This window comes from Lissotriton vulgaris, chromosome 3_1 (assembly GCF_964263255.1).
Source record: "Lissotriton vulgaris chromosome 3_1, aLisVul1.2, whole genome shotgun sequence".
In the NCBI taxonomy this organism is placed as follows: domain Eukaryota; kingdom Metazoa; phylum Chordata; class Amphibia; order Caudata; family Salamandridae; genus Lissotriton; species Lissotriton vulgaris.
Genome location: NC_141689.1, coordinates 384702238 through 384774326, shown reverse-complemented (window position 1 = coordinate 384774326; position 72089 = coordinate 384702238).

Below are 72089 nucleotides of genomic sequence, written 5' to 3'. Positions count from 1 at the left end.
TGTAAAGTAATTATGCCATACCAAAACAGTAATAAAGTGTAAACATCCAGTAATACAAATTTCCCACTGAATTAGAAGAATATAGAAACAATTTATGACCAGAATGACACCAAAATAATAAAAATCAAATAAGAGGAACTAGAGATAGGTGTAAATATCCTCAACAAACACAAAGCACCAATGATATTCTATGTAAGCTGTAGACCAGGACCTCAGTGTGATTTCAGACCAAAATCAATGGAGCCCTGGCCGGATACAACAAGTACATTGGCCTGGTGAAAGGCTTGAAGGTAAAAAGTTCGAAAACGCAGAAAGGACTTCACAACTTTTTTGAAAGGAGTACACTTCAAAAGCCACTGGGACTTTAGAGACGTGCACATAGACACTTGCAGTTTATTTGGCAGAGGACAACAGCAAAGTCCACTCCAAGTCAAGTTGCCACTAGTCAACAAGGCATTTTTGGAAAACACTCTCTTGAAGCTTGTTGTGTCCTTGTAACCACACACAAGGCCAGCCAACTGACCTCTGGTGTCCACTTCTTTGTCCTGGGTAAACGGGGAACAAGCCCAATCCTCCCAGGCCACAGACAGAAGGTCTCTTTGTCTTCTGTTCTTCTGCAGGTATAGAAAGCTGGGTTTGCCTTACTTTTTAATGCAACCTGATCGTTTTTGTGCAGGAAGTGGTCTCTTCCTGCAAAAAAACAACCATCCTCAGAGACGGAGGCCCCCTTCCAAAATGACACAAGGATGCCTGCACTGACACATGGCAGCCAATTGGGTGCCAGTGCAGGGGCAAACACAGGTATGTGTCATATTGTTGTTAATACTACACATCTCTGTGCTTTGAAAATGACACAGCACTGCACAGCTAAATGGCTTGCAGCACAACGTTTCAGCACCGAATTGCATCAATTTCTTGAAGATGAGGCCCACTTAGTTTTACTGGGATAATAAAAATGGCACAACTCAGGACACATAAGAGTATTTACTAGGCCTGCTGAGTGACCAGGTTACTGTACAAAAAAAACAGAGTTGAACCAAGGGTGCAGTACTTTCCTGGATACATACATTCACAGTATTTATCTTTGTTTTGTTAAAGACTGTGCCCTAAGGACATAATGCAAAGATGAACTTTCTCAGCGATATTTCGCTTCATGTGGAACTAGTTTTTCCTTAATACACATACCTGCCTGTAAGAGCTTTTCCATTTCTATTACTTGAAAACTCACTCTGACACATTCAATGAGGTTGTGACCTGGTTTCAAGTGTTTCTGTATTTCTGTGTAACTATGCCAATTCTGACTGCCTCGCCATGCATGCAAATGTTATGTCTCCCGAAGTCTCGTCTTCTCCGAAAATAGATGGTATTTGAAATACCTCTAAAGATGAGGAAATCCAAATATCGCCAAATATCTTTCATATTTCTTGGGTATCATTCATTTTAAAATTGGCTGACCTTGGGCTGGATTGAGTTGAGTCAGAAATCTAAGAGCAATAACATGATTCCATAAGAACAACTGATAAAAACCAGCCTCTAATACCTTCTGCATAGTGGGATGGAGGATGAACAAAATGTCAGCAACTTTTTGTAATACTTTCACACCTTAACATGCAAAAAAACGTTCTCATCTAAGAAAAGCGTGCTGTCCTCATGAGATGCCATACCTGACAACATTTTGTAATTCCAACAATTTCTCATTTTAGTATGGAAGCAAAAAACGTTTGTGTTGACATTAGCAGTCATATAAAATGTTGTCAATTCTGTAGGGGTAGTAACAAGTAATTAAACAGTTTGACTAGTATCCTGAGGCCCGATTATCAATCAATGTACAATATCTGCACCTAGGGGACTAGGACCTCGCATGGCAAAAGTATTATGCTTTTCCTACATTCATATGTTTTCAAAAATGTTAAAGTTTATGAAATCCATTACACGTGTGACAATCTAATTTTCCTGTTTGATCCTGTTTTGTCCATGGGGAAATGCTGGGTGTTCCATCCCAGTCTGGAATGGCATTTACTTCTTCCCTTGTCAGAAATATATTTTTGACCTTCTCCAGAGGCGTTTGTGAATATCCACAAACATGAGGATGTGTGGGTGCGCCCAAACTGACAGTGAGTGTATTTGAGTCCACTCCTGCTCCCGAGTAAAACCATTAGTGAGTGCAAAACCAACTTTTAAGGATTCCAAAATTAATTTTTAACTTGTGGAAGAGACTGTGCATGCATCTAAGGCTGTCAGATACTTTTTAGGTCTTGCCTATGGACATCTTTCGCTTCCCTTATTAGCTACAACACAAAAAGATGATGGATGGAATGTTGAACATTGTCAAATATTCATCCCCAGTCACAGAGCTGGGTTTAATCACTTTCTATTTTGCTCGCCACGCATTCCAGTTTGGACCCAGCCAAATGCCAATCCGCCTTGACCCTTTTTCCCGTGGGAACAGTCCAGCCTGAACTGCCAGGCCAGGTCCTCCCTAGACCGGAAACCAAGCATCCTGGGCAGTTCGGGCTGGACTGTTTCCATGAGGAAGAGGGTCAAGACTGATTTGCGCATGACTGGGTCCAAACTGGGGCGGCATAGTGAGCAAAAGAACGATGGATTAAACCCAGATATGTGACTGGGGGTGAGTGGTTGAAAAGTTTCAGCACTCTGTCCATCATCTTGTTGTGTTTGCTATGTTTCCCTATTAGCTGGAAAGGCTGTCCAGAAGTCTTGGTATCAGACCACAAATAATCACAATACTTTAAATAGTTCACATCCATGATGTGCTGTATTCACACCCACAATAGGCCCTCCTTTCCGAACCACCCCACTCCACTTGCTCCAGTGCTTCCCCGCCCTTCCAGATTCCACAGTATTTTAGATTTGTTTTAAATGTTTTTTTAAATACATGGCGCCGTGGCTGTGAAATGCTACTGGGCTGCTGATTATATATTTACAATCTCCAGTATATTTAAGAAAACAAAAATAAAGTACTGTCTTGCTCCTACCTATGTGCCAGATTAAAGGCTTAAGCTGTATGTAAAAGGAAAGACGGGGTTGGGGCATGGAACAGCTTTTGTGCCATTCCATAGAGAAGCAACACCACTGATGAATACATTAGCTACACCATCCTGTTAAGGAAGAGCCCTATGGGATGACAGATTCTTGTAATCACAACTACTGGAAGCAATCACATTATAGGGTGCCCGGAGATGATGTTGTTGTATTTTATTTATTTTTATTTTATTTTGAAAGTTTTATAGAGCGCGAACAAGATCCTTGTGGATATCAGAGCGCTTTACACACATAGAGGTTATTCATATAACAAAGATCATGTAACATAACATTTTGTGCAACGTTGAGCAAAACGGTGTAGGGACAATTAGGTCCCATAAAGTCAAGGCAAAGGCAACAAAAGTGCTTAGGTGGTCTAGCTGACCCTTGTCATAAAAAGAATACTGGTGAAGGTGTGAGTGTTCTCGGGATTTCCTTAACCTATAATTATGTGAATTTTGCCAAGAGAATCGACTTTACTTTTTTGAAGGATGCCGTGGATGGGAGAAGGTAATGTGTTGGGATTGAGTTTATTCAGGTCTCTTTTCCATACCTTTGGTATGGTAGATTGAGCTGGATTAATTTTCACTGATTCATTGATAAAGAAGGTGATAATATGGTGGTCTGACCAATCACAGGGTTGGATCAATTCAAGTTGAATGGAGTCACCTTTGGAGATTGAACCTTTATTGTGTGTAGGGCTGTTACAGATTTGGGTGAGGTCTAGAGCACCGAGGAAGTTTTTGAGACTATTGACCACTGAGTCGTTGTGATCGTTCCAATGGAGATTGAAGTCGCCAAGGAATATTTGTGTGTTTTGTCGACTAGAGTTAGTTGTGACCATGTCCATGAGGTGTTCCGTGAAGGTGAGGTTGTCACTTGTGGATGATACATAATATGTAAAGAGCATACTGGATTGTCGTTGCTGTTAATGTTGAGGCAGATGTATTCAAAAGAGGGGAATACTGGGGATATGGCTCATGGTACTGGGCCTCCCCAAAACAACATCTGCCAAGGCGGCCCTGTCCAAACTGCACTGGCTCCCTGTTAGGGAAAGAATCACATTCAAGAGCCTTTGCTATGCCCATAAGATTGCTCATAACAAAGGGCCCTCCTATCTAAGAGAGCTTCTGACTATCCACCGCCCTACCAGAGACCTTAGGTCCTCAGGAATGTCACAATTCAAAATCCCACGTGTCCACAGAGCGAAAATAGGCGGTCGATCTTTTCGCTACCTTGGAGTAAAATACTGGAATGCTCTACCTGTGCATCTAAGAATGGAACCCTCAGAGACTCTTTTCAGAGCCAAATTAAAAACGTACCTCTTTCCTCAATAATTGTTTCTCTGACTGCCCCTATCTTCCCTCTGTGAGTTTTGTTGGCAATTAGCGCGGGGATACACAGTTGTGCAGCCATGCGCTTTACAAATCTTCTATTATTATTATTATTATTTTATTTACGGAGAGGTTGCTACGGTGTATACATGTGATTCCTCCCCCTGCCTTGCCACTCCTGTCCAGTCTGGTGATGTTGTAATTAGGGGCTACTAGAATGTCGGTGAGTGGCGAGGAGGATTCTGTTAACCAGGTTTCGGTGAGCATTCTCAGGTAAAGGTCATGCGCGATATTGAGGTCAGCTATGTCTGCAGCTAGTCTAGAGGCCGATCTACAGTTCAGGAGTGTGCATTTAAGACGGAGAGGGATGAGGGAAGAGGTTGGATCCTGAGTGAGTGTGACTTTTCTAAGATTATTGTTGAGGATACCTCTATTGTTGTGTGTGGAGGACCTGTGAGGAATGGGGATGCATAGTAGGGATGGGCAGGTGTGGGGTCTATGTGGGTTGTAAGAGTGGGTTTGTAGGAATGTAGAAGGGAGCGTATGTCGTACTCCGAAAGTGGATTGATGCTTCGAATTGGGCCTGTGGCAAAATTGCAGGGGGGATTGATTTCCAGTGGGGTAGATTATGTGTGGGGGAGTGTGGTAGGTGGGTAGGGGGCTTGCTTGGTATATATGTTCTAGAGGGTCTGGAGCACCTTCGTTGATTTGAGATCAACTCTTTAAAGGTATGGAGTTCCTCTTTGATTTGGTGAAGTGTGGACATAATCTTGTCCAATCTGGTATTTGGAACAGTTATAATTGGGGTAGGTATCTGTGGTATGGGTTGCAGTGTCTTAGCCCGGTTAGATGTGTGATCTGGGGCATGGGTGGGAAAAATATGAGGGGGTGTTGCGTATGTGGTTGGGAGAGTCGTTGGTATAGATGTCTGAGTTGTAGGAGTGGTTGGTGGGTAAGGGGGTGTGGGAGGAGTAGTTGGGGGTGGAGTATGCTCTGCGGGATGATTTGAGGGAAAAATAGGAGAGGCTGTTGCATGTGTGGTTGGGAGGATCGTTGATATAGATATCTGAGTTGTAGGTGTGGGAGGTGTAATTGGGAGTGGAATATGCAAAGGGTGGATTAGAGGGGGTGGAATGTTTCTAAATGGAAGTGGTGGGGAGTCCTTTTATGTGCCAACAGGTGATCAGAGGGGGTTGGCTGGTATGGGGGTTCAATGTTAGAGGTGGAATGGTGGAATAAGGATGATGCAGGGGGAGAGAGGGTTGAGGTGGGGGTGCTGTTAGAGAGGGAGTAAACTCTGATCGAAACCGAGGGGGGATCCGCTTCTAATGTACGTGGGTGAGTTGTTTCAGTACTGGAATGGGGGAGTAAATGTTAGGAGTGTCGTTATGAGGCAAGGTTGAAGTAGGGGAGGGATGGTGATGGGGAGAGGCTAGAGGAGGTGGAAGCTATTGTCGTTCCGGGGGGCATTCAGATTCAGTAGGAGGTGCATATGTTGTCTCAGTCGTGCAAGCTGGAGGTCTGTGAGGGTCAGGTGAAGTGAGGTAAAGTGCATTGGTGGAAGGGGTGGAAATGGTGGGGGAGGCGTAAGAATATGATACCCGCGGTGGCTGGGGAATGGGGGTAGGGCAGAGGTCTTCAAACTTTTGTGCTCTGAGCCCCCTCTAAGCAAAATATTTTAGGTCGGGCCCCCTTTCAAAACTTTATGGCAAGGTTTGGGGGAGCAGGAGGGAGATAGTTGCATACATGTGGTAGGTCTTATGAGTTGATTTCCGGAGTACTTTTTTCTATAGCTTATAAACTGAACGAAATATGAGACTTATAAAACAGCAAATGCATCAAACAAAAACATGCATTACCTCAAATATACATATGCCCATAATTGGGGTGGTGTAAGCCTCTCACACCCTTGGACCCCAAAGCAACTACACCTGCTGCACTAATGATAACTGTAGTCCTGAGTAGCAGGCTACTCCTCTGCATATTTTACCTCTTCCCCACCATGACAGACCATCACCTCAGTCCTAATGCTAGAAAGGAAAATAAGCTCTGATGCCCCTTTTTTAAAGGCAGACAGTCATAAGTGTGATACAGTGGGCCCCCAAACCCCTGGACCCCAGTCCTGCTGCATCTGCATCCTTAATGATAATCAGCAGTGGCCATTTACAATCCTGGCAGCAGCGCCAGCTTCACTAATGAATGAACCTTTTGAAAAACAATTAAAAAACACTTATATTGTCCTGTTCTTTGTGGTATCTCTCAGAAAAATCTGTATCTGGCCATTTGTAAACATAGAAATTAGTCCCCATACAGTTCTTGCTATTCTGGACCTTCTCTTTGACAATATCTATGAATCTCACTCCTTTCATCTGTCTCTTAGACCATTACTGTGAGTCCCCAGGGGTCAAGAGGATTAGGGCTCTGTATCTCAATGTAATCCTGCTGACCTTCTACCTGCCTCCTCATGAACTCAGCTTTCTCAAAAAAACTGCCCCTGAATGGTTAATGGTGACTTTGAGGTGCCTCTGCCTGAAAGCAAAGGGTGTGGAGGTAGTGCAGAAAGTTAAAAAATAAACCAGTTGTTCATTGATTGAGTTGCTTAATGCAAGGGCCACTGGAATTATTAGTTTCTGCAGCAGCAGCATTTTCCTCATAATTGAGTTTACCCCAGTTGCTACATAATCCACAATCTGCAGATTCCAACAAAAGAAACTTGATTCTAGCTCACACAGAACACAATTTACTTAGAACGTGGCAAAGTGTTCCCGAGCATTGGAAGGCCCTTGGCAAAGATTGACTGGTAATCTTGTAGTTGCTTACTGCTGTATGTAGTTGCTTACTGCTGTATTTAGGTGTTTTATGTATTTGACACATAATCCACCATCTGCCACATTATCTGCGGATATTACCAAAAACACAAAAATGGTTTGAGGTCAAACGGTTCCAAAGTTAGTAAAAATTCTAACAAATGGTGCTGGGCGGTGGAAGGCACTTTCCAAAGCTGGCCTGTTCTTCTTTCTGTTACTTATAGTTATATTTCGGTATTAAACTGGTCCTAATGAGGTGCAATCAATGCCCAGACAGTGTTACCAAGTTTTAAAATGAAAAAAGAATGAAGCAATACTATTTGAAAAAACCTGCCGCATAATTTGCCTATTTTTGCCGCATCGTTACTCAACTCTGTCTCATAATTTGTCCCTCTCCTGCCGCATAATTCCAGTGGCCTTGCTTATACCCTGGACCTCAAGCTAAGCATTCTAGGTTTGTGTGAGTTACAGGCGCTCGCCAAGTCTTGAACTAGGCCCGGTAGCTCTCAGGCACCTATGACATGCCTACCGAATGTTAGAACTACCCACTCTTTGATGTGCGCATGTTAAATGTTAATAACGTTTTTGAAACAAAAAATGATTAACTCTTAATCCCATAATATAATATGACAACCGTGAATCGAGACAAGTGAAAGCAGCAATCCCTCCTCATGCTCAAAACCAAGACACTGACCAGCAAGACTCATCCTCGCAAATTACAACCAAAAGCACCAAAAAATAAACAAGGGAAAATGCAAAGTACAAAAGTTGTAGTTATTACTGCACAGTTAAAATGCATATTCAAACAAACTCTCAAACAAATTTAGTTTTCCCTAGGACAAACACACCACAAACTGATTTCACATTAAGTATTTGTGAAGCCTTTACTTATTGAAACATAGAGAAAATACATGTTTCAGGCAAAATAAGTCTGTCCATTCATAATTACACAAATTGCAAACACCGCAAAATTGGCTCCTCTGTTTTTGTTGAGAGTCTTTCATTGACCAGAGCTATTTTGATAATATGTCTATAACTCACTTAAAATTATGCACAGGGGTCAATAAACACGCTCATGCTGTTTTAGACCTGTTTCTTCATTTCACCCTGGCGCCAAAACCTTTATGTAACATGAACTTATCAATACCTCTTCATCTATGCAGCATTAGGTGAGCAGAAACATGAGCAATGGTGAAGGTAGATTTGACGTAATTCTGCACCAGTGAAAATATTCCGTGTCCCAGCCCCTGATAAGTTTCACTTGTGTTGTGCTTAATACAATGCTATTCCAATTTGGGAAATGTATGCGCACCCGAGAGTTCTTCTACTATGTCTGTTTAATAAAACATATGCATTATTTCAAGGGAGTTTCAAAGTCTATTCATGAACGGTCTTTAAATGCTAATTGTGAACAGTAAGCACTGTAACGCCCAGGTTTCCTGGCGACACCTTCCTTTGCAGCATACATCATAGCCCCCCCGCCCAACCAAGTAACTGCATATTTAAGTAAACCTTCATTGAAATTAGTGGCGTGAATAATAGATGAAATCTAAATGTCAAGAAAGAAGTAGCATTATGCGAGTTTGAGCTATTGGCACTGTAAATGCCAGTGCCTTTTATTTATGTTTTGGTTTTCAAAACATAAATAAAAGACATTGCCATTTACAAAGCCAGTAGATAAAATTCTGGCAAATGCAAGAAAAATGCTTGTTAGTAATCTCTTTGACCCTGCCAGCCAAACTCAGTGACCCCTGCCCCCAGGGCACTCAAATCAAGGCTCGGAATAAATGAAGACAGCCTGGAAATGCAGCAAATGAACATTGCTCGCACTTCCAGGCCCTCTTCATTTACATATACTTGCAGAGGCATCTGCGCCCCCCTGGGAACCCATCCACGCCCCCCCCCCAGGGGGGCGGCTCCAAAGTTTAAATACCTCTGGGGTAGGGTTTCATATATCTTGAGTAATAGGGGTGGGGGTCAATTGGGTAGTAGTAAGAGGATTAGACACATGCTCTTTAACAATGGGGAAGATGTTATCAAGTAGATTTAAAATATGGTCCGTGGACTGAATGAGAATAGTTCTGTCGTTGTAAATGTTGATGGTTGCTATCACTTGGAAGAGTTGTGATGGTGCAATAGAAATCACTAGACCATGAGCGGATTTCCTAGTGGAAGATATTGAGAGTGAGGCTAGGAATGCTTTCCTCCATTGAGCTCTACAATTGGTGTAGAAAATTATGTCAGTGGTCGTGATCCCGTTGTGTAATGAGAAATATTGATCAGCAAAGGGAGTTTCTGGGTGAGATTTAAAAAAATGATGTTTGAAGCGTTTGGCAGATTTTTTTGAGAGTTTGGGGGGGATAAATGATATTGTACGTATGTGTGCCTGTGAGTTCCATGTTGTGCACTGAGGTGTAGGTGAGGGGAGTAGGGTGTGAGAGTGTGTGCACCTTTTTTCATCTGCAAGAAGCCCCCCTCTCATAGCTTCCTTCAAATTCCTGATATATATATATATATATATATTTTTTTATTGAGATTTTTATTTTCCATGGTACAGCATTATGTATTTGCAAGGTTAGACGTTGTGTCAGGCACCCACAGGCAGTTAGATGATATTGATACATTATGTAACATCCATCCCATTATACAGTACACATGACAAGCAAGAAACATCACATTGTACTGAGGTATTACTCTTCTAACAATCTAGTTTGGGAAGTAGTGGGCTGACCGATGCCGGGTGCCTGAATGAGTGGGTATCCGCAGGGGTGCGGGTAGATGTGTAGGCACTCCATTCTATCCTGGTCTCCCTCATTGCTTAATACCCATGTGTGTGCTCCCAATGCGTGAGCACCTACTTTCTGGTGCCAAAGGGTGAACATGAAACTGTGAACGATGGGCCTGATTCACAGAATGAACTTAAGACTCAATCCTAAATTTACTAATATTTTGGTATTCACAGAATACACTTACTACTTTTGGTATTCACAGAATGAAATTACTACTTTTAGTATTCACAGAAGTAAGGATTTTGTCTTAAGTTTGTCTTAAGACAGACTTAAGACAGACTTACAAAAAGCAGGAAAAGGCAGTAAGGAATTAAAGGTTTCACTACCCACAATATACACAGAAGTCACAGCAAAATCTTATTTTGCCAATGTTGCCCACCTCTTAGGTTCACTGCTTAAGGACCCCAATTTTTACAGAAAAAGAAAGAATAGAGAGGCAACAAAAATCAAGAACAGTACATAAAAAATATCAGATAAAATATTTGTATGCGTTCACGAATGAGTAATATTCCTTCATTGATGTTCATAAGATGATTTTATTGCAATCTTCATAAGGTATCTTGAAAGAGATGAACAATCAATACAGCCAACGCGTTTCGCCCAGATTGGGCTTCCTCAGGGCAGATATTATAAACGACGAAAGCAAAAAAGGTAAGGCACTCTTAGAATGGCGCAAAAGACTCTCTGTTTCCGAGTTTGGAACTGTCTAGAAGTTAGGGTATTCAAGAGCTTCCTATTTCCACTGAGAACAGCAGTGTACGCTGATCAGGCGTGTAAGCATATATCAGTCGGTAGGACTGTTGACATAATTGGTCTCTAGCACAGCCTCTACTACTGCTATACTGCGGCACCGGACTCTCCAGCTTGTGGTCAAATACTGAATCCTGTCCCTCAGTAGGAGGTGATATTTTCTGTCCTGACCCCTGTTGCCTGAGTCTCTTCCTTGCAGGACTCTATTCTGGTGATCACTCTTCTGGCAACTGGGCTGTGATTTAAGGGTAGATGAGGCACAGTCTTCGTTTCATATGTTGACACAAACCCGACAGGTCATCAACTGCTATTCTCAGAGGCATTTAGCCACTCCAAGTGCAATCAGACCCCTGCTGACACCATTGACACATTGACTTCAAACATAGAGGCACTCCTAAAGGAAATCACTTCAGGAGGAACAACGCTGCTTGCAATGGACTCCAAAATTTCTGATCTTACTACAACTGATGTCAATAAGGCAGGAGGTCTCCACCTTCCACACCTGATTAAATAAATTTGATCAAAGGATCAATGACATTGAGGCTCATTCGGTTGTTCTACCTGACTGGGATTCCCATATTGACTTCTTGTGCTGCAAACATACTGACATGGAGGTTAGAATACGCAAGAACAACTTTCACATCTTCGGAACCACTCAGGATGCAGAGAAGAATACATGGCATCCTTTCTTACTTTGTAAACTGTATGTCCTCTGCCTCCTAGAGGTTCTGGAGTTTAAATGGGCTCATCTCATTCGGACATGAACTGGGATGAATCAAACTTCACTGCACCCAATCCTTGCTTTTGACTAATAACATCAACAAACCTGATCCACCCACCAGCCGATCGGAACATTCCAAGGGCCCTGTAATCCTTGAAGAATGCTGCATCTCCTTTTTTGTGGATGACTTATACAAAGAGGAAGAGGTTCCTTGCAGTCCTGCTCCCTTTTCAGCAATCATATCTTAAATATGTCCTCTTGAAGCCTGCATGTTTGCTGGTGACAGCGAATTGACATACCAAAGGCTTCTCTAAACTGGACGAGCTGTAATCTTTTTGGAAAGATGGAGGAAGGGAAAATGGATACTCTTGTCTATCAGAATGCTTATGACCCTTTCCCCACAGTGGGCCCATCTGACTGTCAGGAGCCACCCCAACAGCACTCACTCCATCAGAGACTGCTGACTGGACTGTGCAAGCGTTCAGTCTGCAAAGATCTCCAGTAGGTAGTGGACTCCCTCCATTGAAAGAGACAGAGACAAATGCAGATCACCCTGCAAACATGGCCCAACAGATACTGGACCGGACACAATGGCACTGACAATTGAAAAGATTATGTTCATGAAAGGGGGTGATGGGCATGTAATGACATGGGTCTTCTGGTGATGGGGAGGAGTGCAGTTTCTTCCTTTTCTGCTAACGCATGTAGATCTTGACAATGTATGTGTTAATTATGTTTATGCTCTGGTTTTACCCAACTATTGGGCCCGTCTCCTCACCTCAGTGTAGGGCATGAAAGTGGGGATGTGGGAGCTTGGAATGTACTCTCCTGGTAATCCCAAGTTTGGTCTCCCACCCTAGCCCCTCCTCCGCCTCATACCCAACCCTGCCCATCCCCCATGCACCTGGTAAGCCTTAATGGTTTCTCCTCAATTATTATCATTTCTTAATGATGTGCCCAATTTGTGTCATAGTCGTAGTCTATCACTATAACATATATCAGATTTATTGGTGCTGTGTACACCTTATCGTAATCCAGCAAGGTTGCTGGTTGGCACTTTTTGTGGTGACACAGGAGTTAGCTCAAGACATAAAGTTTTTCTGATTTCCGACTATTCTTCCCTTCCCTTCTCTTTCCTTTTCATGATCCCTCTTCCCTAACAGTGCTCGTTATTCCTGATTGTTCTCGGGTCCTTTCTCTTTTGGGTTTTACTTGTTCTGCCCCACCTCAGCCCTTCTTTTCCCTATCACAGAGATTCATCAGTTTCTTCTACACAATACACAACATTTATCCAGGGAGGTGAAAACCCTTTCAATTGTTACTTGGAATTTCAATATCATGTTGCACTATGCAAAAGATCCTGCACTATCTCAACTTGAAACAGGAGTAAGTTCCCAGACATCTATCTTCTGCTTCAATGAGACCTTGCCTTGCCCTTCTGACTAATTTTCTTGTCTGTTTCCTGCTGTTTTTTTCTTGTTAGCTGCTCTTTCTGCTACCAGCTCAGTAACAACTCTTTTGCCGGCTGTGCTGTCCTTTTTGTGTCCTTTATTCCTCTCAACTGCCCCTTTTTTAATCTTTTGCTCCTCTAAGTACTGCATTTTGCATCTTGGTCTTTTCTGTCAGATTTTGATCCTCACTTGCTCCACGGTTCGCATTTACCCACCTTGCCATTTCCACCAGACTTACCTGCTCTTGCTGATCCTACCCACTGCCCAAGTGCTCCTCCCACTCTCCAAGGCCCTACTTTATGGAGGCCGCAGCTCGACCCAATTGAGTAGGTGAGACCTTAACCTCACTTTGCCCTTCTGTGTTTATCTCCTTCATTTTTTTCTGGTAGCTACTAGTTCTACCCCAAACTTGGCAACTACTCTTTCTTTGTTTGTGCCGTCTGCTCTACCTGCTCCCTGGCTGTGTTTAACTGTTCCTTTTTGTGTCCTTTGTTTCCCTCAACTGCACCTTTTTTGCATCTTTTGCTCCTCTGACTGCTGCATTTTGCATCATTGTCTCTTTTGTCATTCTATGCCCCCCAACTTGCTCTGTGATTGTGTTTCCCACCTTGCTGCTACTGCCAGACTTTCCCTCTCTCCCTGTGGGACTTTCCCACTCTTGCTGAGCCCACCCACCTCCTCCCATGCTCTGCACACTCTCCAAGGCCCTACTTAGTGGACGCCACAACGTGCCCCTATTGAGTAGGTGTCCAGAAATCTGTCTTGTGCTTCAGTTTAACCTTAACCTCTCCTTGCCCACTGACTTGTGTTGGTGTCTGTCTGTTGCCATTTTTCATGTTAGCTGCTTCTTCTACCCCAACTCTCTAACAACCCTTTGTGTGTTTGTGCCATTTGTTATATCTGCCCCCTGTCTCTGTTTAACTACTCTTTTTTGCATCCGTTCATCTTCTCAGCTGTCCCTTTTGGCATCATTTGCTCCTCTTACTGCTCCTTTTTGTACCTTGGTCTCTTCTATCAGTCTTTGCCCCCCAACTTGCTCCGTTAATCATGTTTTCCTGCTTTGCCTCTCCCACCAGACTTTCCTGCTCTATCTGCCAGACTTTTCTAGTCTTGCTTTCCCTACTTAATGGAGGCCACAACAGTGGCACTGCTGGTGCACAGCCGGCGCACCACTGACATGCAGTGGGTGCACCTTAGGCATGCCAACTGTTCCTGTCTGTGCCTGGACCAAACCCAGTGCAGAGATCCTGGTCCAAACACTTCCTGCAGCTATACCACTAACGAACTCTACCTTCTCAACCCTGAACACTACCACAAATGCTGCTGCTGAGCCTCACCTGAGTACACAGTGGGCTCTTTTGGCTGCTCACATTTCCAGTACACATGCCTTCACACATCTGCTCTCACTGCCCACACACACACACAGACATTGCACCCCTCACCAAGTCAGAATTCAAGACACGCACTCACACACTACCACCCACCCCGCACAACAACATTCACTTTAATGAATGAATGCTCCTCAACAGATGTTTATTCAGCAAGCACACCACGAAGATTTGGGACCTCATCAACTCCAACACACCGGACCTCCTCTCCCTCACCAAAACCTGTCTCAATCCCACATCAGCCCTGGACATTTTAGCAGACATCCCTAGAGCATACAGAATCTTGCACAAGGACCGATCCCATAAACCAGGAAGAGGGCTCGCCATCATCCACAGAGAAACCATCAAGTGTACCTCTTACACTGACACAGAAGCCACTTTTATGGAAGACTTCCACTTCAAGCTTCGGTCATAAAGCTTCAATAGTAAAACCACTATCAAAGGCACTCTTGCCAACTAGTGCCCAGGACCTCGCATGCACTTAGGCATCCATCTCACCGATCTCACTGCACCCCTTGTCATGGGCACCAAAGTCTTTATACTCCATGGCAACCTCAACTTTTATCTCCATGACCCCATAGACTCCAAGTCCACAGACTTGCTCAAAAGTCTACAGAACATTGGCCTCACCCACCTCATACTAGGCTCTACCCACACACCCTTGATCCATCTTCTCCTCCTGCAACTAGGTTAAAGTCAGCCACATCACTCTATTCACATATTCAAACATTCCATAGTCCACTTTACTATATCAGGGCCACAAACCACTGCTCCGAGTCTAGCAACACCCCAAGCTGCTGTTACAGAAACTGAGTAGCTCATTGCCCTCCCACTATACCACCCAGTCCCCACCAATGATCTCATCAATGACACAAATACATTCAACAACTGCATCATCACTCTCACCAATACCCTGGCACCCCTGAAAAGCACCAAACCCAAAAGATGCAACAGACAACCTTGTTGGTAGAACACTGAGCCCAGAGAGTCCAAGAGAGTTTGTAAGCAACTCAATAGGAAATGGAGAATTACTGCATAAAACATCTACAAGGACACACTTAGACAATATCCTTTCACCATCAAGTGAAAGAAAGCAAGAAAAAGGCCCTAACCCTGAGGATTGAATCTAGCTCCAACAACTGCAAGGAACTTTTTTTCTTCATCAAGGAATTCACCAACCCAACAGTCACAACCAACATCATCACCCTACAGGAACTCTTCAACAACCTCTCCAACATTTTCCACAACAACATCACCAAGATCCAGAGCAACTCCGAACCCCAGCCACCTCTCATCGACCTTCCCAGCCTGCTAACCTCATCAACCAAAGACTGCCAACTGACAACATGGACCCCTCTATCCATTGAGCACACTGCAGCAATAATGAAGACAGTCCACTCAGGGGTGCCCACCATATCTACAAACTGGGAAGAGCCACAATCAGTGCTGCACTTACTTCCATCATAAACAACTCCCTCAAACAGCCATCTTCCCAGATAGCTGGAAACATGATAAAGTCACTGCCTTCCTTAGCCAACCCAGAAGTACTCGAGCAACTACTGACTCTTCTCGCTGCTCCCCTTCCCAGCCAAAGTAATGGAGAAGACCATCAACAGACTGCTCTATGGCCACCTAGAACACCACAAACTCCTGGATGACTTGCAATCAGTGTTCCAAAATGGCCCTTGTCGCTGCCATAGACAACATATTCACCATCCTTAAAGGTGGACTGACCATCACCCTCATCCTCCTTGATCTCTCTTTTTTAATACTGTTTCCCACCATACACTTATCACCAAACTACACAAATTGGGAATACAAGAACCAGCACTCAAATGGATAGCTCTCTTCCTTTCCAGAAGACCATAGTGAGTCAGGCTCACTCAGTCCACATCAGAACCCAAGGACCTCATCTGCGGAGTCCCACATGGATCATCAGTAAGCCTCACACTTTTCGACATGTACATGACTCCTCTGGCTAGCATCATCAGATACCATGGAAACAATATCTTCTACTGCACTGATGACACCTTTGCTGATGACACACAGCTAATTTTTCCCTCTTAGATGACAGCATCCCCACCAAGACAAATCTCAAACAATGCATGGCCAGCGTAATAAATTGGATGAAAGGAAACGGCCTCAAGTTCAACACTGACAAAACTGAAGTGCTAAGCTTTGAGAATAAGACCTTACCTTGAGTCTTCACCTAGTGGCTAGCTGTACTTGGACCCACACCCACCCCAACCGACCACACTAGGAACTTAGGCCTCAACCTGGGCAAAAACCTCACCATGAAGTCCCCATCAATGCTGTCACTTCCACATGCTTCCACATCCTCTGCTTGTGTCGTAAAATCTTCATGTGGCTCCCTGTGGACACAAGACATACCATCACAGAGGCCCTATTCACAAACAGATTGGACTTCATCAACAAACTCGATGACAGCACCCCAACCTATCTTCTTCACAGACTTTAAACCATCCAAAACTCTGCTGCCTGACTCGTCCTCGACCTCCTGTGGCAAATGCCACAGCACATCACTCCTCAGAGAACTCCAGTGGCTCCCCATCCAAAAGTGCTGCAAGTTCAAACTTCTCACACATGCATTCAAGTCACTACTTAACATGGGACCGCATACCTCAATCACTGGCTTCACTGCCACCAACCCACCAGACAACTTTCCTCAACATCACTTGCACTCGCAAACACACTGCATATTTACAGAAATAAAACAGGAGGTAGATCATTCTTCTACCATGCTGCCAAATCAAGTAAATGCCTCCCCCAAAGCATCAGGGCCTCCTCATTTCCTGAATTCTAAAGAAGGATAGTCTTTTTGAAGGACCATCCAGGCTGCCTGTACTCGGGCCAGCATCACCACATGCATACTCTCACCTACTCAGTGCTTGGATACCCTCTTGAATGACAGGCAGTGCCTTAGAAATCCACCTTACATTAAATTGCAAACGGGGAGATATTGCCAACCTGCATGAGATGCATCTCTCATCAGTGGAGTCTTTGGAGTCTCTTAAACTTAGGCCTGATTAAGTAGGGATGGAAGTAAGGGGTAGGAGGGTGGTGAGAATCAGTGGTGACACAACCCCTTCCTGTAACTCTTCCAAAAAATGTGAGGTGGACATCCACATTAGCTGGAAACTTCCCACCTAGGTTCTCAAGACTTGAACAGATGAGGAAGTTATATGGGTTTTTGCCAAGCTGCATATCATGTGCAAATCGGTACAGTGGGTTCCATATATGCCCCTAACAAAGACAATATTCACTTCACAGATAGACTTTCAGAGCTTTTCGACCCGTTTGGATGCTCTTGGATGAGACTGGAACTTATCCTTTGTCTCCATCTCAGACTGCTCAGGATGCTCTGACAGCCATCATCGAACTGATCAAGTTATCCTGTGGGACCTATTGGAGGATCTTGGCCTCCTAAGTATGTGGGGGCAGATTTGCAATTATTGGCGCATCCCTGCATATCAGCAGGGATGCGCCAGTAATTGTGCGCTGCAGCTCCGCCACCCTGGATGCGCCGCATTTACAATTCAGCGCACCATGGGGCTAAAATGGCACAGATGCATCACGCATCTATGCCGTAATGTAAATGTAATGTGTGTGTCTTGTAAAGCGCACTGCTACCCGGAGGCGTCCTGGCGCTATAGACCGCTGGGGAACCCGTCCTGGCTTTCCCTGTGAGATGTTCCATCCTGGGTATCTCCAAGGTGAAACCAGGCATCCCAGGCGTTTGTAGGGGGCCGTTGTGGAGATGAGGCAAGCTAATGCCCAGAGTTGCCGAGTGTGATCCCTGGTTAGAGTAGGCACCGAGGCGAGAATTATCGAGTCCGCTGACCCTGGTTTACGACCATGCCGCGTCGGGAATTGAACCCTGGTCCCGGGCCGTCCTCTACTTCCGGGTCCGCCGCCTCTAACCAGTGAGCCACACCACTCCACCGTAAAAGTGGCGCATTGCTGGAGTTGCGTCGCAAGCGCGACGCAGCTCCAGCAAGGCTTGGGGGGCTCTATCTTTACAATGCTGCGTCAATCCTTACGCCTGCTTCAAGCAGGCGCAGGGTTTTGACGCAGCATGGGCCCAAAAGTGACTGAGTGAAATCTTGTACATTTCACTCAGCCACTTTTGGGAGGCGTTCCTGCGCCGGAACGCCCCCCCCCCCCTGCGAAGGAACGCATCCTTCTGGCGCAGGGCTTCACATCGTGACGCATCTGGGAGATGCGTCGCGTTGTAAATACCTCGCCCCATGGTGCATCTTTTGCGCCGCTGCTGCGTCACCAAAAGTGACGCAACGGCGGCATAAAAGAGGCGCAAGGGGCTTGTAAATCTGCCCTGTGGTGCTTATTTCACCCCACAAATAAGGACTATTCATTCTTCTTCTGCAAACACAGAGCCCAATCACACATCACACATTGACTTCTTTCTCTTTCAAGGGCGGGTGCCCCCCGACTTTGTGGGGATGCTATATTCTGCAAGCTGGCCTTTCGCATCACAGTCCTGTGAAGTTGGACCTTAATATAGGACTGGTGCCTCACCCACCTGTCAGATGGAGGATGCGGGCATTTGAGTACAGTCAACCTAAACAGAAAAAATCTGTTCAAGTACATACCAATGATGACTCAGTGGAGTCAAGCAGGATTCTTTAGGTGGCTGGCAAGGTGGCATTATGAGACATTAGGATGCGAGATTCTGCTATTACAAAGCACAGAGCCCATGTACATTGCCTAGAGACATGGGATCATGATCCCCATAATAGATACCCAGGGACTCCCATACCCTAGCTCCAGAAAGATTAGAGGTGGACAAATATTGCTTTAACTCACACTTTTTTGCACTTGTTGAAAAGTCCATTCTACGGATTTGTGATTCGTATGGCAAGATTTGGATCCACCTTTCAGATATTACGGACCATTTGGCTCATTGTACCCCTCTGTTTACACCTCAGACCTCCACACCTCAGTGAAGGGAACTGATGCTTTTCTTGCACCTGTACATCTTCCCACCCTCACTGAGGAGAGCCCGAGTGATCTTGCATGGGAGTTTAAGGAGGAGGAGGTGGCAGAGACCTTTTTGGCTTTGCTGACTTTAAAGCGCTTGGGGAGGATGGCTACCCAGGAAAAGTTTATAAGACCAGTAAGCCTTTATTGGTGCCGCTCTAGACTAGTCTATACCACGTAGCCAACACAGCTGGTTCCCTGGGAACGATGTATAATAAAGCTACTCTCGTGTATAACTTGGGATGGGTGCCAACAGTCTATAAATAGCTGCCATCTATAGAGGTTTAACTGGCATGGTGGAAGCAGAATTCCTTCATTTAGGAGGACCTTAACCACTCGTTATGGCAGGAGATGCAGATGGTCAAAATGATAGTTCTCCCGTTACAATTATGAACTGAGGATGCTTCCTCTTTGGGACACCTCGCTCTCCTTTTGGAGATAGAGGCTGACATTTGATCATATTTCTGGAACCGTATCAGGCCTAGTCTACGGGCATCAGGGGTTTTAGGCAAATACTAAGACAAGGGGCCTGCACCTTCAATATAAGGCCTTGTATTTAGTCTGGAATTAAAGCTTTTCACAATTATCCCAGTGCCTCATTGATATCAAGTACTTGCCTGTATGGTTCAAAGATGAACACCACATTCTGGGATGTCTGAATATTTCTCTATTAGTTTACTTGTCTCTCACACACCATCCCATTGTGAAGATTCCAATTCTGCATGTGAGTGTTCTAGCATTGTGCTCTGGGACATAAGCTCATGGGACTGTCTCCGTTCCTCCATAAAAACGTACAACTGTGATACAACTCGGCTCTCCAGCATATCCAATAAACCATTTTACTGGCCATCTTGGTATAAAAATGAGGTTCTCAACATTGACCAGCTGTACCAGCTTGGAACCTTAAAATCAGAGACAAAGTCAGACTCTTTTCATCACATTATTTGACCTACCGCCCATCAACTCATTGCATCCGGGGGTACTCAGGCCTCCACCAGCGGAACTCTCCATTTCTTACCTTGATTAAAATCTCAGGCTGAGGAGTTAATTTCCCTTGGGAATGTCTTAGAAGGCACTGGGGCCACCGTCAGCCTTTCAAGTCTTTCAAGGCCGGTATGGTCCTTTAAGCTGCTACAGGCCTCCGTAATTTCTGTCCTTCTGCCCTGGAGAGCACACAAAAGCAAAGCCCTGCACAATGAAGGGTTCAATTATAAAATGTGTCTGAAGTCGTTCTAGTGGGGCAAAAACATAAGTCGCCAGAAATCAGGAAATTCAGGGGCAGATGTACAAGCCCCTTGCACTTCTTTTATGCCGTAGTTGCGTCACTTTTGTGACGCAGCAGCAGCACAAAAGATGCGCCATGGTCCGGGATATTTACAATGTGACGCACCATTTCTCCAGACATCGCCTTCCTAACGGAAACATGGATGAATGCTTCCTCCGCACCAGACATCACCATTGCCATCCCCGATGATTATAAGATCACTCGCAAAGACCGTACCAGCCACACAGGAGGAGGAATCGCTATCGTCCATAAGAAATCAATCCGCATCTCAACCAGCTCTGACGCCAACCTCGCCAACTCCGAACACCTTCACTTCCAGATCCACATCGACCCCAAAACCACACTCAGAGGCACCCTCCTCTACAGACCACCAGGACCCCGCGCAAAATTCAGTGAAGACATCACGGACTTCATCACTCCACACGCGCTCCCCTCCAAAGAATACATCCTTCTGGGAGACCTCAACTTTCACCTTGAAAAGATCAACGACCGCAACACCACCACCCTCCTGGACAACCTTGCCAACCTCGGACTTAAACAACTGGTCACTTCCCCCACCCACATCGCAGGTCACACACTCGACCCCATCTTCACCTCCAGCAATCATGTCTCCTTCAGCCACACTACGGATCTCCTCTGGACTGACCATAGCTGCGTTCACTTCACCTACAACAAGCCCAAACCCACCAACCACCTCCAACCAACTCTGCAAAGAAACTGGAACAAAATCACCACCGACCAGATCTCCTCATCGCTCCTCCTAAACACCCCAGCCCACTCCTCGGACCCAAACCTAGCCGCCGCCAACTTCACCCTATGGTTATCCAACACCGCCGACACCTTAGCACCACTGAAAAAACGTCAAAGCAAACCTGGCAACAAGAAGGCCTCATGGTTCAACGATGATCTTAAGAAGTCCAAGAAACTCTGCCGCACCCTTGAAAAAGCGTGGAAAAAAGACCCAACCACCAGCACCAAGGACGCCTTCAAAAACGCCACCCGCACTCACCACCAACTAATCCGAAAGGCCAAGAAAACAGCATTCAAGGATCGTCTTGACAACAACGCCCACAACAGCAAGGAACTTTTCAACATCGTCAAGGAGTTTTCCAATCCCTCAGCCAACTCCAACGACATCACCCCCTCTCAAGCCCTCTGCGACTCCCTAGCCTTATTCTTCCACAACAAGATTGCAGACATCCACAACAGCTTTGACAACCAACCTGGAGCCCAACCCACCCAACCACATGCTGAACACTCTCCCCCCGCGAACACCCTTAACGACTGGAACCCAATCTCCACTGAGGACACCATCCGCCTGATGAACTCCATCCACTCAGGATCCCCCACAGACCCATGCCCTCACCACATCTTCAACAAAGCAGACTCCGTCATAGCACCGCACCTCCGAGACGTCATCAACTGCTCCTTCAACTCCGCCACCTTTCCGGAAAACTGGAAACACGCTGAACTCACCGCCCTTCTGAAAAAACCCACAGCGGACCCCACCGAACTCAAAAATTACCGCCCCATCTCGCTCCCTCCATTCCCGGCCAAAGTAATCGAGAAAGCTGTCAACAACCAGCTCGCCGCTTTCCTCGAAACCAACAAATCCCTCAACACCTCACAATCTGGCTTCCGAGCAAAACACAGCACTGAGACCGCCCTCATCGCAGCAACAGAAGACATTCGAACTCTACTGGACAATGGAGACACAGTCGCCCTCATCCTCCTCGACCTCTCTGCAGCATTCGACACAGTCTGCCACAGCACCCTTTTACAACGCCTCAGCAACATCGGAATACATGGAAAAGCACTTGAATGGATCACCTCGTTCCTCACCGGAAGAACCCAGAGAGTCCGCTTTCCACCATTCAAGTCCGAGGCCACCGAAGTCATCTGTGTTGTACCACAAGGATCCTCACTCAGTCCCACCCTCTTCAACATATACATGAGCCCCCTCGCGACCATCGCCCGCCAACACAACCTCAACATCATCTCCTACGCGGATGACACTCAACTGATCCTTTCTCTCACCAAGGACCCCAACACCGCCAAAACTAACCTACACGAAGGAATGAAAGAAGTTGCGGAATGGATGAAACACAGCCGTCTGAAACTGAACTCAGATAAAACAGAAGTCCTCATCCTAGGTACATCCCCCTCTGCATGGGATGACTCTTGGTGGCCGGAAGCCCTTGGAAAAGCACCCATCCCGACAGACCACGCACGGAACCTAGGCGTTATCCTGGATTCCTCACTTTCAATGAACAGACAAGTCAACGCCGTATCCTCATCCTGCTTCAACATTCTTCGCATGCTCAAAAAAACATTCCGCTGGATCCCCACCGAAACCAGGAAAACAGTCACCCATGCTCTGGTCACGAGCCGACTGGACTACGGAAACACCCTCTACGCAGGCACTACCGCTAAACTTCAAAAGAAACTCCAACGAATCCAAAACGCCTCAGCCAGAATCATATTAGACATCCCACGCAACGAACACATCTCTGGTCACCTGAAAGACCTTCACTGGCTACCCGTCAATAAGAGAATCACTTTCCGACTGCTAACCCACGCACACAAATCACTCTACGACATCGGACCAGAATGCCTCAACTCAAGATTGTCCTTCTACACCCCCTCCCGCCAACTACGCTCCTCCAGCCAAGCCCTCGCCACTGTACCTCGCATCAACAAGACCACCATGGGAGGCAGATCCTTCTCTTACCTGGCCGCTAAAACATGGAACTCACTCCCCACTCACCTTCGCCTTACCCAGAACCACCTAGCTTTCAGAAAGCAACTTAAAACGTGGATATTTGACAAGTAATCCTCCTACCCCTCCTTAGCGCCTTGAGACCCTCTGGGTATGTAGTGCGCTATGCAAGTTCTCTGACTTGACTTGACTTGACATCTGGGAGATGCGTCACGTTGTAAAGTCCTGCATCAGAAGGAGGCGTTCTGGCGCAGGGGGGGGGGCGTTCCACGGCAGGAACGCCTCCTAAAAGTGGCTGAGTGAAATCTACAAGACTTTGGGGCCCATGCTGCGTCAAAACCCTGCGCCTGCTTGTAGCAGGCGTAAGGATTGACGCAGCATTGTAAGAATAAGCCCCCCTAGAGCATTGCTAGAGCTGCATCGCGCTTGCGACACAACTCCAGCAATGAGTCACTTTTACCCTGTTTTTGCCCCATGGTGCGCCGCATTGTTACTGAGATTTGGTCCCTATTTTCTTTTCCCTTTTTGTCTCCTTTGCAGAGCGTTCCATGGTCCTGAAGAGAATCCTGGTAGTAAAAAGGATTCGAAACGCGTAGACCGTGTAGGGTCATCTTGTGTTGTCCTGGTGCTCAATTGTTTGGCACTAGTGTTTGTGTTTATACACCCATTTAGTGTTTCAATGGAAATTCTTTTTTTATTTGATGGATGTTTGAATGAAAGTGGTTTGAATGTGATATGTCTGTTAAGTGATGATATGGTTGAAACTTTATACCGTTTTTGTGTCCTAATTTTCATTGTTTGTAAAGAATACAATCTGAAATGGCTCACTAAAATTGAAATGGTGTTCATTTTTTGATTAATTTTGAATGAATAGCTATTTAATAGCCATCCCAGGTATTGAACTGTTGTTTTTACTTTGGTGAAAACTTTGGTCTTAAAAAGAACACATCAGTATTGGCATCTCTCTTTCGTTGTTGTGCATTGTAAATGCGGCGCATCCATGGTGGCGGAGGCAAGGCGCGCAATAAGTGGGTAGGGCGTAGGTATACCTACGCCCTACCCAGCTTACAACGATGTATAACTACTGTGTAACAAAACAATTGGGATAGGATGGAATGTGTTTGAACTTATGTATTGGGTGACTAATTATAGCACCCCTGTGATTTAAACTTACGGATTGCTGTTATATCACATGCAACTTTTATAACTGTCCACTCACTACCTTACCCTCACAAACCTTCTTTCCCACGATCCTTCCCCCTGAGGAAATAGAAATTTTTAGGTAATCAATGTGTCCCCCACTTGCACCCTATCCATGCACCCATGTTCCATGTATGTCGTGTAATTCCCTTCCCGTGCCTGCCATGAAGACGCATATGCATTTGCGTCCAACGTTAACATGTCAGTTATTCAATCCTCCAAGAAAACCACGTTAATTTGGCTTTTGGGCCTATGGTGCCAACGTCTTTACATGGAACACTTTTAAATAAGGCGAAGCACACGTTCTTCACGTTTTTCTGGCTCAGTCGAGCCAGGCCCTTAATTGAGGCTCCAAGTCTTTTCTGTCTCTGAAAGCTGCAGTTTAGGTATGCATCCCTGACCTCTGCCTTACTTCCTGCCCAGCGAAGCGGTGCCCGGCTCGGCCTGGCCTGCCTGCCAAGACAGTATTTTGCCTACAGTTATCTGCTCAGCCTCCTCGAAAACACATTCCAGTCTAGTGAAATAAGTAAACATGTTCCCGGCTGCAGAGCAAAGGGCCCGGCCTCCTGTCTCCATGCAAGTAATTTACTGAACCCGTTACCATGGTAGGCCCATGGCCCCCGCGCATTGCACCAAGACACGTATGCACGCACTAGCATTCAGTATTGAACGGCCTCTGCCCGAGAGACCTTTTACTTCAGACAACACATCCTCTAAACATGAGATACCAGATATGCTATAGGTGCAGGTCGTTCTGACATCCCAGACACCAGACTCCTCTACTAGTGCTAAAAGTAAAGCCCCTCAGCTCTCCCCAGTTACACGTCATGCTCAGTTGTGCACGCACTCAGGGTAAAGGTTTCTGCTGACCCTGCAGAATCTCTCTATGCATCCACCCACCTATGACACTTCTGTGACGTTTCCAGTGCACACCTTCGTGTACGCCCCTGTACACGCCTTCTTTTACGCCCATGTGTTCTTATCTCTCTCTTTTCACTTGTTATGCCTACTGTATTCATTTCAATTATACTGTTTTACTATATATAATGTGTGATGTTAATAAAATGTTGAATATCCCTTCCTGAACCTTAGTGGTGATGGAACTCGATGTCCAGTTTCTCGAGAGACTTAATTAAAGCCCGTACCACGGACTCTGCCTCTCATTTTGTTGAGCTATCCTTAATTGTCATTTAATGTATAGAAAAATAGTCCCGGTAATTTTTTTTACCACATAATCTGGCGCCCGAACAGGGACCCCTCCCCTTCATCACGCGCCGGCGATGTAACGCAGGCCCCGACCCCTTCTACAGCCGTAACGGATTCCTGTGCACACCTGCGGGTTTTCCTGCTATCTCCCTCAGGCCCACGGAGGAGACGGAGACTGCGGTCTGGCATCGAGACGAGGCGGTGAGGAATGCGGAGAGTCCCGACCAGAGCCCAAGCCGAGAGAGCAAGGTCCGAGGTATCCGGAGGCCCACCTGTTCCGAAGCGCATGCGTAGACGCCGTAGCAGTCCAGTCCAGTCCATTCAAGTTTCCGAGGCCTTCAGTTTTGCTTCCCGGTGAGTACCGTTGTTGGGAACGCATCTAGACGGGTTCATTATTTTGTGCCCGGTCAAGACGGGTCTGGGTACCCAGACCCGGTCCAGACGTGTTCACTTAGGTGAATACGGTATGACGTGTCTCTTAATGGGACCGGTATGTCTGTACTGTTTTAGCGGTGCATCTAGTGATTCAGTATTCTAGTATTGTTTCTCGAGGTTTTCAGAATTTATGTTTTTCTATGTACCAGGTAGTATCAGTCTGAAATTTTCTAAATGTGTTTTATGTCGTGGTATGAATGATTGTTTGCTATTCATTACTGTGTTTATTGTGTTCACGTTCAAGTAAGTTCAAATATGCCGCTATTCTCGAAATTACGTCAGATAGGAACTAGGAAAGGGATACTCGAAGAAGCAGTTCCCGTCCCGCCTAGGGACACTCCCGGTCATTTTATGTACCATAAGCATGGCTTGGATGCCATACTGTACTTAGACTTGTGGGTTGATTATACAAAAGATCTGGAAGAGAAATATAGATGGCCTGTCTCAGGGATATGGGATGCTGAATGCATCATGAGAGTAGAAGAAGCACTATGGAAAAAGAAAGCCAGACAATCCCAGAAAGATGCCATAGAATTGTGGCGTAAAGAAGCGCATATGAGAACAGAGAAAGAAATTAGGAAAGCAGAGAAAAGTAGCGAAGAATCTGAAAAAGCCAAAGAAAGAGAGCTACTAGAAGAAGGTGAACGAGTTAGAGCAGAACAATTAGACAGACAAAGAAATGCCCTTATGAAAGGCATGTATCCTGTTCTCGCCGAGGGCCTACCCAAGGCGACCCCGGAAGTACCCCGTAACTTGCCGCCACCATTGGTCCCAACTAAACTCCGTCATAAACAGACCGCAGCGGATATTTTCCTTTCTTTGTACTTAGATGACACTGTCCCAGAATATGCAAACAGAAATCCTCCTCCAAACGTTCATCCTCCCAACCCTGTTCACAATCCTGTTGATGACACGATTCCCCCCACTGTCTCACCTGCCACTGCTCCGGCCACTGGCCCTAGCAATCCTTTTAATCTGCCTGCAACTCAGGGCCAACCTGCATTACCTACACCCACTTTACCGCCTACACCGCCACCAGTGACAGCACAGCCAGTAATGGTTGACGATCCCGCTTCAGGGGGAGCAGTAGGAGGTCCCCCTATCACCCCGCCTCAAATAAAACGAACCACACTCAGAGAAGCAGCATTACAACGCACACCAAAAGTAACTACATACACGGCCCTTAAACAGTACCTTACTGATTGCAGATATGATACAGTACCAGGCGAAGACCAGATGATCCTATATTCAATACGTTTACGACGGGTTACAAACTATTTGACTATTTTTCCAGATATGAGAGAACATTTAGATAACATATATCATTTTATCAGAACGGGGGAGAGACCAGAAAGTATTCACAAGGCCATGGCACACAACAAGGTAGAGACACAAAATATGATCTTACAGTTTTTGATAAATTGTCTGATAAGGGAACAAGACCAGCCAGGTAAAAACAAAGAAGAGATGAAAGTCCTGATAAAATGGAGTGACAACATAGCTGATGGTAAACATAGTAAACAAAGTTGTATAGAATCCATGTACAGAAAGATTCGTAAAGAAATTTTAGACATACACGCAAGGGAAAAAGCAGCGAGAGAAGCCGAGAAAGCGGAGGAAGAAGTCTCAGAGGACGAAGATATAGAAACTGAAGCCCCAAATACAATAGCGTATGTAGGTAGGGCGAGACCTTTTGACAAACCTTTTGACAGACCCATACGTCTAGAAAACCAGAAACGTTTTCTTTCTCCCATACCAGAACAATGTTCTCTTGAACATCTATTCCAAGCCACCGATAAAGTACTGAAACAACGAATAGGTTACAGTGAACTTAGTACCATGCATGAACAAGAACTGGCCCGGTTGGCAGTCCAATGGGCTGGCAATACTAGTGTATATAAAGATGACATAGTAGCGCAAACGTTTTTGAATCTTTCCCCAGACGAACAGCGACTAGCTGGTATGTACATGATCCAACATCTCATTACACTGTATGAAAATCAGCATTCTGATCCAGGTCCCTTATATAATATATTGGAAGAACTACTCCTAAAGAGATGGAGAGGCCTAGGTACCGATTTAATTAATATCATTCTAGAACAACGACACAAATACAGAACTTTCCTGACTCCACATTTTGTTCCCGTTCCACCTCCAGTAAGGAAAACATTTTATATAGACAGACAGAATCCTCTACGAGAAGTTCATCCCGTCCGGACGGAAGGGGGTGAGCTTCAACGAGTATTCGTATACACACCCTTGACCAAAATGGAATTATTGGAAATGAAAAAATTAGTGCCCTGTCATGATAAAGATCCAGCAGGGTTCCACCGTGAATTAAAAGACATGCTCCTCATGGGGGAGTATACGTATCCCGATATCCTTAAAATGTTAAAGGTACTGTTGCCATCCGGCATTTACGAAAAACTTAAAGAAAAAGAATGGGAAGTGGGAGAGAAAAAGATTGATTGGGCAGTATTAGAAAACGAAGAAAATACGCGAGTCCCTGGTACTGGTCTTGGGGAAAAAGCCAAAGCATTACCCGAGTTGTTAATACAAGTTTTACCAAGATTACTAACTACGAAAAAGGAAGACTGGGATGCTATCTCAGCCTGCAAACAAAAACAAGACGAAGACACTAGTGATTTTTATTCCAGATTCGAGAAATGTTTCATTATTAATAGCGGCCTGAAAACAAGTAGTGAATCGTATCCACACCTTTTTGTGACCAAATTAGTCGAGAATTCCTTACCACAGGTTAAAAACAGAGTACTGAAGGTTGAGAGTACATGGCAAGCTAATACCCCTTCCCAAATGTTACAAATGTTACAGTACCACCAGAATCGAATCAGAGAGGAACACGAACATGAACAGAGACGTATTAAAGACACGAAAATGAAAGTACTAGTTGCTCAGTCTGTCCCAGCTGACGGTCAGAAGAAGGGTATGGCACCGCCAGGTCATTCTGCAGCTCCTGTTAAAGGGAACTGCAATTATTGTAAGCAGCCAGGTCACTATATAAACGAATGTGCCGTTCTAAAATACAATATTGCTACAGGCAGGACGAAAGAAAGACCGCGTCCACCTAGACAAGAACATGTTCCACAGAATATTCCACAGAACACGCAACCTCCACAGAATGCACAACAGACTGTGGCTCTACCCCAGCCCCAACCCATTGCTGCCACACAACATGTCACGCAACAAATGTACCAGTATGCACAGTCTGATTACCCCGATTATCAGCAGTATTCATGAAACAGCCTAGAGAGGGAGGTTGGCTTGCCCCTTAGAGAGGTTCCTGTAGATCAAGAGGGTCCCTATGTACATAGTCAAGTATTAGGGAAAGACAGAAAATTTTTGATTGACACAGGGGCGAGCAGAACTACCATCAGTCATGACGAGGTTCCAGGGGCACCCCTCTCAGGCTCACAGAATGTTTCCCTGGGATTTTCAGGAAAGCCTATTGTTAACTAAGTGTCAAAGCCAATTTCCCTAGAAGTTGGTCCATTGTCTCGTACTACAGACTTGTTACTTACGAAATCATGTCCTGAAAACTTGCTTGGTATAAAAACATTGAAAGCACTAGGAGCAGTGATTTGTTGTTCTCCGGAAGGAGTGAGATTGTTTTTACGTGATTTTAAAGGACATTATGTGTTAAGAGATTTTGATCCACGATTGCAGAATGTACCACAGCACTTATGGGCGCAAGGTCCAACTGATGTAGGCTGCATGCATATTACACCTTATCGTGTTACTCTCAAACAAGGAGTTGTACTGCCTCGTATCCGACAATACAAGTTGCCACCTGAGGCTGTAGCAGCCTTACTGAAAATTATTGACGAGCTCATTGCTCAAGGAGTGGTTGTAGAAACTGACTCCAATGTATGTAATTCTCCGATCATCCCGATTCTTAAACGAACTGACCCGAATGCACCACCGGTCTACAGACTGGCGATCGATCTTCGAGAATTGAACAAATGTATAATACCCCAGTACCCAGTGGTCCCAGACATTTCTTCTCTGTTGACTGCCATTGATTCAGAAGCAGCGTTCTTTACTGTAATCGATCTCAAGAACGCCTTCTTTAGTGTCCCCATTCATCCAGAAAGCCAATATCTCTTCGGATTCTGTTTAAATGGCAGAAGCTTCAAATTTGCACGTGCTCCTCAAGGGTTCACGGAAAGTCCTAGTATTTACAGCCAAGCACTGAAACGACAACTAGACTGTATTCACATGCCTACTGACACTGCTCTGCTCCAGTATGTTGATGATCTATTGATCACAGCACGAACTGAACGAGATTGCGAACGTGCATCACTGACAGTCTTGTATTTTCTGGCCGAAAAGGGGCATAAAGTGTCCCCTTCGAAGCTACAATTCTGTGCCCAGCAAGTGGTATACCTTGGACACTTGCTGTCCAAGAGGGGTAGACAGTTGACACCTGACCGTATCCAGTTAATTGCACATCTTCCACAGCCCAAGACACAAAAGGAAGTACGGGCCTTCAGTGGCCTCACTTCGTACTGCAGACAATGGATTCCCCAGTATGCATATCTAGCCAAGCCACTCATACAGTTGACAACACAGGAGGCAGCAACTTCGTCTGTCCTCCCTTGGACTCAGGAACATACACAAGCTTTTGATGAATTGAAGAAAGCTCTATGTCAAGCACCTGTTTTAGCGACACCATGTTACAGTAAACCTTAGCACGACTGACAGGATATGAACTGACACTGTTCCAACCACACATAGAAATCAGACGTTGCAACATACTAAACCCTGCTACACTGTTACCCTCGATTACAGCAGATCCTGTACCACATGACTGTGTGGAAGTCCTCAATACCGTAATCAAGCCAAGACAAGACTTGACAGACATTGCATTGCCCGATCCAGACCTGACACTTTACGTGGATGGTTCATGTATGAGAACAAGTACAGGAGAGTTAGTGGCCGCATATGCAGTGACCACTGAAACTGAAGTCATAGAAACACATCGTATTGACACACTGTCTGCTCAAGCAGCAGAGCTCATCGCTCTGACCCAAGCCTGCATACGAGCCAAGAACATGAAAGTAAACATATACACAGATTCACAGTACGCATTCGGAGTCGTTCACGACTTCGGTGTTCTCTGGCAAGAGAGAGGTTTTCTGACCTCCCACGGAGCCAAGATACAACATGGTCCCCTCATTCAAGCTCTGTTAGAAGCAATACATTTGCCTACAGCCATAGCCATCATGAAGTGCAAAGCACATACTAAAGTCACCGACACTATTTCCCAGGGTAACGACCTGGCAGATCGAACAGCCAAGCTTACAGCTCAGACTCAAACAGACATATCGACTGACACGACAAAGACTGAAGTAACTCCACTGACACATTGCATGACAGTCAGGGATCCCACACAAGATGTACTCGACATACAGTCACATGCCACTCCAGACGAAATAAAGAAATGGATGGAACAAGGAGGGGTCCAGACAGATCAGGGATGGATGACGAAGGGAAAAGCCACATGGTTTCTCCCCGACTCTATGGTTCAAGTTATCATTAATACAGCACATAGTCCAGCCCACTTAGGAGAAAAAGCCATGTTAGACAGCATCCAGAATATCTGGTTCAACAAGCATTTACGTGCAGCAGCAAAACAGAAAGTACGTACCTGTATGATCTGTTGTCAGTTCAATCCAGGCAAAGGTATCCCCGTGGAACAAGGTGGATTTCATCCTCCTGACCATCCTTTCGAAGTCCTCCAGATGGATTATATCCAGATGGACAGATGCCGAGGATTCAAGTATGTCCCCGTAGTTGTATGTGCCCTTTCCAGATGGATAGAAGCGTACCCAGTCCCAGATTACACTGCTGTAACCACTGCCAAACAGTTGGTCCGTGAATTCTTCCCGCGATACGGCTTGCCCCGTGTCGTATACTCAGATAATGGACAGCCATTCTCGTCTGAACTGATGAAACAGGTATCACTCCTGTTAGGACACCAGTGGAAATTTCACTGTGTACGACACCCCGAAGCAGCCGGTCTCGTTGAGAGACATAATCAGACTCTGAAAACAAGGTTAGCGAAGGTCTGTGCAGAAAAAGGTGTAGATTGGATGGTAGCCCTGCCGGTTGCCCTCTTTTACATGCGTATGGTAGCTCATTCCAGAACCGGACTGTCCCCGTATGAAGTAGTCTTCGGTCGTCCCCCAAACATGTGGGGTACACCTATGCCTCGTAAGATTACAGATGTCGATAGTAACATGCTGACAGATTACCTAGCTTCCTTGATGTCTGCACTACTCTCTTGTCGTTCACAGGTCGCGGCTGCCTTCCCGGACAACACCCAGGTGAAACCGCATGAAATAGTTCCCGGAGACCTGGTGTTGGTTCGCAACTTTGACCGCTCAAGCCCTCTGGATCCCAGGTGGAAGGAACCGAAACTGGTGTTGATGACCACGAGGACCGCTGTAAAGATTGAAGGAAGAAAAGGGTGGCTCCACTCCAGCCACATCAAGCGATTTCATGGACTGTGTCCAAAGACATTTCCCAAGGACTGCCCCGATACAGACTCTAAAACTCCCCCTGTTAGAGAAAACTCCACAACAGGAGTACAAAACCAAGTTGAGGTCTAGTAAGTCAGACAGCGTTTAATTGTTTAAGTCCCCCTTGGGTGAAGCGGTTAGACAGGTTTCTGACATGTATAAGATAGACCCAAATAGTCAGAGAGATAGGCGAATCGAAAAGAGAGAAAAATATTGCAAAAACCTGCACAGCAGATGCGTCATTACTTTAATTTTTATGTTTGTTCTGAGTATATCGATTGTATGCATAAGTTTAATGCTACATGTTTTCTTTCCTCCTCTTGGTTCCCATGTACATACTTCCTCTAATGACACCGTAGAGCACACTTTCAGTGACCTGCCCCCTCACGAGCTGTCCTATCGATTAGCGATGCGCAACAACACTTTCATTCGTATGTTACACCATTCTCACCAGACCAGCAATGCCACAAATTGCTGGGTATGTGGCGGACTCCCACCCTATCAGAAATACAAGGGAGCTCTGCCCCTCTTTCCTTATCCGTTTACACATAATGGTTCGTGCGGAACATGGTTTACTTTAATGTCCTCCTTAGACAGTAAGTCCACAGTTTCCCAAGGCAATTGGATATGGGGGAACCTGAATACAGTTATGAATAAAATATGTTTCCCAGACAAGGAAGGTCTTCCCCAAAGGACAGGGACCGATCTGGAAAATGAAGTGTATGGATTAGGAAATTTACACTTAGCCTCATGATTCTGAACGTCCAGTCCGAAACTAATTCGGACTTGCCATTTATAACAGTTTTACCAGTGAAAGGTGAATTATGCGTTAAAAAGAATGGTTCAGTACATCTAGGACACAGTGATTGTAATACTGTAGTCGAATTTAGTGATAAAGGAAAATCTACTTTCAAAGCCTCTCGCCATTCTTATTATCTATGTACGTCTGCCATTAGATTGGGATGGAACATGTTATATCGCGTTCCTATTACCACCTGTTTTTCTAGTCCCACCTGATTATCATCGAAATTCACATCTTGTGCATGTAAGACATAGAAGGGAGATCAAGACCCCGATTGTCGATCAGACTGAAACAACATGGGAGTAAGCATGAGCGGATTTTGCGGATTGGCAATCCGCGAATTTGCGGATTTGCAAACTCGCAATCCGCAAAATCCGCGAATTCCCGCGAATTTGCGGATTTTTTTTTTTTTTTGTGTTCGCCCGTGTTTCTGCCAGTTCGCGAGGGTTTTTACAATTTCGCAATTTGCGAACTTACCTGTCGGGTCGCAAGTTTTGCGAACTTGTTGTTTCTACGTGTCCAACCTGTTTGGGACACTCTTCTTCATCACTGCCACTCTCTGTCACCACTGCCACTCTCTGACTACTCATGCCACCCTCTGGCCCACCCATGCCACCCTCTGTTTCATCACCACACCCTCTGGTTGTCCAGTGTACATTATTTTTGGCAAAGCAAAGCACACCTTCCCTGCCTCAAGTGACCTGAATTAATTTGGGGCTGATTAATGTGTCACAGAATATTTTTTTAGCTGGCACCTGCTTCCTTAGTGCGCCCTGATTAGTGATCTTTTGCACTTGCTAAGTGCTTTCATTGTTGCAAAATTAGTTACAACACCTGCCCTGCCCCAACTGACAATAATGAATTAGGGGCTGATTAATGGATTTTAACTTCCAGCCTGGCTCCTGCTTGTCTCCCTTAGCTGTAATTCAGGACCTTTGTGGCATATGTGTAACTATTCTGAGGTTCAGAGCAGGGTCACATAATAGTTGCAACTGGCAACTGAACTCTGGAGGGGCCCCTCAGGAAGCACTACAGGAAATGGCTACTAATGATGAGCCTGAACTTTTGAACCTGGTAAGTAGTTACTTTCAGTTTTGCTAAAATCGTATTTCTGCAATTTCGCACTTATTCGCGGGGCGCGAACTCACGCGAACAGTGCGAGCAGTGCGAGCAAAATCCGCTGCTCGCGGATTTGCGGATTTTTCAGGAAATTCGCAAATCTCGCGGATTGCGGATTTCCCGAAAATCCGCAAAATCCGCGAGCGGAACGGATTTTCCGCCCATGCCTACATGGGAGCAATATACAGATTTCAATAAAGGATTCTTTTTCTTTGTGGGTCCTGTCCAAAACAGTAAATTGATACGCAAATTAATTAGAACTTTGGAAGCAGTAGTGAATGAGACTACTTCTGCTTTAGGTAACCTGACCGAAGAGCAGTCGGCTATGAGACTCGTTGTTCTTCAAAACCGCCTTGTTCTTGACGTCATCTTGGCCGATAGGGGCGGGGCTTGTAGAGTGATCGGATCTAGTTGTTGCGTGTTTATTCCTAATAACGCGCCATCAGTGTATAAAGCGATAACAAGGCTTCATGAGATAGCTCACCTGATACACCAGAATCCTGGCACCTGGACTTGGTCCGGTTGGCTCTGGAGTGTGATATCCGCCTGGGGATGGAAAGTACTGTCATGTCTAGGAATAATCCTGCTTATTCTATTCAGTTGTTGTCTCTGTCTGCAATGTGGGCCAGCGATTTGCGGCTTGTGCGCCACAGCTTGTATTCCCCGTCCAAGTTCACGTTCCCGTTCCAGAATGAAAAAAGATGAGCAGATGATGTTATACGAACAGATAGATGGTCTCATGAAGATAGATATATCCTAGGGTGTAGTAGGGGCCAAGGAGGGAATGAGGAAATAGAAATTTTTAGGTAATCAATGTTTCCCCCACTCGCACCCTATCCATGCACCCATGTTCCATGTATGTCGTGTAATTCCCTTCCCGTGCCTGCCATGAAGAAACATATGCATTTGCGTCCAACGTTAACATGTCAGTTATTCAGTCCTCCAAGAAAACCACGTTAATTTGGCTTTTGGGCCTATGGTGCCAACGTCTTTACATGGTGCACTTTTAAATAACGCGAAGCACACGTTCTTCACGTTTTTCTGGCTCAGTCGAGCCAGGCCCTTAATTGAGGCTCCGAGTCTTTTCTGTCTCTGAAAGCTGCAGTTTAGGTATGCATCCCTGACCTCTGCCTTACTTCCTGCCCAGCGAAGCCGTGCCCGGCTCGGCCTGGCCTGCCTGCCAAGACAGTATTTTGCCTACAGTTATCTGCTCAGCCTCCTCGAAAACACATTCCAGTCTAGTGAAATAGGTAAACATGTTCCCGGCTGCAGAGCAAAGGGCCCGGCCTCCTGTCTCCATGCAAGTAATTTACTGAACCCTTTACCATGGTAGGCCCATGGCCCCCGCGCATTGCACCAAGACACGTATGCACGCACTAGCATTCAGTATTGAACGGCCTCTGCCCGAGAGACCTTTTACTTCAGACAACACATCCTCTAAACATGAGATACCAGATATGCTATAGGTGCAGGTCGTTCTGACATCCCAGACACCAGACTCCTCTACTAGTGCTAAAAGTCAAGCCCCTCAGCTCTCCCCAGTTACACGTCATGCTCAGTTGCGCACGCACTCAGGGTAAAGGTTTCTGCTGACCCTGCAGAATCTCTCTATGCATCCACCCACCTATGACACTTCTGTGACGTTTCCAGTGCACACCTCCGTGTACGCCCCTGTACACACCTTCTTTTACGCCCATGTGTTCTTATCTCTCTCTTTTCACTTGTTACGCCTACTGTATTCATTTCAATTATACTGTTTTACTATATATAATGTGTGGTGTTAATAAAATGTTGAATATCCCTTCCTGAACCTTAGTGGTGATGGAACTCGATGTCCAGTTTCTCGAGAGACTTAATTAAAGCCCGTATGACTCAGATACCACGGACTCTGCCTCTCATTTTGTTGAGCTATCCTTAATTGTCATTTAATGTATAGAAAAATAGTCCCGGTAATTTTATTTACCACCCCCCCCCTTTTCTTTCTTATGGGCACTAATATAAATGTGGATTATGTATTGCACATGAAATGTAAGACTAAGAGGATGTGAATAAACAACATTCCTCTTCAAACTTAGGTTAAGAGTAATATGTATCTAAAGTTTATAAACTCTTCTGTGCATATAAGTTCTAATTAGTCTGGGACCCCTTTCTCTGTAAGAACCTGAGGGCAGAACTGAGGACCAGAGGAGGACCACATCTCCATTGTATACATTGGAGGAGCAGTTGGCATCCATCTTCCCAGTAGAGTTGGTGGCAGAAGTGGAAGGACAGGACAGTGCATTGGTCATGGTCCTGGAAGAACTACAGGGTAAGTGAAAACATGGGAAAATTTGATTGAAACTGTCATGCAGGGCAGAAACACACTTTGCTGTGCTGCATTGAACTGGGTGCAAGAGAAAAGGAAGGAATGTCTCACATGTAGACTCATCCATTATGTGAATTAAAATAGTTTTGGGAGTGACTATTCATTCAGCCCTGTCCAGCCCTGCCAGGTTTACTAGGTCCATGTGTGATGGGCTGCCTCAGTCCAGGCTGTCTGTCTAATAATGGGACCTGCAGTAGAATGTACAACATGATTGCCCAGGACTATAATTCCCACAATATACAGAAAAACATGTAGGGGCATATTATCAAGAACGGGTTTAAAATTGACTTCATAAAAAATGCATTGGGATGCACACTAACTCCGGTTTTCTCCTCCCTCCCCACAGCTTTCATAACTGCACATCTCCCCACACAACAGGATATAGACCTCCTAGACCTCCTTCTGACCGCAGCAGTCAAGCTGGTCCTGGCCAACTGGAAAGATACCGCTAAAAGATCATATAGGTGCTTGTTTAACTGGGTGACATACATCAGAGCAGAGGAGCAGATAGCACTGCCCTGCAAAACCCATCCTGGAAACCACAATCTAGGGGGATATGGAAATCACTGGACATCTTCCTCGAAACATATGACCCACCCTGAATCCACCAGGGTTCCCTCCGGAGGAGCAGATCACCCAAACGGTGACTCCAACCCGACCTAGGCTCAAAGCGAAACATCACTTCCTACACACTATCTCTCTCTTCTTCTATTTTTTTCCTACACTATCCTATCCATATTCTACCCTTGAGGGTCAATACAGAGGGCTCCAAATAAGCTTTTCTGTAATTATTGTTTTTTTCTTTTTTGCGACGACATGTAACAGTCACCTGGAACTCCTAATTGCAAAACGAATGTACCTGTTTTGTAGAAAAATAATTTTAAAAATACCTTGAAATAAAAAAAGGGAATTCTCCAGGGCATATTATCAAGCCCATTATCGTCACTTTAGCCACTTTAGTGGCAGCTTTCTGACGCTAAACCGGCGATAATTTTAACGCTGTTGTTGATAATATCGCCCTTCGCCTGTAGCAGCACATCATGCATGGACCTTGGAAACTTTTTAATATATATCAGTGACAATGCAGGCCTGCTAGCACCATGAAGTAAGTGAACTTGCCTTAGGGCTAGGCAGACAAATGTGGAGTGTAAATTAATTAAATAAAATAGTGTTTGCCAGAGGATACATTTTTCACCAGAGAGGGAATCCTGGTGCTGAGTATGTGAAGGTTCTCTAAGTTGGATCATGTGAAGAGCCAGGAGTTCAGTCATTAGTACTAAACAATATCCCATGCAGTTATCCTGCTGTGATATTTGAGGTTTTAAGAGATGTTGTCTTCCATGTTAGAGTCCACCCTACCTTCTGTCTTGCTCAAATGAATATTGGGGGTCGGGGTGGGGGTGAATGCAAGTGATGCACAGCAGAGGTCCATGAGGGTTTGTCACAAGCATAGATGGTGTGTGAGCAAGGTGGATCTATTTTAGTGTAGTGCCTTATAGATGTGGCTGAGCACATTGACCTGGCAGTGTGTTTGAATGGGGAGCCATTGTATCTCAAGGAGGTGAGGTGTGATGTGTTTGCAGCAAGATAGGCTGAGTGATAGTCAGGCACTAGTTTGTTTGATAGTTTCCCAAAAGTGCCACAGCTGTGCAGGGATGTCATAGAAGAGCCCATATATATATTCTACATGTGATATGGGCCTGGGTGATGGTGTAGCAGTTGTCAGGAAGGAGCTGCAAAAAGCAAAGTCTGACTATGCTACATATCAGAAAACAGGTGGAGGTGAAACAGGCAATAGCAAACTGACAGGGTGAGGTAGGAACCAGGAAGATGGGCAGATTTTTGGGATGCTTGGAAAGTAAGGCGTAAGTTGTGTGGGCCACCAGGGAAAGGACATATTGCAAATAGCCTTACTACTATCTTGTGAGGTTAAGCATGAGCCAAGACTCTTACATTCAGGTAGGACTGTTGGTCGATTGCATAATGTATCAAATGTTGGTGGTGTCAGAGTCTTCTGAGGGTTAAAGTATGATCTGGGTGTCTTCAGTGTGTGAGATAAAGTGGAGTCGCTGGGTCTAGATGGCGATTGCCAGAGGAGTCATGTAAAAGTACAAGTGAGTGGGGCTGAGTGAAGACATGTGTGCTCTTCTGAAGTTGAGCATCTTGGGTAATGATGAAATAGAGTGAGCATGAACAGTTGCATATTTCCAAGTGTGGGTGCCTATCCCAATCGTAGAGGGATCTCACTGTTGCAAGGAAACTACTGGATTCCACACAAATAAGCCAAGTATGGTAAATACATGCCCTTGGCATTCCTGCTGTGTACTACAGTAGCTTGCTGTGTAGAGCTCGGTGGATGTGTGTGAAATATGACCTCTCACACACATGATTGCACAAATTGTTTGTAAGACAGCACAGCAAGGCAGATTGAAATAGTGTACTGTGTGAAAGTGCGGGATTAAATGTCATAGATGAGAAAATCACATTACAATGTTAGTGCTGTGGGATATCTGATGGCTGGAGGGAAGGCAGCCTCCCTGGTGACAGGGCGCAATGTTATCAGCAGTGGTGTCAAGTGAATATTACATCAATTTTGACATAACATTCAAAAGCTATTCAATATATCAATGGGGCCCTTAAATGCACTCACTCTTTCAGGCAGGGCAGACCAGCAAGCTGCCTAGCTGTGTTGCATTGTGTGGTATCACACAAATAGACCCCCTTGTCACACAGTCTGTGTGAACAATGTAAGGATATTGACATGTAAGGCCACACAATATAAATGAAGTCTGATTGTACCCAGAATTGCTTATGTCAATATCTATTATAGATCACCATTGACATATTTCTATTTAATTGCAGAGGGACAAACAACACCTCCTGTACAGCTGGCTGTCCTTGATGACAAACCTGTTGGTGATGCCATCCTTCCCCCACCCCCATGTATGATGACACCCAAAAACAACAACTGGAGTCCTTTGAATTTTCTCCTCTGGTGATGGCTAGGGATGACAGCTTTGCAGGGTTTTCAGAGGAACCACCACCCACAGGGAATGCCCCTTCTGCCAGTCAAACCCCAGCTGCAGACTCCGAAGACCCCCAAGTTGACTTTCAACGGCGAACGGCAGGAATCCAGCGGGAAATGGCTGATGATGTGCGGGTTGGGCTGGAGACCCTAGTGGGTGCCCTAGGAAGAGTGTGTAGGTGTCTCAGTCCCAATAATGATATGACTCAGGCAATTAGAGACACCTACATTTGGCTCCATAGTATGGATAAGTCACTAGCTGACATTGCTGGCGTTATGAGGGAGCAGCAAGAACAACAGCCCTCCAAATCTGACACCAGTGACGTTGCCACCCAGATCCGTAGCGTATTAGAATCTATGGAGCACAAGTTGTACTCCTACATAACAATGGGTGTCCCCCATTGTGACGTAGTTGCCAAGTTGGGGAGCGTTCAGACCCTTCTCTCTAAGGTGCTGCCTTCCTAACTGGTAAAGCCAAATGCTGGTGGGGACAGGGAAGCCACATCTTCTGCCCCTGATTTGTGTGTGCCTGAGATGCCTTCCACACAAGCACCGCCAACTGTAAGGGAGGCACAACACCCATCAGGGGAGAATGATGAGGACTTCTCAAGTTTCTGTCGGCAAACTGCCAGGTAACATTGTCTGTGCTTCCTGGCCAGTTCTCTATTAGTCTTGTGTCTATCATTATTACATCTCCTTTGTCACCCAGTACTGTATCTTTTTCACTGTGCATTTGTTGATCTTATTCACTTGTGGACCTTTGAAGAAGCCTACCTCTCTAATGGCAATTTTCCCCTCCTCATGGAGATTCCCCTCACCTCTACATGCTGCATGATATGTCTACCTAATGGACCCTGTCTGGTTGTCCTTTGCTCACAATTATTATTGATGTTGTTTGCCCAAACACCGCAAAAAACATATGTTAACCAACTCACATTTGAAAATAAATTCACTTTTTGCAAACCAAAGTGTCATATGTTTGTAGCAGAAAGGACTACATATACCAGGGTGGAAGTACACTATCATGTCCCACTTTTTAGTAGCTCAAGAAGAGAGAGGTAAAATCACTAGCACCTGCTGTTGTCGGAAATACACTAACAACAAGTACATCCACTGCAATAGCATCATGAGAATGTGTTGTCTCCCAATAGACCATCAGCGTTTGACGATAAGCTGCAGATATTTGACTAACACAGAACAAAAAACTCATTCTATACACACAAATGCTTACTTGCTATAAATGGAATATGTGGTGCATGTGAAGCCATAACACTGTTCCTCTTATCCACATATATCTATCTCAGTGAACATAAGAATTTGATCATCTAAATATGATAGCCTCAATGCTCACATTAAAATAATTCAACAGTACATACATTAGCATGGTAGCACTAATATTAGGCAGATACTTATGCCCATACTCCTTCGGGAATTTGCATCATACCTGTGTCACACAAGGATGCACAAGGCCAATCCAAAACCTGGAATGTCAGCATGCAAGAAATACAAGGACTTACTGTTGAGGCACAGTGTCAACTGGTAAATGGTGAACAATGCTAAACTGAGATAAGTAGGGTAAATGTGTCCCTCTTTCCCTGGGAGGCCTCATATGTTTTGAATGTGAGTGTGACCACAGATTACATATATGGTACATTGTACACACATACTGCTGCATGGGAGACAGAGCACACAAGCAGGCACAAAGTAACACCTTCCCAGGGGAAGATGATATGGGGGACTTATGGGTATGAATCATTGAAAGTAGTTACCGGAAGTTAGCAGCTTGCGTGCAACACTTATCGAATAGCCCATGGCAATGGTGATGGAGGTTCTTCAGGCAAGTGTGGATGCAGTCATGATTTGTAACCAGCCAACAAAAAATTACCCACTTGCAAAATGGTGCAAGGTTGTGGGCGGTAATGACAGGCATCCCTGTGTCCCACCACAGCCTGGAATCAGTGGTGTGCTACCTGTGTGGTGCTGTGAGTAAATGTTCCAAAAGAGGTTCACTTACAGTGGCTAAAGTTTGAAAAGATTCCAAACTTGACTCAATTATCAGGTAGACTATCAATTCTCCATAGGCCTCTGCCAAAGCAAAGAGTGGTGTTTTACCCTCTTCATTTGTCATGTCATCTAGGAAGGTAAACAAAGAACGTATCAGCTCAAGTTGTAAAAGTACATAGTGTCTGCAAGAATAGGCTTACATTGTCATGCAATTATATGTGCCATAGCAATCCATACAATAATATTGGGAAAGTTATATAAACAATATACCTTCTGTACAAATGTATCTCCTAATCAAACATGGCACACTGACTCAAGTTCTGGAAGGGTAGGTATGCCATATGGAAATGCAGTCAGAAAATGAATGACAATCACATATTTCATGACAATGAGTCAAAATCATAATGATGCGTCCATAGGGAATAGGACACATGGTCCAGCTATGGACACTTTGGTGTTGTTATTGCATCATGCAGGTCAGTTTGTAATTTGCTCATTAGCATATTTGAAATGAGATAGGTTAAGTAAATCCAGGTAGTGTGCCTCTGCATTGTATTACTCATCTGGAGTTACACAAGGCACTACATATTGCTGTCTTTAGTTACTATGTGCCAGGTAGCCAAACATAGAGGAAGGGTGATTGGCTATCTCTTGCAAGATATAACTCTTGTACACTTCACCGATTTAGACTCATTCAAATACCAGGATATCTAACATATAGCTTCTGTTAGTGGAGAAGGGTGGCTCAATGGTTAGAGCGGCAGACCCTGATGCAGAGAGCTAGCCCGGGACCACGGTTCAATTCCCTTCCTTGGTGGCTCTTGGGCTCAAAAATTCCACAGACCTGATAATTCTCGCATCGGTGACTATTCCAATCATGGAGTCCCACTCTGCAACTCTGGGCAACAACTTGCTTAATCTCCACAACGGCCCCCACAACGCTAAGGATGTCTGGCCCCCACCTTGGGGGTGCCCAGGAGTGGACGCCTCACAGGGAAAGCCAGGATGGGTTTCACAGCGGTATTCGTACAAGTGCCTTGAGACCCTTGCGGGTGAGTAGTGCGCTATACAAATATCAATTTACAATTTCTGTTATACAATTGCAGCACTACCATTGTGAATATAACAGAATCAAGTGTCTGTACACACATTCTCCCAAGGCTACATTCCTCGCAACACATTTTAAATTAGGCAATGCATCTCAGGAGTATCTACATGCATGCTGGAGCACACATATATACAAGTACGTTATGGTGTATGATACAGGGAACCTTGCACCATGAGGCAATGGTGACTGTGATGGTGGTGAGCAGTTTAAGTTACCCCACCAGTAGGAGAGCAGTGTAAGGGGCTTTATGCTGATGACACCAGTGCATCCTGCATGTGGCCTTTTGCACAGTATAGCAAAATTACTACATACCTTCCATTATATGAATGCCTCCCAGAACAGGGACACAGGTCATATAAGGCCATGAGCATTGGCATGTCACTGCAAATCCATGTGCAGACTAGTGGCATTTTCCCAATGTGCTCCAAATTATCCCGTTTGCACGGAGATATGAATCATGACATCCTATAATGACCTGTCACGTCATATGTCCATTACCCTTCCATGTGCACATCTGCACTCACAATGTACATCAGCCATGCTATCTGGTAATGATTTGTCCAACACCATGATTAAATAGAGTTGCAGGGCTATATCTTTACAGCCTCCAGGGCATCTGTGTAATTGTTTCTCTGTCACTCCATTTCACATATGTATGATATGGACAACTGTGAGGGTTCTCAAGTATCCCGGGGGCCAGATTACAGAAGCTATATCTCAGGTTAAGGAAACGCAAGTTAAAAAACAAAAATACAACTAAAAATGCACTGACACCCTTACAAATACACATATTAAGATACCATCTGTCCTTTGTCATAACTCAAATCAATGATTAGGAAAACCTTTGGCCTATCACAACAACATGTGCAAGATCTATCATAGGAATAATAGTTTGTTTGTGATGGCTAGACTGCTGACACAGTCATAGAAGATTTGACATTTTGGATTAGGAATTCACACATAGCTCCAGGAACAGGTATGCATCACCAAACATTTTAAGTGTAGATCTGCATGAATGTCGGCCCACACTTGTAGTCATTCATACTGAGCTTTTTTTGCAGGAGAGGTTAAATGTTTGCAGCATGTATGAGCATAGTTTGATGTGAAATGAAGCATTATATGTGGCATTTGGACATACACTTACTCTAAATCAGATTATATATATGACTGAAATGTTTATAGTTGGTAATACCGTCTGGGTAATGTGTTCCACATCAGCACCAGTGTCATGCTCAAAGATGGACATTGGCAACCAAACCTCGTCCAGACAAGTTTAACCTAGCTCATTCCGCTATGCAGCAACACCGGTTGAACCATTATTTGTAATATTTGTGCGATGTGTTGTTTTTCACATTTAAAATGTGTTGACCATTGACACATTTTGCGCCTGATAATGGTCCACATGCCATTAGCATCTAAACCTTAGATTAGCATACATCATTACAGCCGATAAAGATGCATAATTCCTGTGCGGCCCTACATGCACATTGGCCCTACATGCACAGTGACATATGTCCTTGTCCATTTAATAATATTCAGTGTACCAGATCAGTTGTGTCCATATACTGAGTGACAATTGGTTGCAGGTGACTGTTGCATCCCCATACACATCATAAAGTTTCAACTATCATGGATCACACACCAACCCTACAGAGCTACAACAATGCACAAATTAAACTCACTGGCATAGTTTGGATCCAGGAAGGTCTCAATTTTTGCCCTGGTGCAGGGGGCAGGTTCACTTACAACAGACACAAATTGGAATATGACATCTCAAATTGTTATAACAGACACAGTCTAAAGTCAATGACCAGTACTATGATGAAGTGTGGCTCACGGTGTAGAGCAGGCAGACCCGGAAGCTGAGGTCAGACCCGGGACCAGGGTTCAATTCCTGACGCGGCAGGGTCTTGAGCTCAAATGTCCACGGGCTCGATAATTCTCGCTTTGGTGCCTGCTCTAATCATGGGTTCTCACTCTGCAACTCTGGGCATTAAGCTTGCTTAATCTCCACAACGGCCCCCCTGCGGCGGGATGCCTGGCTTTCACCTTGGGGATGCCCTGTAGGGGCTATCTCACAGGGAAAAGCCAGGACGGGTTCCCAAGGCAAGCGCCGGGAAACCTCCAGGTAGCTGTGCGCTCAATAAATGCAATAATAATAATATGATGTCCCTGTGATTTGGGATATTCAACATTCTTGGCACACGTGAGTAGGTGGGTTGGTCTATGCTGTCCACTAGTTAAAGTGGGCACCTTGTACCAGGCCACACAACCCTTATGATGTGAGAGGTCAAAGATAACCTTTAGAAAGCTATCCTAGTGGTAGCTGTGGAGAGCAGCCTTTAGGCTTAATCTTGAAGGAATGTAAAGCAGCTTATTTTACCAGAATATCACCTCCTGAATGACTAAATGAAAGTTGAACCACACAGTAGTTATATAAAAATATGTATTTATTAATATACCTATCTCTACTAATCTCTACACGAGATTAGAACATAAAGCACACAATATTGTAAAGATAGAACATTCGTAAGTAGCACAATACACAGCCGGCTCCAGGGGGAGAGGAACCATATACTAAAAAAATAGTATAATAATCACAACTTCAATAGACCCAGTGCCCAGAGCACGTAGAATTGTTGGGACCCCAAGTACCCACCCAGAGGAGTGACACAGGGAGCCCACGGAGGACGGGTGCAGTGAGGAAACACGACCTGGTGCTCCATACATCTCTATGGGAGAGTCGCAGTTGGAAAGTTAGAGTTTAAGGACACTTCTACGAGGACTTCAAGCAAACCCTTTTGAACATAGGAAGTTCTAGAGCCAACCCACCAGTGAGTGCTGAGGTACCCGTGTTACCTATTCCAGAGGAGCCAGGTGTATAGGGGTCAACTGGTGTCGGAAACCTTTGTCGTTTTCAATGGAGAGCTGCAATGAAGTACTGCTGTCAGGAAGGTGAAGAGTGTCCAGTGGGTCACGACAAGTGACCAGGGGCTCGGCAGTCAAATGCCACCGATGTCGGGTGATTCAAGTGCAAAGAAGGGATGCTTGACTCTGCAGCCACTAGGATGAGGAGACGTAGAAGATGAACAGAATCCAGAGGTGAGCTGTCCCATGCAGTCAGAGGAAACAGGTTACGGGGTGGATCAGCAAGGTGCAGGGCACTCTTCAGGCAATGGAGAGTCAGGGCACTTCTGAAGCAACCAGGTAAGTCCAAGAACAAACGAGGTGATCCTCACCAGAACCCACAGGCCAACGGACCAGGGATCACAAGGAGATCTCAAGCAAGTTTACAAAGCACCAGCCCACAGAGCACTCAATGAGTGGAGTCCGGATAGCTTCAGTGCAAATATTGCTCGGGTCAGGACTACACAGAGTCCAATGCTCAGGCTCAGGGATCGCCAAAAAGCATATGCACTTGGAAATGAAATTGGTGTACAGGGGTTCGGGTTGCATGGCCCCCACGAGGGATACTGGTCTCAGAATCGCTGAGAGGTCAGATCTACCTCAGGGACCGTTGGGAACCCACCTCCTGTGTTTTTTAAATCTTTGGAGTCCGTAGGAGCTCTGGAGAAGCAAACCGGTCAGATGCTGTTAGGTGCCTGCTGCTGCAGGGGAGTACCTCCTTTACTCCAAGGGAGATTCTTCAGTCATGCAATCGTATTACAGGCAGTCAAAGTACTTGGTTTCTTTATACCCATGGGAAGGGGTTGAAAAGATTCTGTGGGCCCTCCTAGGGGAGGGGCAGGACAGAGGGGTGGGTACACCCATGTCCTTTGTCCAGTTTTGCACCAGAGCAGGAGCCAATGGCTCCCAGAACGGGTTTGAGCTGGACTATGCACAGGGACACCAAATGTGCCCCCAGTGCAGACTTTCTGGCACTGACAGAGTGCATCCACCGAGGCCCAATACACTAAATCCTTGTCTGGGAGTTGGTTACACTTCCCTGTGACAGGATGCCTATTGACATGCCTTCATCTGTGCGAGCTTGGGGCACAGCAGCAGGAGGGCAGACCCATGTCTGTGGCTGGCAGCATCCATTTTGTGCTGCCCAGGTCGAGAAAGCTGGTACCGGGTAGGCCGGTGACCCACAGTAGTAGTTCTAGAAGAGTGGTGTGGAGGTATGATTCCAAGGTGTTTGACAACACCAAACACAACATGTTTCCAAGCAGCCGTTTTAAAGTTAGCATTTACCATGAGGTTATAATGCACGTAAGCATATAAGTCTGGCTGCATCACAGACAACCCGGAGAAGGGTGTCTGAATGCTGTAGAGGGGCTCTGCTCATGCATAGGCACCCTCTGGCGTAAAACCCAGCACCCTGCCTTCAGGATTGCTAAGGCCTGCCACAGGGGTGACTGATGGGTTTTTAAGTGTAGTGATTTAGATAGATATAGTGAACCTATATCTCAGTAAGTGGTGCAAGCACCATCTTACACAGTCTGCTATAGCAAACCTGTCGTGTCATTTTGAATGGCCTCTAATGGGTGGCATAATACATGCTACAGCCCATCGGAGACCTCTGGGGAACCTATGCCCTGGGTACATGGTGTACCACATACTAGGGACATATAAGGGAACCCCAGTATTCAATCTGGAGTACACCTAACGAACATATACAACAATTTAAGGGAGAAAGCAGATAGACTGGGGTCCAGGATCCCAGTCAGACTCGTCAAAAACAGAGCAACATCAGCAAAAAGTAGGGGTAACCATAAGAAGCAGATCCTACCTTCCTACAACACACATATGTATACATTGTATGTATATATGAAATGCAACTATTCACTTTACATGGCAGAAGTGGCTGGATGTAGACGATCAGAGATTTCTAAAATCACATGCCTGAGGCATTTGATGATTTGTATACTGCTTGGCAGTCTCACCTTGGCCGCTAGCACCATGAGACACAAGGGGGAAAACCATTGGACCTAGGAAAACTAAAGTAGTGCTGGGATGGAAAAGGACAGGTATGCATCATATGTAACATTGCAAGGACCATATCAGACTCTTCCTGACACCAGTGAACAGCGTGCTGTTTAGCTGCAAAGCCTAAAACATTGCATGACTTGGAAGAAGGTTTACATTTTCTGTCCTAAAAGCACTACCTTCCAGGGGCATTTAAAACTGTCTATATGTGCTCAACAATGCAGCATATGTAAGAAGAATAATATTATAGGTGATTGACCATTACATTCCTCCTTACACATCACCTTTTAACAGTTTAAATTCATGTAAAATAAAAAAAATTAAAAAACCCACAACACAATGAACAGAGTCCTGAGGCTGGGTATGGAAATTGCACATATTTAGTAGAAAAGATGTGGTGCAGGGGCCAGGGTTGCTGTCTCCGGAACACCAGGGCTCATGGTTCGATTTCAGGTGGCAGGTTAGCACAGCACCATGTGACTCTGGACAACAGCTCGCTTAATCTTCCTGATAACCCCCAGCGCCTTGACACCCTTAGGGGTAATTGTTTGCGCTTTACAAATACCCGTATTTCATATTTACACTGGAATTGTTGCAACCACCACGTACAATTACCTGCACCATACATGTTATTTTTTTTTTATTTGACTAACAAAACTACATGCAGATGGCACATTCATACATACATACCCTCTCAGACCATCTTACAAGGGCCAATGTCCTGGACCCCACGCAGAACGGTTTCCGTGCCGGCCACAGCACGGAGACAGCCCTCCTCGCCATGGTGGAGTACTTGCGTGCGGTGCTGGATGCAGGTCAGACGGGGGCGCTTGTATTATTAGACCTTAGCGCCGCCTTTGACACCGTCTCGCACCGTATTCTTCTGCACTGCCTGGAGGAGATTGGCATCGGTGGGCTCGCTCTGCAGTGGTTTCGCTCCTTTCTTGACAATCGCTCTTTTTGCGTTGCCACCCCGCCTTTCCAGTCCAAATTCCATCCTCTGGCCATGGGGGTTCCGCAGGGTTCCTCGCTGAGTCCCACGTTATTCAATCTATACGTGAGACCGCTGGCTGATGTCGTCAAGCAGTCGGGCATGAATATGGTATCATATGCCGACGACACTCAGCTAGCAGTTACTATCAGCGGGGATGCGGAGCAGGATGCCCCTAGGTTTCAGAGTGGACTGAGGGCTGTGGCTGGTTGGATGAATGCCAACTGTCTCCAACTCAACGCAAAAAAGACTGAAATCATGATTGTCGGAAAGAAAGCGGAACTCTGGGGGGACAGGTGGTGGCCTCCAGAACTCGGGCTGTCCCCGACTCCGGTTACAGAATGGAGAAATCTGGGAGTCTGGCTGGATTCCACCCTTAGTTTTGCTGGCCATACTAAAAGAACTGCGGCCTGCTGCTTTGGTGTTCTTCGGGGCCTAAGACCGGTCCTCAAGTTTTTTGATGCCTCGACCAGGCAGTTGGTGATCCAGGTGACGGTGATCTCTCGGCTGGATTACGCCAGCTCTTTAATGGTGGGGGCCAATCAGGCAGAAATCACTTGCCTGCAGCGCATTCAAAACGCTGCTGCTAGAGCAGTAGTTGGCCTTCCTAGGTTCTGCTCCGTTTCGAGCACGCTATGCTCTTTGCACTGGCTGCCGGTCAGGATGCGAATCCAGGTAAGGTCTTATGTTTGGCCTTTAAAATTTTGAAAGGTTTCGCTCCCCAGATCCTCATCAATCTCTTGTCCTTCTATATTCCTACCCGCTCTCTCAGGACCTTTGGCCAAGCTCTCGCTGTGGTTTCCTGGTTTAAGCTCAGTCGGGCTGGGGGCCGATCCTTTCGTGTGAGAGCGGCAGCGCTCTGGAATTCTCTTCCTGCAGAAATCCGTCTGATGGAGGATCTACTGATGTTTCGAAAGGTTATCAAAACCTTCTTATTTTAATTTTGTCCTGTAGTGGTATCTTTTATTCTTTGCTTTTAGCGATGCTGTGTTCTACCTTGTCATGCGCCGGGACGCTCCTTTGCTGGAGCAGCTGTGCGCATTATAAGTACCCATAGCATAGCATACCTACAAGGACACCAATCTCCAATGCTAGGTGGTATACTAAACCTGTCTCTTGGGTCACTACCTCAGCCCAGCGTTGTTTCAGCTGGTGGACAGTACACTTTACCCCAAACACATTGGCCATGTGCCAATACACCCTCTCAGAGCGCTCCTTACGCTCCTTGGTGGGGTATCCATGGCTGACCTTACCCCATGATGCCAGCATGTTTGGCAGGTAATAGGCCAGCAGCCATTGAAGGCCTCCAAACTCTCTCTCCCTAAAATTCTTTGCCCTACCCTTTCCTGGCATGGCAGAACCTACACTACCCCCACTAACCCAAAACAAACACCCCTCAACTCAACCCCTACCTCTAAAATATTAAACCTCTGAATTGACAATCAGCCAAAAAAACAAAGGCAATACAGATACAAATTACAACAATAATGAAAGTCACACAATTTGCACAAGACAGAGATGGAGCAGATACTGACAAATACAATACTAAACTTCATACCAACACAACAGCCAATCTCCCAAACACCTCCAACAACCAGCACACACTATCAGACTGTACAATTCCTAGTATGCAGTCTGCCACCCCGATTGTGTAAATTCCTTGGTGTATCCTGCCTGTTTCCGACATTTGCCAAATTTTCGTTTTGATGCAGTGCTACTCAAATGCCCAATGCATGATGGCTGCACTGCATAGTGGCACAACTGCCCTTAGTTCAATGCATTGACTTGTATGCACTGTTTCTGACCAGCACAAGTTGTACAATGCGCTGCGTGATAGGAACGATGTGTGGGTTGTGACCCATGCAACTGGCCTAATGTGTAGGATAACTGTGTAATGCTGGATCTCGCACCTTGGGCATATTTGCACTGGGCCAGAACTTGGGTGGCACCACTTGGCAGTTCTGTGTGCCAGAGGGTAGTGTCTAGGTGGTGTATCTGAGTGGTTGGAAGTCTTTCATGTGCCAGCAACTTCATGAGAGGTGGTCGGCAGATTCCCTGTGGATTCAGATTGGGTAAGAGGAATGTATGTGCAGTCGTTATCACCCAGCCAAGGGAACAGTGGGCAGCATGGCATGACAGCAAAGTAAGGAATAATGTTCTGCATGATCATACAACAGTTGTTGCAGCCATTACCAGGGTACAAACCTGGATGTCCACCAGAATTATATGTGCATGTAAAGATGGGGACTGTGGCCCCTGTGTCAGCTCCCCCTGCTGCTTATAGCTCACTCCCTCTAGGTGACTGTTCTGCCATTTACACTGTGATATCACTATTGCCTTCTGCTGTCTATTTAGCTTGTTTTTCAGTAACATAGTATCCCACTCTGCTGTATTGCCCTCACGATAGCCAATAACTTTTTCATTGCATCACCTCCTTCTGTATCTTGCTGTAATTGTTAGCTATTATATTTGCAAAGTTTCCCTCTGTACCTTGCTGTAATTGTTAGCCTGTATATTGCATAGCCTTCTTCTGTACTGTTGTAACTTCTTAGCTTTTATATATATCCCCCTCATAGCTGGCTCACATGTTGTATTGCCATTTCATGTTTTCTTGCTTTTAGCGCTGCTCACTTGATACTATTTTGTCAGTTATTACCTCCTGTTTCTCACCTCCCAGTGCCCCTCCCCACACCCAGGACCTCCTTAATAGGGGCTACAGTGTGACCCCATTGAGCAGGTCCTCCTGCTGCGTGTCACTCGCTCCTTCCAGCTGACTGTTACTGCATTTACACCGTGATAGCGCTATCTCCTTCTCCTGCCTATTCAGCTTGTTTCTGTAACATAGTGTCCCGCTCTGCTGTATTGCCCTCGGGATAACCTATAACGTTTTCATTGCATGGCTTCCTACTGTACCTTGCTGTAACTGTTAGATTGTATATATGCATAGCTTTCCTCTGTACCATGCTGAAACTGGTAGCTTGTATAATGCCTAGCCTTCGTCTGTACTGTTGTAACTTCTTAGCTTTGCACATGTCCTCATAGCCGTCCCAACTGTTGTATTGCCATTTCTGCTTTTCTAATGTTTATCGCTGCTCCCCCACTGCCACTTGCTTCCCTCAGTTTCACTGTTGCTTCCCTCCAGCTTCCCACCTCCCAGCGCCCCTCCCTCTCCCAGGACCTAATTAATGGAGGGCTCAGCATGATTCCATTGAACAGGTCCCCCAGCCAGCTCCCTTCTGCTGCATGTCGCTTGCTCCTTCCAGCTGACTGTTCCTGCATTTACAGTGTGATATCGCGATCACCTTCTGCTGTCCATTCAGCTTGTCTTTCTGTAACATAATATCCAGCTCTGCTGTATTCCCCTACCTCTAGTCAATACTTTTAACATTGCATAGTCTCCTTCTGTACCTTACTGTAACTGTTAGCTTGCATATTTTCATAGCCTTCCTCAGTACCTTGCTGTAACTGTTAGCTTCTATATGGCATAGCCTCCTTCTTTACTGCTGTAACTTCTCAGCTTTGTATAGATCCGCCTCATAGCCGTCTCAACTGTTGTATTGCCATTTCTATTCCTCTGCCTATTGCCATTGCTCCCCCACTCACTTCCTGCTGTTTTACTGATGATTCCTGCCTCCCAGCATCCCTCCCCCTCCCAGGACCTCCTAAATGGAGGCTGCAGCGGGCATGCAAAAGTCCCACCAAAGGCAAGTTCATCTGCGCTGTCCATGCCTGGACTGTGCCCAGTGCCTGGAAAGCATGAGTAACATCGACCCCAAACAACTTGTCACCAACCCTACCCACATTGCAGGACACACGTTTGATCTAATTTTCTTATCAAACTACAGAGTCAAGTACAACCACGTCTCACATCTCACCTGGGTCGACCACTACAGCGTACTCTTCACCATCTCAGGACCTGCCAACATCGGCACCAAGCCCCCCAACTCCATGCGTAGAAACTGGGAAAAGATATCAAAAGACCATTGGAGCAATGCTCTCAAATCCCACCTCCAAGACAAAGCATCCAATCCAGAATAGGCTGCGAGGAACTTCTCCAAGTAAATCACAGAATGTGCCGCAAAGCCCACCAAATCCAAAGGTCATGCCAGCTGGGTCATGGCACAGCTGAAAGCCACCAGACGCAACGTTCTGCAGCTAGAAATAAATTGATGCCCCAGCAAGCAAAACAGGAGACCATATCACCTTCAAGACTGCACTCAACCAGTGCCACTGCCTCCTGAAAGAAACAAAGAAGAATGCCCTATCAGACCATATAGAAGCCAGCCCAAACCACAGCAAGGAACTCTTCACTACTGTGAAGGATTTATCCAACCCTGCAACAGCCAGGATTGATAGCACTCCCTCCTAAGAACTGTGGTGAAACCCCGGCAGACTTTTTCCCAACAAAATCTCAGCCATCTACAAAAACTTTAAACCCCTGGGTCCAGTCACCAACAGTTTCAGCCCGCTCAAACCCATGAGCACAAACCCTGGACACCTGCTCACCCATTGGGTCCTTCTCACTACCCAAGCCACAATCTCGATCATGAACTCAGCGCACCTGGGAGCACCCACAGACCTTTGTCCCTACCACATCTTCAACCTCGGGAGCAAGATGCTTGGCGATGGGCTCTAGAAAGTCCTGAACACCTCCATCACCTCGTCTTCCTTCCCTAGGAACTGGAAACACGCTGAAGCGAGGCCCCTCCTGAAGAAACTATCTGCCAATCCAGCAGAACCGAGAAACTTCCGGCCCATCTCCTTGCACCCATTTTCAGCAAAGTTTCTCAAGAAGGCAGTCAACCAGCAATTCACCAAACACCTGGAACAAAACATCGTCCTGCACCCCTCTTAATCCGGATTCTGATTCAACCACAGCATTGAAACAACCCTGATCACAGCCACCGATGACATCAGGGCCCTCCTGGACTGCACCAAAAAGACAGCCCATATCCTCCTGGACCTGTCAGCTGCCTTTGACATCATTTCCCATCACATCTTAATCAACACACTCCCCCACATCAGAGTCCTGGGAGACACCCTCAAATAAATCGCCTCATACCTCAGCGGAAGAACCCAGAGAATCCGTTCCAAATGCATGACCTTGCACCAACCAATCAGACGCCTACCATCCACCTCCCTCTTCGTCACAGATACCGACTGAATTTTCCAAAGCAACAGCGCAGCAGAGGGCACTCCATCTCACACCTGGTGGCCAAAGCATGGAACAACATTACCCAGCACCTCAGGACCGCCTCATCGCTCCAGCAGTTCAGGAAAGGACTCAAGAACTGGCTTTTTGAATGAATAGTCAGAAAAAATATGAATTTCCCTTTTGATGTTGAATCATACTGCTACACAGAAATTATGAATATATTACAATGAACCAAAGAAAAAGAGAATAAATGTCCCTATATATAGCAACACGTAATCTGGATTTATATCCTTGATATTTTTATTATTATTTGCAGTTTATATCAGACAAAGTTGTATAATATTTAAACACATTTCATAATTTAATATGGTGCTGGTGAATAATGGGAAACACTTTCCCCGCCCTGTTTAATCAATAGATTTATGCATGGTTTTAATAAGTTTGTTCAATGTCACAGTTGAACATATGCATTAACTTGAGGTATTTACCAAATAACTCACCCTTAAGAGGCCTGTATTCTCACAGAACCTTTTTAGACCAATGCTGGTGCAGTGTTCCACCATAAAGTTATGTATATACTTCTGCTTTTTTTTCAATTAGGTCAGGAGTATGTTCCTGGAATTAAAACCAAAAACAGCCAAAAAATGGTTTGGATTAGTTAATTAGTTCCTTTGGTTTCCACGTTATACTTCTAACTTTTAAACAGCGGTTTTATAACCTATTGGGCATAACTCTATAAATACTCATGAAGCCCTAAGTCCACCTAAATGGTTCAATTTATTATATCTCATTTTAAAATGAATATCTATTTCTAGAGGATGAGACTTAAGTAACCAATATCCTTGGGTATGTTGTTTAAAACCCCAAAGAATCTGGTTTCCAAGTTTGTTCTTTAAATGCTGCATGCATATAGCCATAAGTCAATTTAGAGCCAAAGAAAGGAGGTATAGCGTATAGCCAATGTAACAAGTTAAAAGTCATTTTAAGGACAATTTCAGTTCGAACAGAAGACAGGGAATTCATTTCCCACCTACGTACATTAAAATTCCCAAAAATCACTATCAAGTTTATCAAGCTCTTCATTTTATTTGGGGCCTCTACTGATGGCATTGCTGTACAATAGGCAGAGAAGCGGCACCATTAAGCTACTCGCGTTTAGATACTATGCGTGTGTAACCATTATTGCAAGTTGAATTTCAAATCAAAGATAATTTTAATGTGCCACTCCCTTGGCTTACAGCCCTAACTTATTTAAGCACATCTAGCCATACGTTTAGTTCTAATATTTTCAATGTTCTTACATGTCTATTAATTGTACATTTTTTAATCAAATACAGCGAATACATTTATAGCCTACGTGTGTTAACTATTATGTTTTTAGATTTATTGGGTTAATAAGATTGAGCACTTTATGATTATATTTAGTGGCTGAAGAAGGTGTTTTTAACTACATGACACACCGAAACGCGTCGACAAGAGGACAAAATTATTTTTGTTTTAACAAAATTGTTATGTTGTAATGTTTTTAATATTGTGTTATGTGCCAGGAAAGACATGACATCTATTTGACTATCTTTAGTCATTATTAAAAATTATTGTAAAAGATAGTATCTTTCCAAATGTCTATTTTTATTTTTGCATAGTGCTTTATGAAATAAAAAATGTTTTAAAATATGATACAACTTTGTCCAATGTTTTGATCATCGAATAATAAAAATATCCAGGATATAAATCCAGATTACGTGTTGCTATATATAGGGACATTTATTCTCTTTTTCTTTGGTTCATTGTAATATATTCATAATTTCTGTGTAGGAGTAGGATTTAACATTAAAAGTGAAATTCATATGTTTTCTGATTATAATAACCCTTTTGGTATAACCTGGGAAACTCTCTCCTTTTGAGATTTTTGAATGAAAAGACCACCATGAATCAGTTAGCAACTCCAGTGCTTCGAGATCCTCATGGATGATTTGCTGCACTGTACAAATGCTTGATAGATTGATAGTCCACTCTGTTGTGTTCCCTATTCTGCTTAGGCTCTTTATTCCTCCAATGTCTGAGGAATACTTCCTTGTGATGTGTCATGGATGCCACACACACTTAGGGAAAGACAGAGTCGGGTTGGCTCACCCCCACTCCAGTGTATGCACCAGACAGCTTACACATTTACTGGACTTTACCACTCCATCTGGTTTAAGTCCAAATTTCAATGTTTTTGTCCGACAGCCGTGCCTTATGCTCAAAGCTAGGCAAGACCCTCCATGAAATCTAGTGGCAGGGACATTTCTGTACTCAGGGGTATGTGTATGAGCTGAGTTGTGAGGTACTTGTTCAACGCAACATGGTACATGTGCTCTGCAAATCTATTATGCTATTTGTTTAGCTATCCAGGTCTGCTTTGCATAGCCCTGTGAGGGGTTATTCATCTTGAGTTACACAACGCGTTACAGATCACTGCAATGGCTTACTCTGCACCAGAGATAAAGTCCATGATTTTTTCATGGGTTGTACACATACACCTCCCATGGGTTTAGTCCCATTTCCAGACTTACATAACCAGGTAATTTGGGGAATGCGTCTGAAGGTACACCCCTCACAGGAGTGGTATAGCAAGATGTTATATCTTTAATTCACCTTGTTACTTCATCTAACTATGTGTGCTGTGTTTTGCAGCACATGTAGGGGGCGAACGTGCCTCACAGGATATTTTGCTTTGCAGAAAGGTGTACAACAACATTCATCCATGCAACGCAAGCACCCTTGCATCATGGTGCGAGGGTACCTGCTTTGGCACTAGGCAGCCAAAATGGCATAGGTGCAGGGGAAGAGGCATGAATGCTTTCTATTCTATTGTATACAACACATTACTGCTCTTTGTCTTTCACACATAGCAGTGCAGTAGGGTGACTTTTTGTGCTGCACTTTGTGGTTATGCTCAAAATATGCCCCACTGTTTACAGTCAGGACATTTGGGAAGCAATAGTGTGACCAAATGTATCCGGCTATCAGCAGTATTATGGGATGCAGCACCGCACACTGTATGGTTCTATACTTCCTTTGGAGTGTATTTGAGTGGGTGAAGTTGAACACACACTAGCAGCACACACACATTCACCATGTGCTCACTGTACTACATTTCAACCTGTGTGTTGTGTATGTCTTGCACAGGCACATGAATTCTGCACATTTTTTTAATGAACATGATGTTTTGTAGGGGTGATTGTAACACACAACTCTGGAATGTTTGAGTAGGTGTGTGCTCTAATGGATCTCAGTGCAGTGACCAAGGGTTGAATGCTAATTTGCACCACCACTGTTCACTGCACAACATGCTGCCAACCCCACTTTAGCTCTGGCTTAGTCTTGGGAAAAGCAATAGCATACATCTATCATGAGGACAGGTGTGTGGACCAAGCATGCTGCAATCCTTGAAAGAGGCCTAGGTAATGTCACAAATCCATATTCCCAGTTCCTCTTTGAGTATATGCCAGGGCTGGTGGAAAACACAACCATGCAGTTCTAACATAGGGGTAGGGAGGTGTGACGTTAACCCCCGGCCCCGCCCTTTTGCAGCTACATCGGGGTTGTATGCCTGATGGGACTCTTATTTCTACAACTGGTCAAATGCAGACTAATTAATAACATGCAAGAGTTTGTGAGTGAGATAGTGAGTGAGTGAGTGAGTGAGTGAGTGAGTGAGTGAGTGAGTGAGTGAGTGAGTGAGTGAGTGAGTGCAAAGATGGAAAAATGGAGGAGTGAAAGGATGGATGGATAGATAGATAGATAGATAGATAGATAGATAGATAGATAGATAGATAGATAGATAGATAGATAGATAGATAGATAGATAGATAGATAGATAGATAGATAGATAGATAGATAGATAGAATTATTTGGAGAATGATGTTTAGATTTGGATATGGAAGTGCAGATGGACAGAAAATGGTGAAAGATTAAAAGATTAATGACAGTGTAATTGAATAACATAATTTTAGGAGATAATAGTGGTTTTAAGCAGGTGGATGGAATGAACAGATAGATGCTGAGATGACTTGCTTTATTCAATTGGTACCACAAGAGTTTTAGTTTGAAGTGTGGGCTATTGTAACTTTCAACCTACTCCTTGAGGGCAGGGGTACAGTACTCATTGAGTGCTAATTTCATACCCTAGATCTCCATTGTACCAGATTCAGTGAGATTGTGTGTTTACATATATGATTGTGCTTGACTTTTGACATGGAGTATTCCCACGTTGACTATCTCTGTGCTCCTGAGGTGATGAGATGGTAGTCAAACATCTCCCTTGTCTTGTTTGACTGGTTACTGCCACACATTGTGGCTTCATCAGGTTATTGCTATTCTGTTAGAGGCAATGGATCCTGCTTGCATTGCTGTGATAATCATAGTTTATGTGTAATTTGTCAACTGTGGCAAGATATGGTATTGACATCAATCAGCCCCGGAAAGATGTCACATGTGTTGTCTTTGTGAATCTCCAAACATGAGTGTGTGCCTTCTTTACACTTGGTATTTTAACATCAACACCTGTGAAGAGGCCTTTGTCCATGACAACTGTCGCTCATGGTCTGTGATAGTATCTGCAACAACATTAGCCCTTTCAAAGTGATGAAAATGTACATGCTTGTCCATTGGTAAGACACCCTACAATCAGGGGATAGCCTCAGAGAGAGCAATGTTGCCATATTTGTGCTCCATCAATCAGTGATTGCCACATGAAACAAGTTGCTGCTGCAGAACACAGCAAGACTGCTGGCTGTGCTGTACTACACTGCTTACGTCCGTGAGGAAAGGAATAGACTATTCTGGTCTGACACTTTTCTGCAGTACATTGCATCCCATTGCATTGCTGCATTGGTTCATTTATTAATTGGAGCCAGGGCACATGTTGCTCAACAGCTCAGACAACATGATTGTTACATGTAGAGACCTACAACCAGTTGATAAGAAATGAGGACTAGATTTTTACAATGACTTTGACATGAAAACTACTTAATTAATAAGCTCAAATCATTTATTGATATTTTGGAATGTAAACATAATTTCAGGGGTTTTATCTATGATGTGATATGGGTTACATGTACAAATTTGCCACAATCTGGTCACGTCTCCCAGCCAATGTGTGTTGGATCTCTTCTTTATTTTAATACTCCTCCATTTGTTAGGTATGTTCTGGCTTGGAGTCCCACTGCACATTTGTTTTAAATAGATATTGTGCAAGATAATTCAGACAGGAATGATTTTGCAGACCATAGGGGAGAGTACAACAGGCTTCCCCCTGTTATGTTGAGGTATTTGAACCTGGACTTCAGAACTCCAAAAGTCGTCACCACCACATTCCTCTTTTTAATCAGTGCCATATTGTAGCATTTTTCTGGCTCTGTCTGGGGATGGATGATTGGGGTCTTGACCCATGACTGCAAATAATATCCTTGGTCAACCGAAAGTAGCAAAATACAACTATTAATGAATATGCACATTGTTCATGCGACATAACTGCACATGTGTGTTAAGTATACTGACAAACTCTTACACAAATCTTATTGTATAGAACAATATGTGTCAGATACCATTAATCATTGATTTGCACATCTGTTCCATTTCAATGTGTCATTGCAAATGAAGAACAAGTCCTGATCCTTTGGGCAGCTTCTGCATGCTGACTTGCATTGTCCAGGCAGTATTTAACTACAATAGTTATTTTGAAATATTCCTGACTTGTCTATGTGCATTCACCAGTGGAGAAGTGTGGCTCAATGATTAGAGAGGCAGACCCAAATGCAAAGGTCTAGCTCGGGACCAGGGTTCAATTCCCTGCCTCGGCGGGTCTTGGGCTCAAAATTCCACGGACCTGATAATTCTCGCCTCGGTACCTATTCCACTTATGGAGTCACACTCTGCAACTTTGGGTAATAGCTTGCTTAATCTCCACAACGGCCCCCACAACACTAAGGATGCCTGGCCTCCACCTTGGGGGTGCCCAGGAGTGGACGCCTCACAGGGAAAGCCAGGACGGGCTCCACAGAGGTATTCGTACAAGTGCCTCGAGACCCTGGCGGGTGAGTAGTGTGCTATACAAGTATCAATTTACATTTTACCATAGGTGCAAAGTGACACAATTGGATTATTTGCCATATATTCATTGATAAGTAGGTTGTGATAGTGCCAACATGTTGTCACTCACAAATACATATGTTCTTTTGAAATCTCTGATGTTGTTGCTTGCCTATGTTACATTGGTGCTCACTTAACTTTGCAAAGGTATTTGCTTTTTACATGTACTGCATTTCCAATACAAGACTCAGATAGCCTGGTCAACTAATCAATACAAAAGTCATGTGCAAAGATATGTTGTGGTCAGCCGACAGCTAATTAATTTTTTGGGACAAGATGTTATGCAGAACTTAGATTGACACATAGGTTGTAAACACACTTAAATTTCCATTACATACCTGGACACAAGGCATTCGTTTTTCACATATATGTATGTAATTTTGACTTGTAGGTGAATCTGTAACTATTTGCCTTGATTCTGTCATCATTGATGTAGCAAGAGAATGTTCAGATTGGTATGCTGAGTACACAGTGATACCTTACCCTGGCGGCATTTTGTTGTATGTTAGTTACTGCTGTATAACATGTTTGACAGCATATTGTGTGACTGTGACTTTTACATTGATTGACTCAGATTAAGGAAATATAGGCAACTTGTACCACAGAACAGGTGATCTACGGCATTGATTAAATGAGTCAATGTGGCTCGATACTGATGTGTATGTTTGTACCTAGACTCTAATTATGCCTCAGGCATATGTGTGCTTTGTAATGTTCTTATCACATTGGCACCAGACATGGATATTAACACATGAACTGGGCCTACACTTAAATTGCATGGCAGAAATGGTATTTACAACTAGTTCATTCAGTGTTGTTCCAGTGACTTAGGTCAACATACAAATATACTGTCATGTGTGACACATTTACTTATGAACACTTGAGTTGTTCACACACCATTATTTTGGAGGAACTTTAACTGATACTAAAATTGTGTATGCCATTGAACACACTCTTCTGGTACTTAGCTAATATGTACCCTTTATGCTCATGTTCACTTGACTTGAGTAGCACACGACTTTTGTATTGATTAGTTGACCAGTGCAGATTATGTGGTTCTGCCCATTCACACAGTGTGAGATGGCACAATAGTACAGACAGTTGGTATGTTGCTACTACCAATTGAGGTTTCATAAGGGAATGACACAATGGAACATCATTGTGTATGTTGCAGTAAATACTTAAGAATATGTGCACATGACATTGGGGACCATATTTATGGCAACGTGGCGCAATGCAGTGCAATACCTTGCTGCGCTTCACTGCATCACTTGGAAAGGGTAGGAATAGGCATAATTTAAGCAATGTGGCTCTATTCGGTCCTTTCACCCGGTGCCACAATCCTCCGAGGCATATTCCTCTTTCTATGTATGCTGCAGAATGCAGCACACACAGAAAGATGAAGTGACAAGAGAAAACAATACGATATTTATCCATGTTACGCTTTATCTGGGGAGGCGTATATTTTCTGCACATTCCAAGGTTTACCAAGTTTAGAAAATGTGGAAATGCATCATAAACTATAATAGTTGCAAGGAAACGCAATGCTTATGGAACTCCTCCCTTGCACTAAGAAATGTAACATAGTCATTTGCGCTGCGTTATATTACTTGTGAAGCCAATCGAAGCCACACAAAGTGGCTTTGCATGGCTTCAAACAGCAGACTTTGAGGTATGCATCTCGTATATACCACAATGCATGGTGCAAGCATGATGCAAATCTCTCTTAAATATGCCTAGGGCTCCATTTAAATACACAGAGATGGCTATGTTGTCATACATTTCTAAATTGTAGTTGGTACTATAGATTTCCTTACCAATCAGTAGGTCATTCACATATTGGCCATTTTGAAACAACTATTTTATGATGTTATGCCGGAAGGTGTAGGTATCATGTGCACTCCCTGGATATTTTGCCAGCACACTGATGAACATCCCTAAATGATCTACTATGGACTTGACTTTGATGAAATAGGTCTTCTTCCAGTTCCTGAAGAGGTCAATCAATCAATCAATCAGAAAAATTTATAGAGCGCGCTACTCACCCGTAAGGGTCTCAAGGTGCTGTGGGGGTGGGGGGTCGCTACTGCTCGAACAGCCTGGTCTTGAGTTTTTTCCTGAAGGCGAGATGGTCCCGGGTCAGTCGTAAGTGAGTGGGGAGGGAGTTCGTTCCATGTCTTCGCTGCCAGGTAGGAATAGGATCTTCCTCTGACGGTATATTTCCGAAAACGTGGGACGAAAACGAGGGCGAGGCTGGCGGATCAGAGCTGGCGGGTGGGTGTGTAGAATGTGAGGCGGCTGTTGAGGTACTTTGGGCCCGCATCGTGGAGAGGCTTGTGTGTGTGGGTGAGGAGTCTGAACGTGATCCTCTTGCTGACTGGGAGCCATCAAAGGTCTTTCAGGTGGGCAGTGATGTGGTTGCGGCGAGGGATGACCAGGATGAGTCGTGCTGAGGTGTTCTGGATGCGCTGAAGTCTTTTCTGGAGTTTGGCTGTGGTTCCAGCGTAGAGGGTGTTCCCGTAGTCCAGGCGGCTGGTGACGAGGGCCTGGGTGACCGTCTTCCTGGTTTCGGTGGGGATCCATCGGAAGATCTATCAGAGCATGCGCAGGGTGTTGAAACAGGATGATGAGACGGCGTTGACTTGCTTGGTCATCGTGAGGGAGGAGTCCAGGATGAAGCCCAGGTTGCATGCGTGGTCCGTAGGCTTGGGTGCGCTGGCCAGGGCAGGGGGCCACCAGGAGTCGTCCCAGGCTGAGGGAGATGGTCCGAGGATGTGGACTTCCGTCTTGTCTGAGTTCAGTTTCAGGCGGCTGATCTTCATCCATTCTGCGACGTCTCTCATTCCTTCTTGGAGGTTGGCTCTGGTGGTCGTTGGTGAGGGAGGAAGAGGTGGGATATTTCAGCAGGGGGCACCAATTGCATGTGTGCGATTAATTGCACAAAGGACATGTTGGAATCCTGCAATGGCATAGAAGTCATGCTTGGTGTCCAGTTGTTTTTGGGTCTCAGGGAGGGAAGAGGAGGCACTTGGGGGTGAGTCTGATTATTGTATCCAGGCCAGAGGAGAGATATGCAGAAAATACTCCCTGTTAATGCCTGGATGTGGAGCGCAGCCAATTCTTTCACATGTGTTTGGCATGTTATTGGGCCTTCAGGTTGGTGGCTGGAGATAGTTTTATTTGTTCTTTTTTTTTCCTCTTTCCATGTGTGCTGCGTTCTGCATCACACATGGAAAGCGGAAATCTGGATTTGTTTTGTGCATGAAGGTGTCCCTTCGTGTAAAAAACATTCTGCTTGCACAAGAGGCACCCTTCCGCCAGTGAACAAGGGTGCTTATGGTGGCACTAGGCAGCAAATTGAGCTTCAGCACAAGTGAAAAGAACAGGAAAGCACGGTATTTCATAAATATGGTGCATTCCTGCCTTTTCACATTGGCTTATGTGCATAGATACTGCTATGTGTGGTATGGATATGCTTTTGATATTCCTTAAAGGCCAAGGAATAAGTGGCTATACTATTGGTACTGTAGTTCTAACGCCATATACGTTCAAGCCATTTAAAGATTTTGGGGCATATTAACAAGCCCCTTATTACCGCGTTATCATCAGTTTTCTGCCCATGACGCGATGATATCTGCATCGCCCTATTATCAAGGCAGCGCTAAGTCAATTACCGTGGCTTCAAGCTGACTTGGTAATAGGGCCCCTTTCACGATTAACTCATCGTGAAAGGGGGGGTGCAGTGGGTGTTACGGTGGGCGTTCCACCGCAACACTCATTCACTTCGACGCTGCCACCTATTATCAAGCTTGGCGATAATAGTTGGCAGCGCCGAATTTAAGAACAGGTCAGACCTTAAGGTGGCGAAACGAGGAGAAATGCTTCATTTCTCCTCATTTTTTGCTTTTTCCATGTGGGCTGCCTTGTGCAGCACACATGGAAAAAGCAAAATGCCAAGGTTTGTTTATGTACAGGAAGGTATTCAACCAACACCTAGATGGCTGGATTGTTTATGTAAAGGTATTCCTTCCTGTACATAAACAAACCTCTTTTTAAAAATGACAATTTGTAACTTACAAGTGTGCTGCATAAAGCTGCACACATGTAAGTTACAAAATGGCATTTAAGCTTTGTTTATGTGCAGGAAGAAACTCCTTCCTGTACATAAACAAACATTCCCTGCCTGCGTCATCGCAGGGGGAAACCCTATGCTGCACCATATCCTTGGTAATATGGTGCAGCCTAGCGTTCCGAAGTGGCCAAGAGAGGCATTAAGTCAATGCGGCTAACACCTCTCTTCGCCACTTTGTTGCTAATATGCCCCTTTTTTCCTTAACATGAGCTCCTTATTAAACTATTATGTAGATGGTCTGCAGTGTGTGGAGCAATGTTCCCTTAAAGGAGCAAAATCTATCAAGGGCCCTGGTAATCCAGCCATCTAGGTGTTGGTTGACTGAATTGATATTATTGTTAGGCTGAGTGTCTTCAGTCAACAGTGCAGTGGTGAGGGCTGTAGGAGTAACCGTAGCCCATTTTCTGGATTTATACTGAACACCCTTCTTATTGATTACAATGGGGCTAGCCAGGGGAAAGGTGAACAGGATAATACAGTGGTCAGACCAAATGACCGGAATTGGATCTTTAGCCATCAGTGAAGTAGAGTGGAGAACATTGGATCCAGCAAATGGCCATGAATGTGGGCAGGGGCAGTGACAAGTTGGATCAGCTGAAGGATTGAGTCCTTGTTGAGGACAATAGTCAGCTGCCAAGTTGGCTCATCAAAATGTGAGTTCAAATCTTCTATGTCTATCTGGTAAGAATAGCACATGCGTAGGAGGGCAGAATGTCAGCTAAAGATTAAATGAAGTTCAAAGCAGCTCCAGGTGGACGATAGATTAGGAAGCCAGCTAGTGTTATGTTGCTTGAGATATTGAGGGTAAAGAAGATGGCTTTACAGTCTGTAATTCCAGCATCATATATTGTACAACTAACAGATTGCAAGTGTTGCGTCCGCACACCAGCAATAAATAAGAAGCTCGCCTTCCAAGGGGCGTGGCTAGGACATCAGAAGTACCTGTGGGGGCAAAAAAAACAGGAGACTGGAGCCCAGGAGCTCCGCACCTATCTGATAGACTTCCCTTCCAGGTGAATTCTGGCAAAATTAAAAAAGTTAAAACCATAACATGTTAAAAAGTAAACGTGAGGGAAAAGAGTTAAAAGGATTCAAGGTGCTCTCATAAAGATGCAACCAAGCTCTCCACTGGAGTCTTGGTTCCACGAGACACAAGTCACAAGTCAAATGCAAATGCTTGATGATGCTTAGGGTGGTCCTAAGAGGATGGGACCACCACTGAAATTCAACAAGATGTGCATTTTGTTTATGCTCTTGTGTTCAAGGCATCAGCTTGGTCCTCCGCCTAGGTTAGGGGGGACCCCAAAATCCTCACCTCTCTCATTGCCTAATCTTTTCATTGAAGAGGTTCACTTTTGTGAATTGGTTATATGCTTTTTAGCATGTACAATTGCTTTATCAAAGCATCTGAGGATGTTGTTGATATTAGCTGCTACGCTACGGGATTAAGCACAGTTTTTGTACTGTGCTACGTGCAAATTGTGGAGTGTGAATCAGTCCAAATTATGTATTCTCTGTTAGCGTAGTGTAGTACCCAGGCTTAGTCTTGACATGGTAGAGATCATTTTTAATTCAAGTCTCACCCGTTAACATTTGAATTCTCACACTGTAATGGTTGGCATCTTGGGAGGGGAGGGATTTCCAAATGCTAACCATGTCTCAATTGAGGTAATGTTTTACATATCAGGGGTCCCCATATCATATTTCCCCAAAAAATGATGTCAGTTGGTCCAGCAGACCTTGAAAGAACCTGAATACCTAATGAGTCCTCTTTTGGAGTCTATTCAAAAAGAACAATTGATGGACAGAATGCAAAACACTGTCATGTATTCACCCCAGTACAGAGATTTGGGCCTAAATCCATTGTTTTTTTGCTCACCATGCCATTCCAGTTTGGAACCAGCCATTTGCAAATCAGTCTTGACCCTGCACCCAATAGGAACCGTCCAGCCCGAGCTACTAGGCCAAGTCCTCCTTGGACTGGAAAGAAGCATCCTAGGACTGGTTTTGGGCTTTCAGCCCTCATCAGCTACGATAGGTTGACTCCAGTGGCATGGAGAGCACCGGAGTCTATGGCATTTTAGAAAATTGACATAAAAAATGTGTGTTAAAATGCACTATTGACTTCATCTTTTTAAATATATTTTTTTGGGTCGAGAATCCTCTCCATTCGCCTTGGAGGTTGTCTGGTTCATTTGCTTCAGTCACTACAATGTGGACCACGTATTATTTTCCACCTCTTTCAAAGACCACGTCAGCACCATAATACAGGCAGTATCTAAAATATATATTTGTCTGTGCTGTATTTTGTATTAATCTTTCACTTATTTTAGAACTTCAGTGATGTCAATTATTCTGATGTCATCAGAGTTTAGGTAATTTAAGAACAAGGGTCAAAGGCCATATGATATCATTTTTTTATGCCATAAAGGTAAAAGGTATGTGTGATGTCACATCCGTTCCACCTAGAACTTTAATGAATCAAGTCCATGACATCACCAGCAGTTCCTCTACAGGCAGTGAGATCCTCACCAGACATATGTTTGTTGTTACTGTGAACCTTAATGTGATTCAGTTTTTGCATTTTGAATGAGCCAAATGGTTATTTGAAATTGATTAAAACAAGCTGAATGAATCTAGGATCTGATATGTCTGTTAGTGTTTCTAATTGAGACAGATGCATGCTGGAATGAATTGTACCCCTCTCTGTTTTTGCCACTTACCTCTCATCAATTCTAATTTAAATGTATGTTTTTCATTTATCCTTTGCAGATTGTGTAAGTCTTGACCTAGATATATCTTTCTTAGATTGTTTCCAGCTCATGGGGAATAGAAGCCATATTTTATGTTGGAACTGATGATTTTTCGTAATACAGCTTTATAAACTTTGCTTGCATTGTAAGGCAAGGTCTACTTTATTAATCACTTTTATATTACTTTCTCTTTCTCTTTTTTGCTTTTCTTGTTGATTGTGTTGGAGGAAGGCTCAAATGTAACCTTACTTTTAACAGTTTACATATACAAATTGTAGGAAAGTGGACTATTAGTAGGTGGTGGGTATTCACCTTCAGCTAGTAATAATACCACAATTGCTAGTAGGTTCAGTCATGTCTCAATAAATTAATCCTTGCTCAACCCTTGGTAGCTTAGAAAACGAGCTGTCATTGTGCATTGTAGCGCCAAAAAGCTTAAAGCACCAATCACGGCTATCTTGTTATGCTGGACCAGGAAAAAGTCCATGAACTGTGATGGAGTGAAATACACCAGGTAAAAAACAGTTTGTCCAACACTATGGTCACACAAGCTCCTGTTATCCCTTAGAGCCTCAATCTCAGTCCTATTGACCGTAGATCTTTGCCTGTACTTTTCCATGCTTGAAGGAAAGGCTGCCAGGGCTGCAACTTTAGCCCCCTAAGGTCACCTCTGCATACCCATTCTCCATCTCTGGGCAAACTCCACCCCCCCCCCCATACCTACACTAGCAGTCCCCTTGGTCTGTCCACTGGTTGGGGGCTTCTTTATGAAGACTGCATCTACCCTTTTGTGTCTTGACTACAAGCAATCAAAACACAACCCCATCTTTGTAGGGTTGACATTTCTTTGCTGATACCACTTCCCCTCGTAAGTGGATTGTCTCTAGGAACTGTCTCCGTGGGATAGTGTTTGGGGACCTTTTGAGGACTTTTTCTGTTTTTTATCATGATTGCCCAGGGCTTTCCCCTGAGAGGACCTCTCTCCTTTTCTTGCTATCACCTAACTGATTCTTCTTTGTCACCCTGGTATGAACCCACTCATATGCGTTCTAACTCAGTTCCCTGGGACTAGACAGCTTAGAGTTACCTAGATACTGATGTAACTTCTCTGAGGGGCAACTCCTTCATGAACAAATTGTTTAGCCCCTCATAGGAGCTTACCTTGTTACCCTGTAGCCAGCCTTGTAGTGCTTTGACAGATACATCTACAAAGTCAACACAGGTCTGGGTACTGACTTTCTGGGCTTCCCTAACTTCATTCTATACTATTCAGGGTTTAGGCCAAACCTTCTGATTAAGCTCTGTGTCATGTGTGGATATGATTCAGCCTTCTCTTCCTCTAAGGTCAAGAGCCTATCTCTGCCAGACACTGGTTTCAGTTGTAACATAAGTGAACCCTAGTAATGAGAACTCATCCATCTCATTTTGAGGGCCCTCTCAAAAACTGTCAGCCTTTTAACAATATCATCCCCCTTCCTGTACTTAGGGACAACAATACCCTTGAGTCAATCCCACCAACACTGAACACTTCAGTTGTCTCTTCCCTTTCACCATTTTTCTATTTACCCCTGTGGTTCTTCTCTCCTCATGTGCCCACTTCTTCGCCATGGTCAACTTCTCTGCTTGTAGGTATACATAAGTCAGCTGTGCCTCAAGCTATTGTTCCCTAAGGGACAGTCCTGGCTCTCCTTCAGTGGTTCCTCTTCCCCCACTTGTTCTAGGCAGGGCCCTTGTCACTGTGTGCTTGGAGAGGTGTTCATATTCTTCATCACTGAGGTCTAGGGAGTCTTCCTCCCACTGTCATCCTATCTCTGGAGCCTCCTCTGCATCAGAGGCCTAATTCTCTAGTTGGGCCTCTGCCCAGGCTGTAAGGGCCTTTATTAGTATTGTCTTCCTGGAACTGGATGGTGCTGGTAATCCGTTAGCCCTACACAGGTCCCTAATCTGGGTGACTTGGAGTGCGGGTAGGCTAGCTAAATCAAGCCCCAGGGTATTCATTGGTTTTGGGTCACAAAATTCTTTGCAAAAATTGAGGTCAGAGTATTTTAGATAAAATAGAAAAATAATCAATTAATATTAGTTCAATTTAAAAAACAAAATCGATTTTTGCACTGGGTAAATTTAGAGGATTTTAAATTGTCCAACCTAGATACTGAATGGTGTTACTAATTACAAGTTCTGGATCCCACCACGGCTACCAAATGTAGAAAAGTGGATTATTAGTGGGTGCCACAATATCTAATAGGTCCAGTCAAGTCTCAAAAAATGAATCCTTGGTCAATCCTTGGTAGCTTAGCAAATGAGCAGTCAGGCTTAACTTAGGATACAGGTATGCGTAAAACATTTAATATTTCCAAAACAATAGAGAATATTTCTTCTTCTAAACAACATTAAAATGACAAAAATCCAATGTAGGGAAGAATAAATAAAAGATTGTGCATTCTAATGCCAAAGATGCTTAAAACACCGCTCACGACTATCTGGTCTCACTGCACCGGAACAACGTTTTCAGATGGCTGTGGTAAAGTCCAGAGCGAATATATTGAGTGCTAGATCCCTGTCAAATATTTATTGATTTACCATTTTGGAGGTAGGGTTACTCCATCACAAATGTGATGGATATCCCGTCCACCAAATTACAATTTCAGTATATCTTATGGAATTTGTAACAGAGTTGAAATGATATCCATAAGATTTGTCAGGGAGTATCCCATCTGGCAAGACTGTAACAAGGCCACTAGTCTTTTTCTTGGAACTTTCCTCTCCTCGACGAATCCTCGTGTTCATTGGATCCAGAGTTTGATTCAATTACTGCGGCCTGCTGCAGCATGATGCCTTGGTGAGCCTCTGGAAGACTTTGTCCACAACGTCGATGGCGAGGAGTTCCAGATGATTCAGCGGGACAATCAGCATGGTCAGGCCAATCTGCGAGTCGACGATGGAGACTTGATTCTCGTAATCTAGGCAGTCTCCTCCTGGAGCTTTTCTTTAAAATTTGCAGAAAGTTTTCAAACTTTGGGATCTTGTTGGTTCTGAGTTCCTAAGGGTCAAATAAGTGTCCAGTAGCACCAGCCAAGGATTCGGAGACTCGAGATTGCCTCTTGATGGCTAGGACATTGGTTCCTGCAATACAGTTGCATAGTACAGGAAATATCCGTTTGAACTGAGTCAGTTGGAGTGATCCTTTCTTTGGCTTGGCATGTGACTTCTTTCAGCTCTGTTGTATCTGTTGCTGGTCAGAGACTCCACTTCTTTTCCTTTGATTCAGGTACATTATTTTCTTTGTAGAGCCTTCTAAGAACAGCTAGTGCAGTCCTTAAGAGTGAAGCCTTCTATGGAGCAGTCTAAGGATCCAGCAGGGCAGTCCTTCTTCTTCTATTGTTCTAGGCAGTTTTCTGAGGAGCTCCAATAGTTCTCCTATATTTACCCTCCATTCTGGGCTTGCAGGTGAGGGGGGGGGGGGGGCAATAGTGGCTGGGGATTAAGGAAGTTGGGGCGGTAATCAGACAAAATATCGAGTTTTAAATATCGATATACAATAATATCGAAGTTTAAATATCGATGGGACAAAATATCGAAGGTAAGTAATATTGACAGTCTTAATATCGATATTAGTATGATATCAGTAATAGCGAAGTTTTAAATATCGATGTCAATAATATCGAAATAAATAACTTCGATGTTACTAATATCAATTTTTAAATAAATTTAGTGTATATTATATTGTATTTATTATGTTTTATTATTTATTTTTAATGTAATTTAATTAAATATTGTCTTTTACTACTGTAGCGGGTTGTGGGTTTATAGGGGAATAGTGTGGGAAGTAATTTAATTATGTTAAATTAATTATTAATTAGTAGGAATTATTAATTAATTAATAGAGAAATAATTTTTAATTAATTTTAATTAATTGATCAATTGAGAAATATGTTCTGTAGCGGGTTATGGGTTTATAGGGGAATAGGGTGGGAAGTAATTTAATAATAATTAATTAATTAATATATGTTTGTACATATTTTAATTAATAATTAATTGGTAATTAATTTATATTAATTAGTTAATTAATTAATACAATTTTGTACATATTTTTCATTATTAATTAGTTGGTAATTAATTAATATTAATTCGTTAATTACATTAATTATAGTAATTATTTTTATATATAATTTTTTGTTATTCTTAATTAATTAATTTGGAAAAATAATATTAATTATTAAATTAAATTAATTACAGCTAATGTGCTAATATATTTACTTTATTGTTATTGTTAATTAATAATTAATTGGTAATTAAAAAATAATAATTAATTTTGGGTAAAGGAGTATTTTTAGGGTCCAGGGTCAGTTTTCAGTTTTTGGGTAAAGGGGTATTTTTAGGGTTCAGGGTCAGTTTTCAGTTCTTGGGTAAAGGGGTATTTTTAGGGTTCTGGGTCAGTTTTCAGTTTTTGGGTAAAGGGGTATTTTTAGGGTTTAGGGTCAGTTTTCAGTTTTTGGGTAAAGGGGTATGTTTAGGGTTCAGGGTCAGTTTTCAGTTCTTGGGTAAAGGGGTATTTTTAGGGTTCAGGGTCAGTTTTCAGTTTTTGGGTAAAGGGGTATTTTTAGGGTTCAGGGTCAGTTTTCAGTTTTTGGGTAAAGGGGTATTTTTAGGGTTCAGGGTCAGTTTTCAGTTTTTGGGTAAAGGGGTATTTTTAGGGATAAGGGTCAGTTTTCAGTTCATGGGTAAAAGGGTATTTTTAGGGTTCAGGGTCAGTTTTCAGTTTTTGGGTAAAGGGGTATTTTTAGGGTTCAGGGTCAGTTTTCAGTTTTTGGGTAAAGGGGTATTTTTAGGGTTCAGGGTCAGTTTTGGGTTTTTGGGGTACAGGGATATTTTTAGGGTTCAGG